Source organism: Vicugna pacos, unplaced genomic scaffold, assembly GCF_048564905.1.
Source record: "Vicugna pacos unplaced genomic scaffold, VicPac4 scaffold_20, whole genome shotgun sequence".
NCBI classification, from domain to species: domain Eukaryota; kingdom Metazoa; phylum Chordata; class Mammalia; order Artiodactyla; family Camelidae; genus Vicugna; species Vicugna pacos.
Genome location: NW_027328741.1, coordinates 4,689,527 through 4,761,615, shown reverse-complemented (window position 1 = coordinate 4,761,615; position 72,089 = coordinate 4,689,527).

Below are 72,089 nucleotides of genomic sequence, written 5' to 3'. Positions count from 1 at the left end.
TGATTTCTGCTGAAAAACCCACACTCTCAGGACATGGATCTATTGGTTTCATGGGGGCTGAATTTCCAAGAAATGAAACCAACCCCAATGTGCACTTTACTGTCTGTCTCTTTTGCTCTTAGTACACTTTGGCAGAGCTACTTGCCTTTGTTATAGGCTTCTTACAATTCTTCTCTACGTAGCGTAGAATATGGCATTCCTTCATCCTGTTGGAAGACATACAAGACTACATCACGGACTAGGAATCCAGTGGATTCCAAATCGGCATTTGGGTGAGGTCACGATATGCTCTTATGAATCTATATTTACGAATATGAATGCACGCCTCTGATTTCCGAATACAAGTTTGCTGAGTACATGCAAGCCGCAATACTGGGTCGATGCGTGCTGAATGATCCTTGACATCACCTTGAGTATTTTCTTTTGAATAATCAGGTTTCCCATGGTATATGTCAGCCAACCGTACCATTTTGGTGCATGTTTGTTGGTTTGATTCTTTGTTGGTCTGCTTCTCGCTTGTTTTGCAAACACGTCAGGACATGCATCTCTCCTTTCGCTTCAAACAGAGAGTCAAATAAGCTGATTCACTTAAGAGAGTGCTTCCAATCACCTATGATTTCCTGCTTCCCTCTGCAATTTTTAAGGTTTTGATGTCCTCCTTGCCTTCTTCTTGTTTCTTCTTTGCCACTCATGCTCTTCTTGCATTTCCAATAATGGTTTTCTTCTTTCCATTTCATCTTGCTGCTTTTCTATTCCGGGGAGTGTTCTCAACCTTCTTTTAGAAGAAGTTTTGAACTGCTGAATTCTTTTATGATTTGCCGGTCTGTGGATTGCTCTAGCTCTGCCGTTATTAGAAATGGTGGTCATGTGGCATAGGCTACCCTAGGTGGCAGCCTTTGGCCATTCAGGATATGGTCTGTGTCCTGGCACTCCTCCCTGTCCTGCAATATTGCTGCCGAGTTATAAGCTGAAACCCCTCTGGAGGTTCCCTTGTGACTATGTTGTTTCCTCCAGGTGCATTTTAAATCACTGTGATATTCGTGAACTTTGTTGATTGGAATCATACAGCTGCTTGTAGGTCTATTGGGATTCCACCTCCTTTGGATGCTGTGTAATTCCTGAATTCGCATAGATGATCTTTCTTTGCTTTCAACAAGTTTCAGTCTGATATATCTACAGATAAATTTTCAGACATATTTTATTTCTTTATCTCTTGCTTTTCCATCTGGGACTCTTATGAATTCTAGTCTTTCATGCCCTGTCTTAACGCAGGATACAACAGCAATATTTTCATTGTTTTGCATTTGCTTTCCTATGTCCGAATCTGACCGAGGGATTTCTGTTCCCCTGTCTTCACAGTCATTCACGCGTCCCTCTGCATTATCTAGTCTGCTAAGGACTGAATTTTAGCCCTGATATTATCACATCCACTGAGTTTTCTGATATCTTTTGGCTCGTCTTTAGACTTTCCCTTCCCCTTTTCTGGTATTCTGCCTTTTGTGATTCTGAGACCCTTTTGTTCTTCAGTGTTTTCCTGACCTCCATTTTCAACACTTGGACTGCAAAGCGATTTGCAGTCTAGTTGTTTGGAAGCTTATCTTTTGGGCCTTCAATATCTTTGGAACTGAAAATGGTACTTCCTATTTCTTTTACTGTACTTCTTCATCTCTACTGGTCAGGTAATATCAGGTATCTAATGTAGATTTTTAGGGCTATGTTAAGTGAAAATTTTAGACTCTTGTCTCTACGCAATTCCAAGCGATTTCTGTGAGGACAATTTCTCCTAGACATTGATGCCCTATTCTGTTCCTGTGTGTGTTGTCTGGTATATCTCCAATTGCTGGTGTTGCATTTGTTGTGATGAACAACCCATACTATTTCGATTAGCATAACTTCATTTTGATTACGCTTATCTCACAATTCTGAAAGTGCGCAGGACACGGCCTCTTGTGGAAATGAGGATTCTAAAGGTTCTCAGTTCTGCATCCTGCTCTATGTCATTTTGGAATGTTTCCAAAACAGCAAACTGAGAGTGCGCTTGTGCTTTGTAGTGCCACGGGAATGTCCCAATGAAAGCAGTTCTTCCCAGAGCTTCTCTGTCTACTGAAACACCAGTGGAAGCACATCCATGGATGTCACAAATCAGGGCCTGCTGGAATGATCCCGCAGACCGACCTTGGTGTCCTCGCTGCCGTACCGTGCCGGTGCCATCCAAAATGTAGCATCCGATTTTGGGAGATAGTGCTGAAGGAAATGCTTCCTCTTCTCACGCTGTGGACTTGGACCACTCTACCTTGTCCTATCATCCTTGTGGCACGGGTTCACGAAGGCCACCACAGAGCTGTTGCGCATCCTGTGCCTCAAACCAAACCATAATCCCAGCCCAGGTTATGAATGTAGCAGATCCTAAGGCTTTTCAATCTGATTTCAAACCCAAGGCCCCCTGGATCCCTCAGACCAGATGCACGATAGCTCTGATTCAGCCCCACACGTGCTCTATTGGAAAAATGCCCAATTGGTCCCTGGTCCTGCAGATGAACTGGGTGTGGCCATGGGACATATCGGTAATCTCAACCGCGCGACCAGTGTTGTTGATTTATCATTGGTACACTGTTCGGTTTGCTCTCTTGATTAGACCCACCACATCCCACAACGCACTCCAGATCCCTGAGACTCAGCGTATGCCATCAACCGTAGCCCTATACCTCACTTACCGATGCTCCTGCTAACTGTAATTTGGCATCACGGATCTTGGTCTCAGAATCAACTGTGGGGATATTTTGCGCTGGTTTCTTTGAGTTCTGTCAGCCAAGCATCTGCTGTGCACTCTTGTAAATCTCAGCACATCACCTTCAATCTCATGCCTCCTGTCCGCTTGAGAGGGTGCGTCCAAGTTAAACAGGGTTTCACCCTTGTTGGTCAGACCCTGCCCTGGTTTCCATTCCCTGCTTTGCCTTCTCCTGCTTCCAGGTGTCCTGAGGCCTCATCCTGTCTTTGGAAGTAACAGACCTCTCTTCGGCAACTGTCCTGTGCCAAAGGCTGGGTGAGTGGAGTTTTACATTTCTCTGTACAAGGGAGCGCGTGAGTGCAGGTTGCACTTCTTCTCTGCCAACTGGGCATCGATGAATCAACACTATCCAGATACATTTCACAGAACTGTGATATTTGCTTAGCTCTTGGTATCTATACAGCCGTGGTGGGAGGGGTTGTCCAAAGAAACCTGTTTTGACATTGTGTTGATATCTCATTTGCAGTCTTTTATAATTTTATCAGAATTAATTTCCATGTTTTGGGAGTTATACGAAAATGAAGTTATTTTTTGAAACACACTAAATCGACCTAGAAGCCAGACTTGTCAATTTTGGTAACATTTTGTCAGCTCTACGGAAAACCTAGACAGATAGAATGCAAACTAGCAGTCCAAACTGTTAAAGGGGTCATGTCAGCTCTTTACGGTTGAAGCCTCCGAGACCAAAAGGAACCATGGAATAACTATTGGAAACATGAAATAACCCCCAACCTTGGATACACTTGGGCATGTGGTGCCCTTTAGTCCTATTTGTCACCTACTGGCCAATGTTGGCATTTCAAGGGGTAACATCCCTCTCTAGGAAAATACAAGAGGAAACAAACCAAATATATACATTTAGGTTTGAATCCAAAAGCACCTAGAGGCATTATAGCTAGGAGAACCCTGCTGCACTTATGCTTGTCTATGGAGAACCAGGTGTTCTTCTATCAGTGATGAGAACAGTTAATCTTCCGATCATGTTGGGTAAAGCCATTTAACGCAACCAAGTCTGCACCCACATGATATAGTGCCCCCGGGGGCTTGACTCAAGTGAAAGACGATCCACATAAGCTGTGTCTTTAATGTCATTGGCGACTTTTACAGTACACTTCACTTTCTGACTTGTACTATTTACCTATACTGTCTTGAAAAACTGAGGCCTAATACAGATTCAAGTTCAGTCAAAGATTCCCCTCACTTACCACACTCCCTTCACCCCAGGGAAGACATAAAAACAACATTTGCTGAATCTAGCGGAAGGCCATCGTTTCTAGGTGTGAGCTAAGTATTCAATTCCTATCTATTTCAGCCGAGACTATTTGACCTTTAAGGAGTTCACTGTTGTTCACAGAGTGTGAAGCTGGAGGAACTCTGATTCTAGGAGGGACTTGCCCTTCTCCTAATGGCTTCATTGCCACTCAGGTACTGAACCTTCAAAATGGATGCGTGAGTGGAGGGGAGGGAAGGGCAAGTGCTTGCTAGCTAGGCCCAAACCTGGGAAAAGGCTTACCTGGGCTTGGTGAATTTTGGTCTGAATGGCTTGGGAAGGCCCCTTGGGACGTGTGGATTCTCACGACCTCTTCCAAGAACAGGAGCGTTTTGATCATCTCTGCCATCTCTTCTCTTGCACACGTCAGGGACCTTGGACCCGTTCTTGGAGAAGAGAATTGAGGAACTTCCTCAAGTCCACGTTGGCACTCCGTATGTTTCTGCCAGTATCAGCGAGGTTCAATATGTCTCCTGAATGTCTTTTGAGCCTGGTATCCTCTACAGCTGTCTCCACCCCAGTATTCTCCATTGTAGCAGAACATCTCTCATCCATGTGTTCGCATCTCTCCTCAATCCGTGCAGCCAGCTTTTCGGCCAGCTTCTCTTCGTGACTCCCCTAAAGTCGACTTCACCAGGACTGGGCAAGTCTGAAAGTACCTCGGAGCCTCACCAGTAAGCTGATGACAGGCAGATCTTCCACTGTCTGCCCTTTCAGGTTCTGGAAACTGACCTGTGAACTCAGGTCTTTGGGCAGCAGAAGTATCTCGAACTTACACAGCTTCCCGGACCAAACACCTAAGCCAAGCTCCATAGAGGCCTGCAGCCCCTCCATCACACTGATCCACCCACAGAACTCGGCCCGGTTACCTAGGATCCAACAGCCACAACAAGCCTCGTGGAACACACCAACATTCCACCTGGAATCCAACCGGTAACTGCCATCCCCAATGGCTGCTGCATCTTGTCAGTGTTGGGGGAGGGGCTGCATCCGACGAGAGGTTCCTAAAGTCAATGTGGTTCTGCCCACTAGCGTCCCATGGGCCTTTCTTCTTCCCTCTTTCCTTTTGTTCAGATCTGTATGCACAGTACCAATGGAGAGAAGTGTGTCCCTTTTCAGTTGAAGGTTTCACACGTCTTTAAACTTTCTAAGAGTTCACAGTACACAGAGACCCAGTAAAGGAGACTTATGTTCCTATAATATCCGTACAACCGGAATACATATGCGTCGCATGATTTCTGCTGAAAAACCCACACTCTCAGGACATGGATCTATTGGTTTCATGGGGGCTGAAATTCCAAGAAATGAAACCAACCCCAATGTGCACTTTACTGTCTGTCTCTTTTGCTCTTAGTACACTTTGGCAGAGCTAATTGCCTTTGTTATAGGCTTCTTACAATTCTTCTCTACGTAGCGTTGAATATGACATTCCTTCATCCTGTTGGAAGACATACAAGACTACATCACGGACTAGGAATCCATTGGATTCCAAATCGGCATTTGGATGAGGTCACGATATGCTCTTATGAATCTATATTTACGAATATGAATGCACGCCTCTGATTTCCGAATACAAGTGTGCTGAGTACATGCAAGCCGCAATACTGTGTCGATGCGTGCTGAATGATCCTTGACATCACCTTGAGTATTTTCTTTTGAATAATCAGGTTTCCCATGGTATATGTCAGCCAACCGTACCATTTTGGTGCATGTTTGTTGGTTTGATTCTTTGTTGGTCTGCTTCTCGCTTGTTATGCAAACACGTCAGGACATGCATCTCTCCTTTCGCTTCAAACAGAGAGTCAAATAAGCTGATTCACTTAAGGGAGTGCTTCCAATCACCTATGATTACCTGCTTCCCTCTCCAATCTTTAAGGTTTTGATGTCCTCCTTGCTTTCTTCTTGTTTCTTCTTTGCCACTCATGCTCTTCTTGCATTTCCAATAATGGTTTTCTTCTTTCCATTTCATCTTTCTGCTTTTCTATTCCGGGGAGTATTCTCAAGCTTCCTTTTAGAAGAAGTTTTGAACTGCTGAATTCTTTTATGATTTGCAGGTCTGTGGATTGCTCTAGCTCTGCCGTTATTAGAAATGGTGGTCATGTGGCATTTGCTACCCTAGGTGGCAGCATTTGGCCATTCAGGGTATGGTCTGTGTCCTGGCACTCCTCCCTGTCATGCAATATTGCTGCCGAGTTATAAGCTGAAACCCCTCTGGAGGTTCCCTTGTGACTATGTTGTTTCCACCAGGTGCATTTTAAATCACTGTGATATTCGTGAACTTTGTTGATTGGTATCATACAGCTGCTTGTAGGTCTATTGGGATTCCACCTCCTTTAGATGCTGTGTAATTCCTGAATTCGCATAGATGATTTTTTCTTGGTTTTCAACAAGTTTCAGTCTGATATTTCTACAGATAAATTTTCAGACATATTTTATTTCTTTATCTCTTGCTTTTCCATCTGGGACTCTTATGAATTCTAGTCTTTCATGCCCTGTCTTAACCCAGGATACAACAGCAATATTTTCATTGTTTTGCACTTGCTTTCCTATGTTCGAATCTGACCGAGGGATTTCTATTCCCCTGTCTTCACAGTCATTCACGCGTCCCTCTGCAATATCTTGTCTGCTAAGGACTGAATTTTAGCCCTGATATTATCACATACACTGAGATTTCTCATATTTTTTGGCTCGTCTTTAGACTTTCTCTTCCCCTTTTCTGGTATTCTGCCTTTTGTGATTCTGAGACCCTTTGGTTCTTCAGTGTTTTCCTGACCTCCATTTTCAACACTTGGACTGCATAGCGTTTTGCAGTCTAGTTGTTTGAAAGCTTATCGTTGGGCCTTCAATATCTTTGGAACTGAAAATGGTACTTCCTATTTCTTTTACTGTACTACTTCATCCCTACTGGTCAGGTAATATCAGGTATCTAATGTAGATTTTTAGGGCTATGTTAAGTGAAAATTTTAGACTCTTGTCTCTACGCAATTCCAAGGGATTTCTGTGAGGACAATTTCTCCTAGACATTGATGCCATATTCTGTTCCTGTGTGTGTTGTCTGGTATATCTCCATTTGCTGGTGTTGCATTTGTTGTGATGAACAACCCATACTATTTCGATTAGCATAACGTCATTTTGATTACGCTTATCTCACAATTCTGAAAGTGCGCAGGACACGGCCTCTTGTGGAAATGAGGATTCTAAAGGTTCTCAGCTCTGCATTCTGCTCTATGTCATTTTGGAGTGTTTCCAAAACAGCAAACTGAGAGTGCGCTTGTGCTTTGTAGTGCCACGGGAATGTCCCAATGAAAGCAGTTCTTCCCAGAGCTTCTTTGTCTACTGAAACAACAGTGGAAGCACATCCATGGATGTCACACATCAGGGCCTGCTGGAATGATCCCGCAGACCGTCCTTGGTGTCCGCGCTGCCGTAGCGTGCCTGTGCCATCCAAAATGTAGCATCCGATTTTGGGAGATAGTGCTGAAGGAAATGCTTCCTCTTCTCACGCTGAGGACTTGGACCACTCTACCTTGTCCTATCATCCTTGTGGCACGGGTGCACGAAGGCCACCACAGAGCTGTTGCGCATCCTGTGCCTCAAACCAAACCATAATCCCAGCCCAGGTTATGAATGTAGCAGATCCTAAGGCTTTTCATTCTGATTTCAAACCCAAGGCCCCCTGGATCCCTCAGACCAGATGCACGATAGCTCTGATTCAGCCCCACACGTGCTCTATTGGCAAAATGCCCAATTGGTCCCTGGTCCTGCAGATGCACTGGGTGTGGCCATGGGACATATCGGTAATCTCAACCGCGCGACCAGTGTGGTTGATTTATCATTGGTACACTGTTCGGTTTGCTCTCTTGATTAGACCCACCACATCCCACAACGCACTCCAGATCCCTGAGACTCAGCGTATGCCATCAACCGTAGCCCTTTTCCTCAGTTACCGATGCCCCTGCTGACTCTAATTTGGCATCATGGATCTTGGTCTCAGAATCAACTGTGGGGATATTTTGCGCTGGTTTCTTTGAGTTCTGTCAGCCAAGCATCTGCTGTGCACTCTTGTAAATCTCAGCACATCACCTTCAATCTTATGCCTCCTGTCCGCTTGAGAGGGTGCGTCCAAGTTAAACAGGGTTTCACGCTTGTTGGTCAGACCCTGCACTGGTTTCCATTCCCTGCTTTGCCTTCTCCTGCTTCCAGGTGTCCTGAGGCCTCATCCTGTCTTTGGAAGTAACAGACCTCTCTTCGACAATTGTCCTTTGCCAAAGGCTGGGTGAGTGGACTTTTACATTTCTCTGTACAAGGGAGCGCGTGAGTGCAGGTTGCACTTCTTCTCTGCCAACTGGGCATCGATGAATCAACACTATCCAGATACATTTCACAGAAATGTGATATATGCTTAGCTCTTTGTTTCTATACAGCCGTGGTGGGAGGGGTTGTCCAAAGAAATCTGTTTTGACATTGTGTTGATATCTCATTTGCAGTCTTTAAGAATTTTAACAGAATTCATTTCCATGTTTTGGGAGTTATACGAAAATGAAGTTATTTTTTGAAACACACTAAATCGACCTAGAAGCCAGACTTGTCAATTTTGGTAACATTTTGTCAGCTCTACGGAAAACCTAGACAGATAGAATGCAAACTAGCAGTCCAAACTGTTAAAGGGGTCATGTCAGCTCTTTAGGGTTGAAGCCTCCGAGACCAACAGGAACCATGAAATAACTATTGGAAACATGAAATAACCCCCAACCTTGGATACACTTGGGCATGTGGTGCCCTTTAGCCCTATTTGTAACCTACTGGCCAATGTTGGCATTTCAAGGGGTAACATCCCTCTCTAGGAAAATACAAGATGAAACAAACCAAATATATACATTTAGGTTTGAATCCAAAAGCACCTAGAGGCATTATAGCTAGGAGAACCCTGCTGCAGTTATGCTTGTCTATGGAGAACCAGGTGTTCTTCTATCAGTGATGAGAACAGTTAATCTTCCGATCATGTTGGGTAAAGCCATTTAACGCAACCAAGTCTGCACCCACATGATATAATGCCCCCGGGGGCTTGACTCAAGTGAAAGACGATCCACATAAGCTGTGTCTTTAATGTCATTGGCGACTTTTACAGTACACTTCACTTTCTGACTTGTACTATTTACCTATACTGTCTTGAAAAACTGAGGCCTAATACAGATTCAAGTTCAGTCAAAGATTCCCCTCACTTACCACACTCCCTTCACCCCAGGGAAGACATAAACACAACATTTGCTGAATCTAGCAGAAGGCCATCGTTTCTAGGTGTGAGCTATGTATTCAATTCCTATCTATTTCAGCCGAGACTATTTGACCTTTAAGGAGTTCACTGTTGTTCACAGAGTGTGAAGCTGGAGGAACTCTGATTCTAGGAGGGACTTGCCCTTCTCCTAATGGCTTCATTGCCGCTCAGGTACTGAACCTTCAAAATGGATGCGTGAGTGGAGGGGAGGGAAGGGCAAGTGCTTGCTAGCTAGGCCCAAACCTGGGAAAAGGCTTACCTGGGCTTGGTGAATTTTGGTCTGAATGGCTTGGGAAGGCCCCTTGGGACGTGTGGATTCTCACGACCTCTTCCAAGAACAGGAGCATTTTGATCATATCTGCCATCTCTTCTCTTGCACACGTCAGGGACCTTGGACCCGTTCTTGGAGAAGAGAATTGAGGAACTTCCTCAAGTCCACATTGGCACTCCGTATGTTTCTGCCAGTATCAGCGAGGTTCAATATGTCTCCTGAATGTCTTTTGAGCCTGGTATCCTCTACAGCTGTCTCCATGCCTGTATTCTCCATTGTAGCAGAACATCTCTCATCCATGTGTTCGCATCTCTCCTCAATGCGTGCAGCCAGCTTTTCGGCCAGCTTCTCTTCGTGACTCCCCTAAAGTCGACTTCACCAGGACTGGGCAAGTCTGAAAGTACCTCGGAGCCTCACCAGTAAGCTGATGACAGGCAGATCTTCCACTGTCTGCCCTTTCAGTTTCTGGAAACTGACCTGTGAACTCAGGTCTTTGGGCAGCAGAAGTATCTCGAACTTACACAGCTTCCCGGACCAAACACCTAAGCCAAGCTCCACAGAGGCCTGCAGCCCCTCCATCACACTGATCCACCCACAGAACTCGGCCCGGTTACCTAGGATCCAACAGCCACAACAAGCCTCGTGGAACACACCAACATTCCACCTGGAATCCAACCGGTAACTGCCATCCCCAATGGCTGCTGCATCTTGTCAGTGTTGGGGGAGGGGCTGCATCCGACGAGAGGTTCCTAAAGTCAATGTGGTTCTGCCCACTAGCGTCCCATGGGCCTTTCTTCTTCCCTCTTTCCTTTTGTTCAGATCTCTATGCACAGTACCAATGGAGAGAAGTGTGTCCCTTTTCAGTTGAAGGTTTCACACGTCTTTAAACTTTCTAAGAGTTCACAGTACACAGAGACCCAGTAAAGGAGACTTATGTTCCTATAATATCCGTACAACCGGAATACATATGCGTCGCATGATTTCTGCTGAAAAACCCACACTCTCAGGACATGGATCTATTGGTTTCATGGGGGCTGAATTTCCAAGAAATGAAACCAACCCCAATGTGCACTTTACTGTCTGTCTCTTTTGTTCTTAGTACACTTTGGCAGAGCTACTTGCCTTTGTTATAAGCTTCTTACAATTCTTCTCTACGTAGCGTAGAATATGGCATTCTTTCATCCTGTTGGAAGACATACAAGGCTACATCACGGACTAGGAATCCAGTGGATTCCAAATCGGCATTTGGGTGAGGTCACGATATGCTCTTATGAATCTATATTTACGAATATGAATGCACGCCTCTGATTTCCGAATACAAGTGTGCTGAGTACATGCAAGGCGCAATACTGGGTCGATGCGTGCTGAATGATCCTTGACATCACCTTGAGTATTTTCTTTTGAATAATCATGTTTCCCATGGTATATGTCAGACAACCGTACCATTTTGGTGCATGTTTGTTGGTTTGATTCTTTGTTGGTCTGCTTCTCGCTTGTTTTGCAAACACGTCAGGACATGCATCTCTCCTTTCGCTTCAAACAGAGAGTCAAATTAGCTGATTCACTTAAGAGAGTGCTTCCAATCACCTATGATTTCCTGCTTCCCTCTCCAATCTTTAAGGTTTTGATGTCCTCCTTGCCTTCTTCTTGTTTCTTCTTTGCCACTCATGCTCTTCTTGCATTTCCAATAATGGTTTTCTTCTTTCCATTTCATCTTGCTGCTTTTCTATTCCGGGGAGTATTCTCAACCTTCCTATTAGAAGAAGTTTTGAACTGCTGAATTCTTTTATGATTTGCCGGTCTGTGGATTGCTCTAGCTCTGCCGTTATTAGAAATGGTGGTCATGTGGCATAGGCTAACCTAGGTGGCAGCACTTGGCCATTCAGGATATGGTCTGTGTCCTGGCACTCCTCCCTGTCCTGCAATATTGCTGCCGAGTTATAAGCTGAAACCCCTCTGGAGGTTCCCTTGTGACTATGTTGTTTCCTCCAGGTGCATTTTAAATCATTGTGATATTCGTGAACTTTGTTGATTGGAATCATACAGCTGTTGGTAGGTCTATTGGGATTCCACCTCCTTTGGATGCTGTGTAATTCCTGAATTCGCATAGATGATTTTTTCTTGGCTTTCAACAAGTTTCAGTCTGATATTTCTACAGATAAATTTTCAGACATATTTTATTTCTTTATCTCTTGCTTTTCCATCTGGGACTCTTATGATTTCTAGTCTTTCATGCCCTGTCTTAACCCAGGATACAACAGCAATATTTTCATTGTTTTGCACTTGCTTTCCTATGTCCGAATCTGACCGAGGGATTTCTGTTCCCCTGTCTTCACAGTCATTCACGCGTCCCTCTGCATTATCTAGTCTGCTAAGGACTGAATTTTAGCCCTGATATTATCACATCCACTGAGTTTTCTGATATCTTTTGGCTCGTCTTTAGACTTTCTCTTCCCCTTTTCTGGTATTCTGCCTTTTGTGATTCTGAGACCCTTTTGTTCTTCAGTGTTTCCCTGACCTCCATTTTCAACACTTGGACTGCATAGCGTTTTGCAGTCTAGTTGTTTGAAAGCTTATCTTTTGGGCCTTCAATATCTTTGGAACTGAAAATGGTACTTCCTATTTCTTTTACTGTACTTCTTCATCTCTACTGGTCAGGTAATATCAGGTATCTAATGTAGATTTTTAGGGCTATGTTAAGTGAAAATTTTAGACTCTTGTCTCTACGCAATTCCAAGGGATTTCTGTGAGGACAATTTCTCCTAGACATTGATGCCATATTCTCTTCCTGTGTGTGTTGTCTGGTATATCTCCAATTGCTGGTGTTGCATTTGTTGTGATGAACAACCCATACTATTTCGATTAGCATAACTTCATTATGATTACGTTTATCTCACAATTCTGAAAGTGCGCAGGACACGGCCTCTTGTGGAAATGAGGATTCTAAAGGTTCTCAGCTATGCTTTCTGCTCTAGGTCATTTTGGAGTGTTTCCATAACAGCAAACTGAGAGTGCGCTTGTGCTTTGTAGTGCCACGGGAATGTCCCAATGAAAGCAGTTCTTCCCAGAGCTTCTCTGTCTACTGAAACACCAGTGGAAGCACATCCATGGATGTCACACATCAGGGCCTGCTGGAATGATCCCGCAGACCGTCCATGGTGTCCTCGCTGCCGTACCGTGCCTGTGCCATCCAAAATGTAGCATCCGATTTTGGGAGATAGTGCTGAAAGAAATGCTTCCTCTTCTCACGCTGTGGACTTGGACCACTCTACCTTGTCCTATCATCCTTGTGGCACGGGAGCACGAAGGCCACCACAGAGCTGTTGCGCATCCTGTGCCTCAAACCAAACCATAATCCCAGCCCAGGTTATGAATGTAGCAGATCCTAAGGCTTTTCATTCTGATTTCAAACCCAAGGCCCCCTGGATCCCTCAGACCAGATGCACGATAGCTCTGATTCAGCCCCACACGTGCTCTATTGGCAAAATGCCCAATTGGTCCCTGGTCCTGCAGATGCACTGGGTGTGGCCATGGGACATATCGGTAATCTCAACCGCGCGACCAGTGTGGTTGATTTATCATTGGTACACTGTTCGGTTTGCTCTCTTGATTAGACCCACCACATCCCACAACGCACTCCAGATCCCTGAGACTCAGCGTATGCCATCAACCGTAGCCCTATACCTCACTTACCGATGCTCCTGCTAACTGTAATTTGGCATCACGGATCTTGGTCTCAGAATCAACTGTGGGGATATTTTGCGCTGGTTTCTTTGAGTTCTGTCAGCCAAGCATCTGCTGTGCACTCTTGTAAATCTCAGCACATCACCTTCAATCTCATGTCTCCTGTCCGCTTGAGAGGGTGCGTCCAAGTCAAACAGGGTTTCACGCTTGTTGGTCAGACCCTGCACTGGTTTCCATTCCCTGCTTTGCCTTCTCCTGCTTCCAGGTGTCCTGAGGCCTCATCCTGTCTTTGGAAGTAACAGACCTCTCTTCGGCAAGTGTCCTGTGCCAAAGGCTGGGTGAGAGGAGTTTTACATTTCTCTGTACAAGGGAGCGCGGGAGTGCAGGTTGCACTTCTTCTCTGCCAACTGGGCATCGATGAATCAACACTATCCAGATACATTTCACAGAAATGTGATATTTGCTTAGCTCTTGGTTTCTATACAGCCGTGGTGGGAGGGGTTGTCCAAAGAAACCTGTTTTGACATTGTGTTGATATCTCATTTGCAGCCTTTAAGAATTTTAACAGAATTCATTTCCATGTTTTGGGAGTTATACGAAAATGAAGTTATTTTTTGAAACACACTAAATCGACCTAGAAGCCAGACTTGTCAATTTTGGTAACATTTTGTCAGCTCTACGGAAAACCTAGACAGATAGAATGCAAACTAGCAGTCCAAACTGTTAAAGGGGTCATGTCAGCTCTTTACGGTTGAAGCCTCCGAGACCAACAGGAACCATGAAATAACTATTGGAAACATGAAATAACCCCCAACCTTGGATACACTTGGGCATGTGGTGCCCTTTAGTCCAATTTGTCACCGACTGGCCAATGTTGGCATTTCAAGGGGTAACATCCCTCTCTAGGAAAATACAAGAGGAAACAAACCAAATATATACATTTAGGTTTGAATCCAAAAGCACCTAGAGGCATTATATCTAGGAGAAACCTGCTGCACTTATGCTTGTCTATGGAGAACCAGGTGTTCTTCTATCAGTGATGAGAACAGTTAGTCTTCCGATCATGTTGGGTAAAGCCATTTAACGCAACCAAGTCTGCACCCACATGATATAGTGCCCCCGGGGGCTTGACTCAAGTGAAAGACGATCCACATAAGCTGTGTCTTTAATGTCATTGGCGACTTTTACAGTACACTTCACTTTCTGACTTGTACTATTTACCTATACTGTCTTGAAAAACTGAGGCCTAATACAGATTCAAGTTCAGTCAAAGATTCCCCTCACTTACCACACTCCCTTCACCCCAGGGAAGACATAAACACAACATTTGCTGAATCTAGCGGAAGGCCATCGTTTCTAGGTGTGAGCTATGTATTCAATTCCTATCTATTTCAGCCGAGACTATTTGACCTTTAAGGAGTCCACTGTTGTTCACAGAGTGTGAAGCTTGAGGAACTCTGATTCTAGGAGGGACTTGCCCTTCTCCTAATGGCTTCATTGCCGCTCAGGTACGGAACCTTCAAAATGGATGCGTGAGTGGAGGGGAGGGAAGGGCAAGTGCTTGCTAGCTAGGCCCAAACCTGGGAAAAGGCTTACCTGGGCTTGGTGAATTTTGGTCTGAATGGATTGGGAAGGCCCCTTGGGACGTGTGGATTCTCACGACCTCTTCCAAGAACAGGAGCGTTTTGATCATCTCTGCCATCTCTTCTCTTGCACACGTCAGGGACCTTGGACCCGTTCTTGGAGAAGAGAATTGAGGAACTTCCTCAAGTCCACGTTGGCACTCCGTATGTTTCTGCCAGTATCAGCGAGCTGCAATATGTCTCCTGAATGTCTTTTGAGCCTGGTATCCTCTACAGCTGTCTCCACGCCTGTATTCTCCATTGTAGCAGAACATCTCTCATCCATGTGTTCGCATCTCTCCTCAATGCGTGCAGCCAGCTTTTCGGCCAGCTTCTCTTCGTGACTCCCCTAAAGTCGACTTCACCAGGACTGGGCAAGTCTGAAAGTACCTCGGAGCCTCACCAGTAAGCTGATGACAGGCAGATCTTCCACTGTCTGCCCTTTCAGGTTCTGGAAACTGACCTGTGAACTCAGGTCTTTGGGCAGCAGAAGTATCTCGAACTTACACAGCTTCACGGACCAAACACCTAAGCCAAGCTCCACAGAGGCCTGCAGCCCCTCCATCACACTGATCCACCCACAGAACTCGGCCCGGTTACCTAGGATCCAACAGCCACAACAAGCCTCGTGGAACACACCAACATTCCACCTGGAATCCAACCGGTAACTGCCATCCCCAATGGCTGCTGCATCTTGTCAGTGTTGGGGGAGGGGCTGCATCCGACGAGAGGTTCCTAAAGTAAATGTGGTTCTGCCCACTAGCGTCCCATGGGACTTTCTTCTTCCCTCTTTCCTTTTGTTCAGATCTCTATGCACAGTACCAATGGAGAGAAGTGTGTCCCTTTTCAGTTGAAGGTTTCACACGTCTTTAAACTTTCTAAGAGTTCACAGTACACAGAGACCCAGTAAAGGAGACTTATGTTCCTATAATATCCGTACAACCGGAATACATATGCGTCGCATGATTTCTGCTGAAAAACCCACACTCTCAGGACATGGATCTATTGGTTTCATGGGGGCTGAATTTCCAAGAAATGAAACCAACACCAATGTGCACGTTACTGTCTGTCTCTTTTGCTCTTAGTACACTTTGGCAGAGCTACTTGCCTTTGTTATAGGCTTCTTACAATTCTTCTCTACGTAGCGTAGATTATGGCATTCCTTCATCCTGTTGGAAGACATACAAGACTACATCACGGACTAGGAATCCAGTGGATTCCAAATCGGCATTTGGGTGAGGTCACGATATGCTCTTATGAATCTATATTTACGAATATGAATGCACGCCTCTGATTTCCGAATACAAGTGTGCTGAGTACATGCAAGCCGCAATACTGGGTCGATGCGTGCTGAATGATCCTTGACATCACCTTGAGTATTTTCTTTTGAATAATCATGTTTCCCATGGTATATGTCAGCCAACCGTACCATTTTGGTGCATGTTTGTTGGTTTGATTCTTTGTTGGTCTGCTTCTCGCTTGTTTTGCAAACACGTCAGGACATGCATCTCTCCTTTCGCTTCAAACAGAGAGTCAAATAAGCTGATTCACTTAAGAGAGTGCTTCCAATCACCTATGATTTCCTGCTTCCCTCTCCAATCTTTAAGGTTTTGATGTCCTCCTTGCCTTCTTCTTGTTTCTTCTTTGCCACTCATGCTCTTCTTGCATTTCCAATAATGGTTTTCTTCTTTCCATTTCATCTTGCTGCTTTTCTATTCCGGGGAGTATTCTCAACCTTCCTTTTAGAAGAAGTTTTGAACTGCTGAATTCTTTTATGATTTGCCGGTCTGTGGATTGCTCTAGCTCTGCCGTTATTAGAAATGGTGGTCATGTGGCATAGGCTACCCTAGGTGGCAGCATTTGGCCATTCAGTATATGGTCTGTGTCCTGGCACTCCTCCCTGTCCTGCAATATTGCTGCCGACTTATAAGCTGAAACCCCTCTGGAGGTTCGCTTGTGACTATGTTGTTTCCTCCAGGTGCATTTTAAATCACTGTGATATTCGTGAACTTTGTTGTTTGGAATCATACAGCTGCTTGTAGGTCTATTGGGATTCCACCTCCTTTGGATGCTGTGTAATTCCTGAATTCGCATAGATGATTTTTTCTTGGCTTTCAACAAGTTTCAGTCTGATATTTCTACAGATAAATTTTCAGACATATTTTATTTCTTTATCTCTTGCTTTTCCATCTGGGACTCTTATGAATTCTAGTCTTTCATGCCCTTTCTTAACCCAGGATACAACAGCAATATTTTCATTGTTTTGCACTTGCTTTCCTATGTCCGAATCTGACCAAGGGATTTCTGTTCCCCTGTCTTCACAGTCATTCACGCGTCCCTCTGCATTATCTAGTCTGCTAAGGACTGAATTTTAGCCCTGATATTATCACATCCACTGAGTTTTCTGATATATTTTGGCTCGTCTTTAGACTTTCTCTTCCCCTTTTCTGGTATTCTGCCTTTTGTGATTCTGAGACCCTTTTGTTCTTCAGTGTTTTCCTGACCTCCATTTTCAACACTTGGACTGCATAGCGTTTTGCAGTCTAGTTGCTTGAAAGCTTATCTTTTGGGCCTTCAATATCTTTGGAACTGAAAATGGTACTTCCTATTTCTTTTACTGTACTTCTTCATCTCTACTGGTCAGGTAATATCAGGTATCTAATGTAGATTTTTAGGGCTATGTTAAGTGAAAATTTTTGACTCTTGTCTCTACGCAATTCCAAGGGATTTCTGTGAGGACAATTTCTCCTAGACATTGATGCCATATTCTCTTCCTGTGTGTGTTGTCTGGTATATCTCTAATTGCTGGTGTTGCATTTGTTGTGATGAACAACCCATACTAATTCGATTAGCATAACTTCATTATGATTACGCTTATCTCACAATTCTGAAAGTGCGCAGGACACGGTCTCTTGTGGAAATGAGGATTCTAAAGGTTCTCAGCTCTGCATTCTGCTCTATGTCATTTTGGAGTGTTTCCAAAACAGCAAACTGAGAGTGCGCTTGTGCTTTGTAGTGCCACGGGAATGTCCCAATGAAAGCAGTTCTTCCCAGAGCTTCTCTGTCTACTGAAACACCAGTGGAAGCACATCCATGGATGTCACACATCAGGGCCTGCTGGAATGATCCCGCAGACCGTCCTTGGTTTCCTCGCTGCCGTACCGTGCCTGTGCCATCCAAAATGTAGCATCCGATTTTGGGAGATAGTGCTGAAGGAAATGCTTCCTCTTCTCACGCTGTGGACTTGGACCACTCTACCTTGTCCTATCATCCTTGTGGCACGGGTGCACGAAGGCCACCACAGAGCTGTTGCGCATCCTGTGCCTCAAACCAAACCATAATCCCAGCCCAGGTTATGAATGTAGCAGATCCTAAGGCTTTTCATTCTGATTTCAAACCCAAGGCCCCCTGGATCCCTCAGACCAGATGCACGATAGCTCTGATTCAACCCCACACGTGCTCTATTGGCAAAATGCCCAATTGGTCCCTGGTCCTGCAGATGCACTGGGTGTGGCCATGGGACATATCGGTAATCTCAACCGCGCGACCAGTGTGGTTGATTTATCATTGGTACACTGTTCGGTTTGCTCTCTTGATTAGACCCACCACATCCCACAACGCACTCCAGATCCCTGAGACTCAGCGTATGCCATCAACCGTAGCCCTATACCTCACTTACCGATGCTCCTGCTAACTGTAATTTGGCATCACGGATCTTGGTCTCAGAATCAACTGTGGGGATATTTTGCGCTGGTTTCTTTGAGTTCTGTCAGCCAAGCATCTGCTGTGCACTCTTGTAAATCTCAGCACATCACCTTCAATCTCATGTCTCCTGTCCGCTTGAGAGGGTGCGTCCAAGTCAAACAGGGTTTCACCCTTGTTGGTCAGACCCTGCACTGGTTTCCATTCCCTGCTTTGCCTTCTCCTGCTTCCAGGTGTCCTGAGGCCTCATCCTGTCTTTGGAAGTAACAGACCTCTCTTCGGCAAGTGTCCTGTGCCAAAGGCTGGGTGAGTGGAGTTTTACATTTCTCTGTACAAGGGAGCGCGGGAGTGCAGGTTGCACTTCTTCTCTGCCAACTGGGCATCGATGAATCAACACTATCCAGATACATTTCACAGAAATGTGATATTTGCTTAGCTCTTGGTTTCTATACAGCCGTGGTGGGAGGGGTTGTCCAAAGAAACCTGTTTTGACATTGTGTTGATATCTCATTTGCAGTCTTTAAGAATTTTAACAGAATTCATTTCCAAGTTTTGGGAGTTATACGAAAATGAAGTTAATTTTGAAACACACTAAATCGACCTAGAAGCCAGACTTGTCAATTTTGGTAACATTTTGTCAGCTCTACGGAAAACCTAGACAGATAGAATGCAAACTAGCAGTCCAAACTGTTAAAGGGGTCATGTCAGCTCTTTACGGTTGAAGCCTCCGAGACCAACAGGAACCATGAAATAACTATTGGAAACATGAAATAACCCCCAACCTTGGATACACTTGGGCATGTGGTGCCCTTTAGTCCTATTTGTCACCGACTGGCCAATGTTGGCATTTCAAGGGGTAACATCCCTCTCTAGGAAAATACAAGAGGAAACAAACCAAATATATACATTTAGGTTTGAAACCAAAAGCACCTAGAGGCATTATAGCTAGGAGAACCCTGCTGCACTTATGCTTTTCTATGGAGAACCAGGTGTTCTTCTATCAGTGATGAGAACAGTTAGTCTTCCGATCATGTTGGGTAAAGCCATTTAACGCAACCAAGTCTGCACCCACATGATATAGTGCCCCCGGGGGCTTGACTCAAGTGAAAGACGATCCACATAAGCTGTGTCTTTAATGTCATTGGCGACTTTTACAGTACACTTCACTTTCTGACTTGTACTATTTACCTATACTGTCTTGAAAAACTGAGGCCTAATACAGATTCAAGTTCAGTCAAAGATTCCCCTCACTTACCACACTCCCTTCACCCCAGGGAAGACAGAAACACAACATTTGCTGAATCTAGCGGAAGGCCATCGTTTCTAGGTGTGAGCTATGTATTCAAATCCTATCTATTTCAGCCGAGACTATTTGACCTTTAAGGAGTTCACTGTTGTTCACAGAGTGTGAAGCTGGAGGAACTCTGATTCTAGGAGGGACTTGCCCTTCTCCTAATGGCTTCATTGCCGCTCAGGTACTGAACCTTCAAAATGGATGCGTGAGTGGAGGGGAGGGAAGGGCAAGTGCTTGCTAGCTAGGCCCAAACCTGGGAAAAGGCTTACCTGGGCTTGGTGAATTTTGGTCTGAATGGCTTGGGAAGGCCCCTTGGGACGTGTGGATTCTCACGACCTCTTTCAAGAACAGGAGCGTTTTGATCATCTCTGCCATCTCTTCTCTTGCACACGTCAGGGACCTTGGACCCGTTCTTGGAGAAGAGAATTGAGGAACTTCCTCAAGTCCACGTTGGCACTCCGTATGTTTCTGCCAGTATCAGCGAGGTTCAATATGTCTCCTGAATGTCTTTTGAGCCTGGTATCCTCTACAGCTGTCTCCACGCCTGTATTCTCCATTGTAGCAGAACATCTCTCATCCATGTGTTCGCATCTCTCCTCAATGCGTGCAGCCAGCTTTTCGGCCAGCTTCTCTTCGTGACTCCCCTAAAGTCGACTTCCCCAGGACTGGGCAAGTCTGAAAGTACCTCGGAGCCTCACCAGTAAGCTGATGACAGGCAGATCTTCCACTGTCTGCCCTTTCAGGTTCTGGAAACTGACCTGTGAACTCAGGTCTTTGGGCAGCAGAAGTATCTCGAACTTACACAGCTTCCCGGACCAAACACCTAAGCCAAGCTCCACAGAGGCCTGCAGCCCCTCCATCACACTGATCCACCCACAGAACTCGGCCCGGTTACCTAGGATCCAACAGCCACAACAAGCCTCGTGGAACACACCAACATTCCACCTGGAATCCAACCGGTAACTGCCATCCCCAATGGCTGCTGCATCTTGTCAGTGTTGGGGGAGGGGCTGCATCCGACGAGAGGTTCCTAAAGTAAATGTGGTTCTGCCCACTAGCGTCCCATGGGCCTTTCTTCTTCCCTCTTTCCTTTTGTTCAGATCTGTATGCACAGTACCAATGGAGAGAAGTGTGTCCCTTTTCAGTTGAAGGTTTCACACGTCTTTAAACTTTCTAAGAGTTCACAGTACACAGAGACCCAGTAAAGGAGACTTATGTTCCTATAATATCCGTACAACCGGAATACATATGCGTCGCATGATTTCTGCTGAAAAACCCACACTCTCAGGACATGGATCTATTGGTTTCATGGGGGCTGAATTTCCAAGAAATGAAACCAACCCCAATGTGCACTTTACTGTCTGTCTCTTTTGCTCTTAGTACACTTTGGCAGAGCTACTTGCCTTTGTTATAGGCTTCTTACAATTCTTCTCTACGTAGCGTAGAATATGGCATTCCTTCATCCTGTTGGAAGACATACAAGACTACATCACGGACTAGGAATCCATTGGATTCCAAATCGGCATTTGGGTGAGGTCACGATATGCTCTTATGAATCTATATTTACGAATATGAATGCACGCCTCTGATTTCCGAATACAAGTTTGCTGAGTACATGCAAGCCGCAATACTGGGTCGATGCGTGCTGAATGATCCTTGACATCACCTTGAGTATTTTCTTTTGAATAATCAGGTTTCCCATGGTATATGTCAGCCAACCGTACCATTTTGGTGCATGTTTGTTGGTTTGATTCTTTGTTGGTCTGCTTCTCGCTTGTTTTGCAAACACGTCAGGACATGCATCTCTCCTTTCGCTTCAAACAGAGAGTCAAATAAGCTGATTCACTTAAGAGAGTGCTTCCAATCACCTATGATTTCCTGCTTCCCTCTCCAATCTTTAAGGTTTTGATGTCCTCCTTGCCTTCTTCTTGTTTCTTCTTTGCCACTCATGCTCTTCTTGCATTTCCAATAATGGTTTTCTTCTTTCCATTTCATCATGCTGCTTTTCTATTCCGGGGAGTATTCTCAACCTTCCTTTTAGAAGAAGTTTTGAACTGCTGAATTCTTTTATGATTTGCCGGTCTGTGGATTGCTCTAGCTCTGCCGTTATTAGAAATGGTGGTCATGTGGCATAGGCTACCCTAGGTGGCAGCCTTTGGCCATTCAGCATATGGTCTGTGTCCTGGCACTCCTCCCTGTCCTGCAATATTGCTGCCGACTTATAAGCTGAAACCCCTCTGGAGGTTCGCTTGTGACTATGTTGTTTCCTCCAGGTGCATTTTAAATCACTGTGATATTCGTGAACTTTGTTGTTTGGAATCATACAGCTGCTTGTAGGTCTATTGGTATTCCACCTCCTTTGGATGCTGTGTAATTCCTGAATTCGCATAGATGATTTTTTCTTGGCTTTCAACAAGTTTCAGTCTGATATTTCTACAGATAAATTTTCAGACATATTTTATTCCTTTATCTCTTGCTTTTCCATCTGGGACTCTTATGAATTCTAGTCTTTCATGCCCTGTCTTAACCCAGGATACAACAGCAATATTTTCATTGTTTTGCACTTGCTTTCCTATGTCCGAATCTGACCAAGGGATTTCTGTTCCCCTGTCTTCACAGTCATTCACGCGTCCCTCTGCATTATCTAGTCTGCTAAGGACTGAATTTTAGCCCTGATATTATCACATCCACTGAGTTTTCTGATATGTTTTGGCTCGTCTTTAGACTTTCTCTTCCCCTTTTCTGGTATTCTGCCTTTTGTGATTCTGAGACCCTTTTGTTCTTCAGTGTTTTCCTGACCTCCATTTTCAACACTTGGTCTGCATAGCGTTTTGCAGTCTAGTTGTTTGAAAGCTTATCTTTTGGGCCTTCAATATCTTTGGAACTGAAAATGGTACTTCCTATTTCTTTTACTGTACTTCTTCTTCTCTACTGGTCAGGTAATATCAGGTATCTAATGTAGAATTTTAGGGCTATGTTAAGTGAAAATTTTTGACTCTTGTCTCTACGCAATTCCAAGGGATTTCTGTGAGGACAATTTCTCCTTGACATTGATGCCATATTCTCTTCCTGTGTGTGTTGTCTTGTATATCTCTAATTGCTGGTGTTGCATTTGTTGTGATGAACAACCCATACTATTTCGATTAGCATAACTTCATTATGATTACGCTTATCTCACAATTCTGAAAGTGCGCAGGACACGGTCTCTTGTGGAAATGAGGATTCTAAAGGTTCTCAGCTCTGCATTCTGCTCTATGTCATTTTGGATTGTTTCCAAAACAGCAAACTGAGAGTGCGCTTGTGCTTTGTAGTGCCACGGGAATGTCCCAATGAAAGCAGTTCTTCCCAGAGCTTCTCTGTCTACTGAAACACCAGTGGAAGCACATCCATGGATGTCACACATCAGGGCCTGCTGGAATGATCCCGCAGACCGTCCTTGGTGTCCTCGCTGCCGTACCGTGCCTGTGCCATCCAAAATGTAGCATCCGATTTTGGGAGATAGTGCTGAAGGAAATGCTTCCTCTTCTCACGCTGTGGACTTGTACCACTCTACCTTGTCCTATCATCCTTGTGGCACGGGTGCACGAAGGCCTCCACAGAGAAGTTGCGCATCCTGTGCCTCAAACCAAACCATAATCCCAGCCCAGGTTATGAATGTAGCAGATCCTAAGGCTTTTCATTCTGATTTCAAACCCAAGGCCCCCTGGATCCCTCAGACCAGATGCACGATAGCTCTGATTCAGCCCCACACGTACTCTATTGGCAAAATGCCCAATTGGTCCCTGGTCCTGCAGATGCACTGGGTGTGGCCAAGGGACATATCGGTAATCTCAACCGCGCGACCAGTGTGGTTGATTTATCATTGGTACACTGTTCGGTTTGCTCTCTTGATTAGACCCACCACATCCCACAACGCACTCCAGATCCCTGAGACTCAGCGTATGCCATCAACCGTAGCCCTATACCTCACTTACCGATGCTCCTGCTAACTGTAATTTGGCATCACGGATCTTGGTCTCAGAATCAACTGTGGGGATATTTTGCGCTGGTTTCTTTGAGTTCTGTCAGCCAAGCATCTGCTGTGCACTCTTGTAAATCTCAGCACATCACCTTCAATCTCATGTCTCCTGTCCGCTTGAGAGGGTGCGTCCAAGTCAAACAGGGTTTCACCCTTGTTGGTCAGACCCTGCACTGGTTTCCATTCCCTGCTTTGCCTTCTCCTGCTTCCAGGTGTCCTGAGGCCTCATCCTGTCTTTGGAAGTAACAGACCTCTCTTCGGCAAGTGTCCTGTGCCAAAGGCTGGGTGAGTGGAGTTTTACATTTCTCTGTACAAGGGAGCGCGGGAGTGCAGGTTGCACTTCTTCTCTGCCAACTGGGCATCGATGAATCAACACTATCCAGATACATTTCACAGAAATGTGATATTTGCTTAGCTCTTGGTTTCTATACAGCCGTGGTGGGAGGGGTTGTCCAAAGAAACCTGTTTTGACATTGTGTTGATATCTCATTTGCAGTCTTTAAGAATTTTAACAGAATTCATTTCCATGTTTTGGGAGTTATACGAAAATGAAGTTATTTTTTGAAACACACTAAATCGACCTAGAAGCCAGACTTGTCAAATTTGGTAACATTTTGTCAGCTCTACGGAAAACCTAGACAGATACAATGCAAACTAGCAGTCCAAACTGTTAAAGGGGTCATGTCAGCTCTTTACGGTTGAAGCCTCCGAGACCAACAGGAACCATGAAATAACTATTGGAAACATGAAATAACCCCCAACCTTGGATACACTTGGGCATGTGGTGCCCTTTAGTCCTATTTGTCACCTACTGGCCAATGTTGGCATTTCAAGGGGTAACATCCCTCTCTTGGAAAATATAAGAAGAATCAAACCAAATATATACATTTAGGTTTGAATCCAAAAGCACCTAGAGGCATTATAGCTAGGAGAACCCTGCTGCAGTTATGCTTGTGTATGGAGAACCAGGTGTTCTTCTATCAGTGATGAGAACAGTTAATCTTCCGATCATGTTGGGTAAAGCCATTTAACGCAACCAAGTCTGCACCCACATGATATAGTGCCCCCGGGGGCTTGACTCAAGTGAAAGACGATCCACATAAGCTGTGTCTTTAATGTCATTGGCGACTTTTACAGTACACTTCACTTTCTGACTTGTACTATTTACCTATACTGTCTTGAAAAACTGAGGCCTAATACAGATTCAAGTTCAGTCAAAGATTCCCCTCACTTACCACACTCCCTTCAACCCACGGAAGACAGAAACACAACATTTGCTGAATCTAGCGGAAGGCCATCGTTTCTAGGTGTGAGCTAAGTATTCAATTCCTATCTATTTCAGCCGAGACTATTTGACCTTTAAGGAGTTCACTGTTGTTCACAGAGTGTGAAGCTGGAGGAACTCTGATTCTAGGAGGGACTTGCCCTTCTCCTAATGGCTTCATTGCCGCTCAGGTACTGAACCTTCAAAATGGATACGTGAGTGGAGGGGAGGGAAGGGCAAGTGCTTGCTAGCTAGGCCCAAACCTGAGAAAAGGCTTACCTGGGCTTGGTGAATTTTGGTCTGAATGGCTTGGGAAGGCCCCTTGGGACGTGTGGATTCTCACGACCTCTTCCAAGAACAGGAGCGTTTTGATCATCTCTGCCATCTCTTCTCTTGCACACGTCAGGGACCTTGGACCCGTTCTTGGAGAAGAGAATTGAGGAAGTTCCTCAAGTCCACGTTGGCACTCCGTATGTTTCTGCCAGTATCAGCGAGGTTCAATATGTCTCCTGAATGTCTTTTGAGCCTGGTATCCTCTACAGCTGTCTCCACGCCAGTATTCTCCATTGTAGCAGAACATCTCTCATCCATGTGTTCGCATCTCTCCTCAATGCGTGCAGCCAGCTTTTCGGCCAGCTTCTCTTCGTGACTCCCCTAAAGTCGACTTCACCAGGACTGGACAAGTCTGAAAGTACCTCGGAGCCTCACCAGTAAGCTGATGACAGGCAGATCTTCCACTGTCTGCCCTTTCAGGTTCTGGAAACTGACCTGTGAACTCAGGTCTTTGGGCAGCAGAAGTATCTCGAACTTACACAGCTTCCCGGACCAAACACCTAAGCCAAGCTCCACAGAGGCCTGCAGCCCCTCCATCACACTGATCCACCCACAGAACTCGGCCCGGTTACCTAGGATCCAACAGCCACAACAAGCCTCGTGGAACACACCAACATTCCACCTGGAATCCAACCGGTAACTGCCATCCCCAATGGCTGCTGCATCTTGTCAGTGTTGGGGGAGGGGCTGCATCTGACGAGAGGTTCCTAAAGTAAATGTGGCTCTGCCCACTAGCATCCCATGGGGCTTTCTTCTTCCCTCTTTCCTTTTGTTCAGATCTGTATGCACAGTACCAATGGAGAGAAGTGTGTCCCTTTTCAGTTGAAGGTTTCACACGTCTTTAAACTTTCTAAGAGTTCACAGTACACAGAGACCCAGTAAAGGAGACTTATGTTCCTATAATATCCGTACAACTGGAATACATATGCGTCGCATGATTTCTGCTGAAAAACCCACACTCTCAGGACATGGATCTATTGGTTTCATGGGGGCTGAATTTCCAAGAATTGAAACCAACCCCAATGTGCACTTTACTGTCTGTCTCTTTTGCTCTTAGTACACTTTGGCAGAGCTACTTGCCTTTGTTATAGGCTTCTTACAATTCTTCTCTACGTAGCGTAGAATATGGCATTCCTTCATCCTGTTGGAAGACATACAAGACTACATCACGGAATAGGAAACCATTGGATTCCAAATCGGTATTTGGGTGAGGTCAAGATATGCTCTTATGAATCTATATTTACGAATATGAATGCACGCCTCTGATTTCCGAATACAAGTGTGCTGAGTACATGCAAGCCGCAATACTGGGTCGATGCGTGCTGAATGATCCTTGACATCACCTTGAGTATTTTCTTTTGAATAATCATGTTTCCCATGGTATATGTCAGCCAACCGTACCATTTTGGTGCATGTTTGTTGGTTTGATTCTTTGTTGGTCTGCTTCTCGCTTGTTTGGCAAACACGTCAGGACATGCATCTCTCCTTTCGCTTCAAACAGAGAGTCAAATAAGCTGATTCACTTAAGAGAGTGCTTCCAATCACCTATGATTTCCTGCTTCCCTCTCCAATCTTTAAGGTTTTGATGTCCTCCTTGCCTTCTTCTTGTTTCTTCTTTGCCACTCATGCTCTTCTTGCATTTCCAATAATGGTTTTCTTCTTTCCATTTCATCTTGCTGCTTTTCTATTCCGGGGAGTATTCTCAACCTTCCTTTTAGAAGAAGTTTTGAACTGCTGAATTCTTTTATGATTTGCCGGTCTGTGGATTGCTCTAGCTCTGCCGTTATTAGAAATGGTGATCATGTGGCATAGGCTACCCTAGGTGGCAGCATTTGGCCATTCAGGATATGGTCTGTCTCCTGGCACTCCTCCCTGTCCTGCAATATTGCTGCCAAGTTATAAGCTGAAACCCCTCTGGAGGTTCCCTTGTGACTATGTTGTTTCCTCCAGGTGCATTTTAAATCACTGTGATATTCGTGAACTTTGTTGATTGGAATCATACAGCTGCTTGTAGGTCTATTGGGATTCCACCTCCTTTGGATGCTGTGTAATTCCTGAATTCGCATAGATGATATTTCTTGGCTTTCAACAAGTTTCAGTCTGATATATCTACAGATAAATTTTCAGACATATTTTATTTCTTTATCTCTTGCTTTTCCATCTGGGACTCTTATGAATTCTAGTCTTTCATGCCCTGTCTTAACCCAGGATACAACAGCAATATTTTCATTGTTTTGCACTTGCTTTCCTATGTCCGAATCTGACCGAGGGATTTCTGTTCCCCTGTCTTCACAGTCATTCACGCGTCCCTCTGCATTATCTAGTCTGCTAAGGACTGAATTTTAGCCCTGATATTATCACATCCACTGAGTTTTTGATATCTTTTGGCTCGTCTTTAGACTTTCTCTTCCCCTTTTCTGGTATTCTGCCTTTTGTGATTCTGAGACCCTTTGGTTCTTCAGTGTTTTCCTGACCTCCATTTTCAACACTTGGACTGCATAGCGTTTTGCAGTCTAGTTGCTTGAAAGCTTATCTTTTGGGCCTTCAATATCTTTGGAACTGAAAATGGTACTTCCTATTTCTTTTACTGTACGTCTTCATCTCTACTGGTCAGGTAATATCAGGTATCTAATGTAGATTTTTAGGGCTATGTTAAGTGAAAATTTTAGACTCTTGTCTCTACGCAATTCCAAGGGATTTCTGTGAGGACAATTTCTCCTAGACATTGATGCCATATTCTCTTCCTGTGTGTGTTGTCTGGTATATCTCCAATTGCTGGTGTTGCATTTGTTGTGATGAACAACCCATACTATTTCGATTAGCATAACTTCATTTTGATTACGCTTATCTCACAATTCTGAAAGTGCGCAGGACACGGCCTCTTGTGGAAATGAGGATTCTAAAGGTTCTCAGCTCTGCATTCTGCTCTATGTCATTTTGGATTGTTTCCAAAACAGCAAACTGAGAGTGCGCTTGTGCTTTGTAGTGCCATGGGAATGTCCCAATGAAAGCAGTTCTTCCCAGAGTTTCTCTGTCTACTGAAACACCAGTGGAAGCACATCCATGGATGTCACACATCAGGGCATGCTGGAATGATCCCGCAGACCGACCTTGGTGTCCTCGCTGCCGTACCGTGCCGGTGCCATCCAAAATGTAGCATCCGATTTTGGGAGATTGTGCTGAAGGAAATGCTTCCTCTTCTCACGCTGTGGACTTGGACCACTCTACCTTGTCCTATCATCCTTGTGGCATGGGTTCACGAAGGCCACCACAGAGCTGTTGCGCATCCTGTGCCCCAAACCAAACCATAATCCCAGCCCAGGTTATGTATGTAGCAGATCCTAAGGCTTTTCATTCTGATTTCAAACCCAAGGACCCCTGGATCCCTCAGACCAGATGCACGATAGCTCTGATTCAGCCCCACACGTGCTCTATTGGCAAAATGCCCAATTGGTCCCTGGTCCTGCAGATGCACTGGGTGTGGCCATGGGACATATCGGTAATCTCAACCGCGCGACAAGTGTGGTTGATTTATCATTGGTACACTGTTCGGTTTGCTCTCTTGATTAGACCCACCACATCCCACAACGCACTCCAGATCCCTGAGACTCAGCGTATGCCATCAACCGTAGCCCTATACCTCACTTACCGATGCTCCTGCTAACTGTAATTTGGCATCACGGATCTAGGTCTCAGAATCAACTGTGGGGATATTTTGCGCTGGTTTCTTTGAGTTCTGTCAGCCAAGCATCTGCTGTGCACTCTTGTAAATCTCAGCACATCACCTTCAATCTCATGCCTCCTGTCCGCTTGAGAGGGTGCGTCCAAGTTAAACAGGGTTTCACCCTTGTTGGTCAGACCCTGCACTGGTTTCCATTCCCTCCTTTGCCTTCTCCTGCTTCCAGGTGTCCTGAGGCCTCATCCTGTCTTTGGAAGTAACAGACCTCTCTTCGGCAAGTGTCCTGTGCCAAAAGCTGGGTGAGTGGAGTTTTACATTTCTCTGTACAAGGGAGCGCGTGAGTGCAGGTTGCACTTCTTCTCTGCCAACTGGGCATCGATGAATCAACACTATCCAGATACATTTCACAGAAATGTGATATTTGCTTAGCTCTTGGTTTCTATACAGCCGTGGTGGGAGGGGTTGTCCAAAGAAACCTGTTTTGACATTGTGTTGATATCTCATTTGCAGTCTTTAAGAATTTTAACAGAATTCATTTCCATGTTTTGGGAGTTATACGAAAATGAAGTTATTTTTTGAAACACACTAAATCGACCTAGAAGCCAGACTTGTCAATTTTGGTAACATTGTGTCAGCTCTACGGAAAACCTAGACAGATAGAATGCAAACTAGCAGTCCAAACTGTTAAAGGGTTCATGTCAGCTCTTTACGGTTGAAGCCTCCGAGACCAACAGGAACCATGAAATAACTATTGGAAACATGAAATAACCCCCAACCTTGGATACACTTGGGCATGTGGTGCCATTTAGACCTATTTGTCACCTACTGGCCAATGTTGGCATTTCAAGGGGTAACATCTCTCTCTAGTAAAATACAAGAGGAAACAAACCAAATATATACATTTAGGTTTGAATCCAAAAGCACCTAGAGGCATTATAGCTAGGAGAAACCTGCTGCAGTTATGCTTGTCTATGGAGAACCAGGTGTTCTTCTATCAGTGATGAGAACAGTTAATCTTCCGATCATGTTGGGTAAAGCCATTTAACGCAACCAAGTCTGCACCCACATGATATAGTGCCCCCGGGGGCTTGACTCAATTGAAAGACGATCCACATAAGCTGTGTCTTTAATGTCATTGGCGACTTTTACAGTACACTTCACTTTCTGACTTGTACTATTTACCTATACTGTCTTGAAAAACTGAGGCCTAATACAGATTCAAGTTCAGTCAAAGATTCCCCTCACTTACCACACTCCCTTCACCCCAGGGAAGACATAAACACAACATTTGCTGAATCTAGCGGAAGGCCATCGTTTCTAGGTGTGAGCTAAGTATTCAATACCTATCTTTTTCAGCCGAGATTATTTGATCTTTAAGGAGTTCACTGTTGTTCACAGAGTTTGAAGCTGGAGGAACTCTGATTCTAGGAGGGACTTGCCCTTCTCCTAATGGCTTCATTGCCGCTCAGGTACTGAACCTTCAAAATGGATGCGTGAGTGGAGGGGAGGGAAGGGCAAGTGCTTGCTAGCTAGGCCCAAACCCGGGAAAAGGCTTACCTGGGCTTGGTGAATTTTGGTCTGAATGGCTTGGGAAGGCCCCTTGGGACGTGTGGATTCTCACGACCTCTTCCAAGAACAGGAGCGTTTTGATCATATCTGCCATCTCTTCTCTTGCACACGTCAGGGACCTTGGACCCGTTCTTGGAGAAGAGAATTGAGGAACTTCCTCAAGTCCACGATGGCACTCCGTATGTTTCTGCCAGTATCAGCGAGGTTCAATATGTCTCCTGAATGTCTTTTGAGCCTGGTATCCTCTACAGCTGTCTCCACGTCAGTATTCTCAATTGTAGCAGAACATCTCTCATCCATGTGTTCGCATCTCTCCTCAATCCGTGCAGCCAGCTTTTCGGCCAGCTTCTCTTCGTGACTCCCCTAAAGTCGACTTCCCCAGGACTGGGCAAGTCTGAAAGTACCTCGGAGCCTCACCAGTAAGCTGATGACAGGCAGATCTTCCACTGTCTGCCCTTTCAGGTTCTGGAAACTGACCTGTGAACTCAGGTCTTTGGGCAGCAGAAGTATCTCGAACTTACACAGCTTCCCGGACCAAACACCTAAGCCAAGCTCCACAGAGGCCTGCAGCCCCTCCATCACACTGATCCACCCACAGAACTCGGCCCGGTTACCTAGGATCCAACAGCCACAACAAGCCTCGTGGAACACACCAACATTCCACCTGGAATCCAACCGGTAACTGCCATCCCCAATGGCTGCTGCATCTTGTCAGTGTTGGGGGAGGGGCTGCATCCGAAGAGAGGTTCCTAAAGTAAATGTGGTTCTGCCCACTAGCGTCCCATGGGCCTTTCTTCTTCCCTCTTTCCTTTTGTTCAGATCTGTATGCACAGTACCAATGGAGAGAAGTGTGTCCCTTTTCAGTTGAAGGTTTCACACGTCTTTAAACTTTCTAAGAGTTCACAGTACACAGAGACCCAGTAAAGGAGACTTATGTTCCTATAATATCCGTACAACCGGAATACATATGCGTCGCATGATTTCTGCTGAAAAACCCACAATCTCAGGACAAGGATCTATTGGTTTCATGGGGGCTGAATTTCCAAGAAATGAAACCAACCCCAATGTGCACTTTACTGTCTGTCTCTTTTGCTCTTAGTACACTTTGGCAGAGCTACTTGCCTTTGTTATAGGCTTCTTACAATTCTTCTCTACGTAGCGTAGAATATGGCATTCCTTCATCCTGTTGGAAGACATACAAGACTACATCACGGACTAGGAATCCAGTGGATTCCAAATCGGCATTTGGGTGAGGTCACGATATGCTCTTATGAATCTATATTTACGAATATGAATGCACGCCTCTGATTTCCGAATACAAGTGTGCTGAGTACATGCAAGCCGCAATACTGTGTCGATGCGTGCTGAATGATCCTTGACATCACCTTGAGTATTTTCTTTTGAATAATCATGTTTCCCATGGTATATGTCAGCCAACCGTACCATTTTGGTGCATGTTTGTTGGTTTGATTCTTTGTTGGTCTGCTTCTCGCTTGTTTTGCAAACACGTCAGGACATGCATCTCTCCTTTCGCTTCAAACAGAGAGTCAAATTAGCTGATTCACTTAAGAGAGTGCTTCCAATCACCTATGATTTCCTGCTTCCCTCTCCAATCTTTAAGGTTTTGATGTCCTCCTTGCCTTCTTCTTGTTTCTTCTTTGCCACTCATGCTCTTCTTGCATTTCCAATAATGGTTTTCTTCTTTCCATTTCATCTTGCTGCTTTTCTATTCCGGGGAGTATTCTCAACCTTCCTTTTAGAAGAAGTTTTGAACTGCTGAATTCTTTTATGATTTGCCGGTCTGTGGATTGCTCTAGCTCTGCCGTTATTAGAAATGGTGGTCATGTGGCATAGGCTACCCAAGGTGGCAGCATTTGGCCATTCAGGATATGGTCTGTGTCCTGGCACTCCTCCCTGTCCTGCAATATTGCTGCCGAGTTATAAGCTGAAACCCCTCTGGAGGTTCCCTTGTGACTATGTTGTTTCCTCCAGGTGCATTTTAAATCATTGTGATATTCGTGAACTTTGTTGATTGGAATCATACAGCTGTTGGTAGGTCTATTGGGATTCCACCTCCTTTGGATGCTGTGTAATTCCTGAATTCGCATAGATGATTTTTTCTTGGCTTTCAACAAGTTTCAGTCTGATATTTCTACAGATAAATTTTCAGACATATTTTATTTCTTTATCTCTTGCTTTTCCATCTGGGACTCTTATGAATTCTAGTCTTTCATGCCCTGTCTTAACCCAGGATACAACAGCAATATTTTCATTGTTTTGCACTTGCTTTCCTATGTCCGAATCTGACCGAGGGATTTCTGTTCCCCTGTCTTCACAGTCATTCACGCGTCCCTCTGCATTATCTAGTCTGCTAAGGACTGAATTTTAGCCCTGATATTATCACATCCACTGAGTTTTCTGATATGTTTTGGCTCGTCTTTAGACTTTCTCTTCCCCTTTTCTGGTATTCTGTCTTTTGTGATTCTGAGACCCTTTGTTTCTTCAGTGTTTTCCTGACCTCCATTTTCAACACTTGGACTGCATAGCGTTTTGCAGTCTAGTTGTTTGAAAGCTTATCTTTTGGGCCTTCAATATCTTTGGAACTGAAAATGGTACTTCCTATTTCTTTTACTGTACTTCTTCATCTCTACTGGTCAGGTAATATCAGGTATCTAATGTAGATTTTTAGGGCTATGTTAAGTGAAAATTTTAGACTCTTGTCTCTACGCAATTCCAAGGGATTTCTGTGAGGACAATTTCTCCTAGACATTGATGCCATATTCTCTTCCTGTGTGTGTTGTCTGGTATATCTCCAATTGCTGGTGTTGCATTTGTTGTGATGAACAACCCATACTATTTCGATTAGCATAACTTCATTTTGATTACGCTTATCTCACAATTCTGAAAGTGCGCAGGACACGGCCTCTTGTGGAAATGAGGATTCTAAAGGTTCTCAGCTCTGCATTCTGCTCTATGTCATTTTGGAGTGTTTCCAAAACAGCAAACTGAGAGTGCGCTTGTGCTTTGTAGTGCCACGGGAATGTCCCAATGAAAGCAGTTCTTCCCAGAGCTTCTCTGTCTACTGAAACAACAGTGGAAGCACATCCATGGATGTCACAAATCAGGGCCTGCTGGAATGATCCCGCAGACCGACCTTGGTGTCCTCGCTGCCGTACCGTGCCGGTGCCATCCAAAATGTAGCATCCGATTTTGGGAGATAGTGCTGAAGGAAATGCTTCCTCTTCTCACGCTGTGGACTTGGACCACTCTACCTTGTCCTATCATCCTTGTGGCACGGGTGCACGAAGGCCACCACAGAGCTGTTGCGCATCCTGTGCCTCAAACCAAACCATAATCCCAGCCCAGGTTATGAATGTAGCAGATCCTAAGGCTTTTCATTCTGATTTCAAACCCAAGGCCCCCTGGATCCTTCAGAACAGATGCACGATAGCTCTGATTCAGCCCCACAAGTGCTCTATTGGCAAAATGCCCAATTGGTCCCTGGTCCTGCAGATGCACTGGGTGTGGCCATGGGACATATCGGTAATCTCAACTGCGCGACCAGTGTGGTTGATTTATCATTGGTACACTGTTCAGTTTGCTCTCTTGATTAGACCCACCACATCCCACAACGCACTCCAGATCCCTGAGACTCAGCGTATGCCATCAACCGTAGCCCTATACCTCACTTACCGATGCCCCTGCTAACTGTAATTTGGCATCACGGATCTTGGTCTCAGAATCAACTGTGGGGATATTTTGCGCTGGTTTCTTTGAGTTCTGTCAGCCAAGCATCTGCTGTGCACTCTTGTAAATCTCAGCACATCACTTTCAATCTCATGCCTCCTGTCCGCTTGAGAGGGTGCGTCCAAGTTAAACAGGGTTTCACCCTTGTTGGTCAGACCCTGTACTGGTTTCCATTCCCTGCTTTGCCTTCTCCTGCTTCCAGGTGTCCTGAGGCCTCATCCTGTCTTTGGAAGTAACAGACCTCTCTTCGGCAAGTGTCCTGTGCCAAAGGCTGGGTGAGTGGAGTTTTACATTTCTCTGTACAAGGGAGCGCGTGAGTGCAGGTTGCACTTCTTCTCTGCCAACTGGGCATCGATGAATCAACACTATCCAGATACATTTCACAGAAATGTGATATTTGCTTAGCTCTTGGTTTCTATACAGCCGTGGTGGGAGGGGTTGTCCAAAGAAACCTGTTTTGACATTGTGTTGATATCTCATTTGCAGTCTTTAAGAATTTTAACAGAATTCATTTCCATGTTTTGGGAGTTATACGAAAATGAAGTTATTTTTTGAAACACACTAAATCGACCTAGAAGCCAGACTTGTCAATTTTGGTAACATTTTGTCAGCACTACGGAAAACCTAGACAGATAGAATGCAAACTAGCAGTCCAAACTGTTAAAGGGGTCATGTCAGCTCTTTACGGTTGAAGCCTCCGAGACCAACAGGAACCATGAAATAACTATTGGAAACATGAAATAACCCCCAACCTTGGATACACTTGGGCATGTGGTGCCCTTTAGTCCTATTTGTCACCTACTGGCCAATGTTGGCATTTCAAGGGGTAACATCCCTCTCTAGGAAAATACAAGAGGAAACAAACCAAATATATACATTTAGGTTTGAATCCAAAAGCACCTAGAGGCATTATAGCTAGGAGAACCCTGCTGCAGTTATGCTTGTCTATGGAGAACCAGGTGTTCTTCTATCAGTGATGAGAACAGTTAATCTTCCGATCATGTTGGGTAAAGCCATTTAACGCAACCAAGTCTGCACCCACATGATATAGTGCCCCCGGGGGCTTGACTCAAGTGAAAGACGATCCACATAAGCTGTGTCTTTAATGTCATTGGCGACTTTTACAGTACACTTCACTTTCTGACTTGTACTATTTACCTATACTGTCTTGAAAAACTGAGGCCTAATACAGATTCAAGTTCAGTCAAAGATTCCCCTCACTTACCACACTCCCTTCACCCCAGGGAAGACATAAACACAACATTTGCTGAATCTAGCGGAAGGCCATCGTTTCTAGGTGTGAGCTAAGTATTCAATTCCTATCTATTTCAGCCGAGACTATTTGACCTTTAAGGAGTTCACTGTTGTTCACAGAGTGTGAAGCTGGAGGAACTCTGATTCTAGGAGGGACTTGCCCTTCTCCTAATGGCTTCATTGCCGCTCAGGTACTGAACCTTCAAAATGGATGCGTGAGTGGAGGGGAGGGAAGGGCAAGTGCTTGTTAGCTAGGCCCAAACCTGGGAAAAGGCTTACCTGGGCTTGGTGAATTTTGGTCTGAATGGCTTGGGAAGGCCCCTTGGGACGTGTGGATTCTCATGACCTCTTCCAAGAACAGGAGCGTTTTGATCATATCTGCCATCTCTTCTCTTGCACACGTCAGGGACCTTGGACCCGTTCTTGGAGAAGAGAATTGAGGAACTTCCTCAAGTCCACGTTGGCACTCCGTATTTTCTGCCAGTATCAGCGAGGTTCAATATGTCTCCTGAATGTCTTTTGAGCCTGGTATCCTCTACAGCTGTCTCCACGCCAGTATTCTCCATTGTAGCAGAACATCTCTCATCCATGTGTTCGCATCTCTCCTCAATCCGCGCAGCCAGCTTTTCGGCCAGCTTCTCTTCGTGACTCCCCTAAAGTCGACTTCCCCAGGACTGGGCAAGTCTGAAAGTACCTCGGAGCCTCACCAGTAAGCTGATGACAGGCAGATCTTCCACTGTCTGCCCTTTCAGGTTCTGGAAACTGACCTGTGAACTCAGGTCTTTGGGCAGCAGAAGTATCTCGAACTTACACAGCTTCCCGGACCAAACACCTAAGCCAAGCTCCACAGAGGCCTGCAGCCCCTCCATCACACTGATCCACCCACAGAACTCGGCCCGGTTACCTAGGATCCAACAGCCACAACAAGCCTCGTGGAACACACCAACATTCCACCTGGAATCCAACCGGTAACTGCCATCCCCAAAGGCTGCTGCATCTTGTCAGTGTTGGGGGAGGGGCTGCATCCGACGAGAGGTTCCTAAAGTAAATGTGGTTCTGCCCACTAGCGTCCCATGGGCCTTTCTTCTTCCCTCTTTCCTTTGGTTCAGATCTGTATGCACAGTACCAATGGAGAGAAGTGTGTCCCTTTTCAGTTGAAGGTTTCACACGTCTTTAAACTTTCTAAGAGTTCACAGTACACAGAGACCCAGTAAAGGAGACTTATGTTCCAATAATATCCGTACAACCGGAATACATATGCGTCGCATGATTTCTGCTGAAAAACCCACACTCTCAGGACATGGATCTATTGGTTTCATGGGGGCTGAATTTCCAAGAAATGAAACCAACCCCAATGTGCATGTTACTGTCTGTCTCTTTTGCTCTTAGTACACTTTGGCAGAGCTACTTGCCTTTGTTATAGGCTTCTTACAATTCTTCTCTACGTAGCGTAGAATATGGCATTCTTTCATCCTGTTGGAAGACATACAAGACTACATCACGGACTAGGAATCCAGTGGATACCAAATGGGCATTTGGGTGAGGTCACGATATGCTCTTATGAATCTATATTTACGAATATGAATGCACGCCTCTGATTTCCGAATACAAGTGTGCTGAGTACATGCAAGCCGCAATACTGGGTCGATGCGTGCTGAATGATCCTTGACATCACCTTGAGTATTTTCTTTTGAATAATCATGTTTCCCATGGTATATGTCAGCCAACCGTACCATTTTGGTGCATGTTTGTTGGTTTGATTCTTTGTTGGTCTGCTTCTCGCTTGTTTGGCAAACACGTCAGGACATGCATCTCTCCTTTCGCTTCAAACAGAGAGTCAAATTAGCTGATTCACTTAAGAGAGTGCTTCCAATCACCTATGATTTCCTGCTTCCCTCTCCAATCTTTAAGGTTTTGATGTCCTCCTTGCCTTCTTCTTGTTTCTTCTTTGCCACTCATGCTCTTCTTGCATTTCCAATAATGGTTTTCTTCTTTCCATTTCATCTTGCTGCTTTTCTATTCCGGGGAGTATTCTCAACCTTCCTTTTAGAAGAAGTTTTGAACTGCTGAATTCTTTTATGATTTGCCGGTCTGTGGATTGCTCTAGCTCTGCCGTTATTAGAAATGGTGGTCATGTGGCATAGGCTACCCAAGGTGGCAGCATTTGGCCATTCAGGATATGGTCTGTGTCCTGGCACTCCTCCCTGTCCTGCAATATTGCTGCCGAGTTATAAGCTGAAACCCCTCTGGAGGTTCTCTTGTGACTATGTTGTTTCCTCCAGGTGCATTTTAAATCACTGTGATATTCGTGAACTTTGTTGATTGGAATCATACAGCTGCTTGTAGGTCTATTGGGATTCCACCTCCTTTGGATGCTGTGTAATTCCTGAATTCGCATAGATGATTTTTTCTTGGCTTTCAACAAGTTTCAGTCTGATATTTCTACAGATAAATTTTCAGACATATTTTATTTCTTTATCTCTTGCTTTTCCATCTGGGACTCTTATGAATTTTAGTCTTTCATGCCCTGTTTTAACCCAGGATACAACAGCAATATTTTCATTGTTTTGCACTTGCTTTCCTATGTCCGAATCTGACCGAGGGATTTCTGTTCCCCTGTCTTCACAGTCATTCACGCGTCCCTCTGCATTATCTAGTCTGCTAAGGACTGAATTTTAGCCCTGATATTATCACATCCACTGAGTTTTCTGATATCTTTTGGCTCGTCTTTAGACTTTCTCTTCCCCTTTTCTGGTATTCTGCCTTTTGTGATTCTGAGACCCTTTGGTTCTTCAGTGTTTTCCTGACCTCCATTTTCAACACTTGGACTGCATAGTGTTTTGCAGTCTAGTTGCTTGAAAGCTTATCTTTTGGGCCTTCAATATCTTTGGAACTGAAAATGGTACTTCCTATTTCTTTTACTGTACGTCTTCATCTCTACTGGTCAGGTAATATCAGGTATCTAATGTAGATTTTTAGGGCTATGTTAAGTGAAAATTTTAGACTCTTGTCTCTACGCAATTCCAAGGGATTTCTGTGAGGACAATTTCTCCTAGACATTGATGCCATATTCTCTTCCTGTGTGTGTTGTCTGGTATATCTCCAATTGCTGGTGTTGCATTTGTTGTGATGAACAACCCATACTATTTCGATTAGCATAACTTCATTTTGATTACGCTTATCTCACAATTCTGAAAGTGCGCAGGACACGGCCTCTTGTGGAAATGAGGATTCTAAAGGTTCTCAGCTCTGCATTCTGCTCTATGTCATTTTGGATTGTTTCCAAAACAGCAAACTGAGAGTGCGCTTGTGCTTTGTAGTGCCACGGGAATGTCCCAATGAAAGCAGTTCTTCCCAGAGCTTCTCTGTCTACTGAAACACCAGTGGAAGCACATCCATGGATGTCACACATCAGGGCATGCTGGAATGATCCCGCAGACCGACCTTGGTGTCCTCGCTGCCGTACAGTGCCGGTGCCATCCAAAATGTAGCATCCGATTTTGGGAGATTGTGCTGAAGGAAATGCTTCCTCTTCTCACGCTGTGGACTTGGACCACTCTACCTTGTCCTATCATCCTTGTGGCATGGGTTCACGAAGGCCACCACAGAGCTGTTGCGCATCCTGTGCCCCAAACCAAACCATAATCCCAGCCCAGGTTTTGTATGTAGCAGATCCTAAGGCTTTTCATTCTGATTTCAAACCCAAGGACCCCTGGATCCCTCAGACCAGATGCACGATAGCTCTGATTCAGCCCCACACGTGCTCTATTGGCAAAATGCCCAATTGGTCCCTGGTCCTGCAGATGCACTGGGTGTGGCCATGGGACATATCGGTAATCTCAACCGCGCGACAAGTGTGGTTGATTTATCATTGGTACACTGTTCGGTTTGCTCTCTTGATTAGATCCACCACATCCCACAACGCACTCCAGATCCCTGAGACTCAGCGTATGCCATCAACCGTAGCCCTATACCTCACTTACCGATGCTCCTGCTAACTGTAATTTGGCATCACGGATCTTGGTCTCAGAATCAACTGTGGGGATATTTTGCGCTGGTTTCTTTGAGTTCTGTCAGCCAAGCATCTGCTGTGCACTCTTGTAAATCTCAGCACATCACCTTCAATCTCATGCCTCCTGTCCGCTTGAGAGGGTGCGTCCAAGTTAAACAGGGTTTCACACTTGTTGGTCAGACCCTGCACTGGTTTCCATTCCCTCCTTTGCCTTCTCCTGCTTCCAGGTGTCCTGAGGCCTCATCCTGTCTTTGGAAGTAACAGACCTCTCTTCGGCAAGTGTCCTGTGCCAAAGGCTGGGTGAGTGGAGTTTTACATTTCTCTGTACAAGGGAGCGCGTGAGTGCAGGTTGCACTTCTTCTCTGCCAACTGGGCATCGATGAATCAACTCTATCCAGATACATTTCACAGAAATGTGATATTTGCTTAGCTCTTGGTTTCTATACAGCCGTGGTGGGAGGGGTTGTCCAAAGAAACCTGTTTTGACATTGTGTTGATATCTCATTTGCAGTCTTTAAGAATTTTAACAGAATTCATTTCCATGTTTTGGGAGTTATACGAAAATGAAGTTATTTTTTGAAACACACTAAATCGACCTAGAAGCCAGACTTGTCAATTTTGGTAACATTTTGTCAGCACTACGGAAAACCTAGACAGATAGAATGCAAACTAGCAGTCCAAACTGTTAAAGGGGTCATGTCAGCTCTTTACGGTTGAAGCCTCCGAGACCAACAGGAACCATGAAATAACTATTGGAAACATGAAATAACCCCCAACCTTGGATACACTTGGGCATGTGGTGCCCTTTACTCCTATTTGTCACCTACTGGCCAATGTTGGCATTTCAAGGGGTAACATCCCTCTCTAGGAAAATACAAGAGGAAACAAACCAAATATATACATTTAGGTTTGAATCCAAAAGCACCTAGAGGCATTATAGCTAGGAGAACCCTGCTGCAGTTATGCTTGTCTATGAAGAACCAGGTGTTCTTCTATCAGTGATGAGAACAGTTAATCTTCCGATCATGTTGGGTAAAGCCATTTAACGCAACCAAGTCTGCACCCACATGATATAGTGCCCCCGGGGGCTTGACTCAAGTGAAAGACGATTAACATAAGCTGTGTCTTTAATGTCATTGGCGACTTTTACAGTACACTTCACTTTCTGACTTGTACTATTTACCTGTACTGTCTTGAAAAACTGAGGCCTAATACAGATTCAAGTTCAGTCAAAGATTCCCCTCACTTACCACACTCCCTTCACCCCAGGGAAGACAGAAACACAACATTTGCTGAATCTAGCGGAAGGCCATCGTTTCTAGGTGTGAGCTAACTATTCAATTCCTATCTATTTCAGCCGAGACTATTTGACCTTTAAGGAGTTCACTGTTGTTCACAGAGTGTGAAGCTGGAGGAACTCTGATTCTAGGAGGGACTTGCCATTCTCCTAATGGCTTCATTGCCGCTCAGGTACTGAACCTTCAAAATGGATGCGTGAGTGGAGGGGAGGGAAGGGCAAGTGCTTGCTAGCTAGGCCCAAACCTGGGAAAAGGCTTACCTGGGCTTGGTGAATTTTGGTCTGAATGGCTTGGGAAGGCCCCTTGGGACGTGTGGATTCTCACGACCTCTTCCAAGAACAGGAGCGTTTTGATCATCTCTGCCATCTCTTCTCTTGCACACGTCAGGTACCTTGGACCCGTTCTTGGAGAAGAGAATTGAGGAACTTCCTCAAGTCCACGTTGGCACTCCGTATGTTTCTGCCAGTATCAGCGAGGTTCAATATGTCTCCTGAATGTCTTTTGAGCCTGGTATCCTCTACAGCTGTCTCCACGCCAGTATTCTCCATTGGAGCAGAACATCTCTCATCCATGTGTTCGCATCTCTCCTCAATCCGTGCAGCCAGCTTTTCGGCCAGCTTCTCTTCGTGACTCCCCTAAAGTCGACTTCACCAGGACTGGGCAAGTCTGAAAGTACCTCGGAGCCTCACCAGTAAGCTGATGACAGGCAGATCTTCCACTGTCTGCCCTTTCAGGTTCTGGAAACTGACCTGTGAACTCAGGTCTTTGGGCAGCAGAAGTATCTCGAACTTACACAGCTTCCCGGACCAAACACCTAAGCCAAGCTCCACAGAGGCCTGCAGCCCCTCCATCACACTGATCCACCCACAGAACTCGGCCCGGTTACCTAGGATCCAACAGCCACAACAAGCCTCGTGGAACACACCAACATTCCACCTGGAATCCAACCGGTAACTGCCAACCCCAATGGCTGCTGCATCTTGTCAGTGATGGGGGAGGGGCTGCATCCGACGAGAGGTTCCTAAAGTAAATGTGGTTCTGCCCACTAGCATCCCATGGGCCTTTCTTCTTCCCTCTTTCCTTTTGTTCAGATCTGTATGCACAGTACCAATGGAGAGAAGTGTGTCCCTTTTCAGTTGAAGGTTTCACACGTCTTTAAACTTTCTAAGAGTTCACAGTACACAGAGACCCAGTAAAGGAGACTTATGTTCCTATAATATCCGTACAACCGGAATACATATGCTTCGCATGATTTCTGCTGAAAAACCCACACTCTCAGGACATGGATCTATTTGTTTCATGGGGGCTGAATTTCCAAGAAATGAAACCAACCCCAATGTGCACGTTACTGTCTGTCTCTTTTGTTCTTAGTACACTTTGGCAGAGCTACTTGCCTTTGTTATAGGCTTCTTATAATTCTTCTCTACGTAGCATAGAATATGGCATTCCTTCATCCTGTTGGAAGACATACAAGACTACATCATGGACTAGGAATCCAGTGGATTCCAAATCGGCATTTGGGTGAGGTCACGATATGCTCTTATGAATCTATATTTACGAATATGAATGCACGCCTCTGATTTCCGAATACAAGTGTGCTGAGTACATGCAAGCCGCAATACTGGGTCGATGCGTGCTGAATGATCCTTGACATCACCTTGAGTATTTTCTTTTGAATAATCATGTTTCCCATGGTATATGTCAGCCAACCGTACCATTTTGGTGCATGTTTGTTGGTTTGATTCTTTGTTGGTCTGCTTCTCGCTTGTTTTGCAAACACGTCAGGACATGCATCTCTCCTTTCGCTTCAAACAGAGAGTCAAATAAGCTGATTCACTTAAGAGAGTGCTTCCAATCACCTATGATTTCCTGCTTCCCTCTCCAATCTTTAAGGTTTTGATGTCCTCCTTGCCTTCTTCTTGTTTCTTCTTTGCCACTCATGCTCTTCTTGCATTTCCAATAATGGTTTTCTTCTTTCCATTTCATCTTGCTGCTTTTCTATTCCGGGGAGTATTCTCAACCTTCCTTTTAGAAGAAGTTTTGAACTGCTGAATTCTTTTATGATTTGCCGGTCTGTGGATTGCTCTAGATCTACCGTTATTAGAAATGGTGGTCATGTGACATAGGCTACCCTAGGTGGCAGCCTTTGGCCATTCAATATATGGTCTGTGTCCTGGCACTCCTCACTGTCCTGCAATATTGCTGCCGAGTTATAAGCTGATACCCCTCTGGAGGTTCCCTTGTGACTATGTTGTTTCCTCCAGGTGCATTTTAAATCACTGTGATATTCGTGAACTTTGTTGATTGGAATCATACAGCTGCTTGTAGGTCTATTGGGATTCCACCTCCTTTGGATACTGTGTAATTCCTGAATTCGCATAGATGATTTTTTCTTGGCTTTCAACAAGTTTCAGTCTGATATTTCTACAGATAAATTTTCAGACATATTTTTTCTTTATCTCTTGCTTTTCCATCTGGGACTCTTATGAATTCTAGTCTTTCATGCCCTGTCTTAACCCAGGATACAACAGCAATATTTTCATTGTTTTGCACTTGCTTTCCTATGTCCGAATCTGACCGAGGGATTTCTGTTCCCCTGTCTTCACAGTCATTCACGCGTCCCTCTGCATTATCTAGTCTGCTAAGGACTGAATTTTAGCCCTGATATTATCACATCCACTGAGTTTTCTGATATCTTATGGCTCGTCTTTAGACTTTCTCTTCCCCTTTTCTGGTATTCTGCCTTTTGTGATTCTGAGACCCTTTGGTTCTTCAGTGTTTTCCTGACCTCCATTTTCAACACTTGGACTGCATAGCGTTTTGCAGTCTAGTTGTTTGAAAGCTTATCTTTTGGGCCTTCAATATCTTTGGAACTGAAAATGGCACTTCCTATTTCTTTTACTGTACTTCTTCATCTCTACTGGTCAGGTAATATCAGGTATCTAATGTAGATTTTTAGGGCTATGTTAAGTGAAAATTTTAGACTCTTGTCTCTACGCAATTCCAAGGGATTTCTGTGAGGACAATTTCTCCTAGACATTGATGCCATATTCTCTTCCTGTGTGTGTTGTCTGGTATATCTCCAATTGCTGGTGTTGCATTTGTTGTGATGAACAACCCATACTATTTCGATTAGCATAACTTCATTTTGATTACGCTTATCTCACAACTCTGAAAGTGGGCAGGACACGGCCTCTTGTGGAAATGAGGATTCTAAAGGTTCTCAGCTCTGCATTCTGCTCTATGTCATTTTGGAGTGTTTCCAAAACAGCAAACTGAGAGTGCGCTTGTGCTTTTTAGTGCCACGGGAATGACCCAATGAAAGCAGTTCTTCCCAGAGCTTCTCTGTCTACTGAAACAACAGTGGAAGCACATCCATGGATGTCACACATCAGGGCCTGCTGGAATGATCCCGCAGACCGACCTTGGTGTCCTCGCTGCCGTACCGTGCCGGTGCCATCCAAAATGTAGCATCCGATTTTGGGAGATAGTGCTGAAGGAAATGCTTCCTCTTCTCACGCTGTGGACTTGGACCACTCTACCTTGTCCTATCATCCTTGTGGCACGGGTGCACGAAGGCCACCACAGAGCTGTTGCGCATCCTGTGCCTCAAACCAAACCATAATCCCAGCCCAGGTTATGAATTTAGCAGATCCTAAGGCTTTTCATTCTGATTTCAAACCCAAGGCCCCCTGGATCCCTCAGACCAGATGCACGATAGCTCTGATTCAGCCCCACACGTGCTCTATTGGCAAAATGCCCAATTGGTCCCTGGTCCTGCAGATGCACTGGGTGTGGCCATGGGACATATCGGTAATCTCAACCGCGCGACAAGTGTGGTTGATTTATCATTGGTACACTGTTCGGTTTGCTCTCTTGATTAGACCCACCACATCCCACAACGCACTCCAGATCCCTGAGACTCAGCGTATGCCATCAACCGTAGCCCTATACCACACTTACCGATGCTCCTGCTAACTGTAATTTGGCATCACGGATCTTGGTCTCAGAATCAACTGTGGGGATATTTTGCGCTGGTTTTTTGAGGTCTGTCAGCCAAGCATCTGCTGTGCACTCTTGTAAATCTCAGCACATCACCTTCAATCTCATGTCTCCTGTCCGCTTGAGAGGGTGCGTCCAAGTAAAACAGGGTTTCACCCTTGTTGGTCAGACCCTGCCCTGGTTTCCATTCCCTGCTTTGCCTTCTCCTGCTTCCAGGTGTCCTGAGGCCTCATCCTGTCTTTGGAAGTAACAGACCTCTCTTCGGCAAGTGTCATGTGCCAAAGGCTGGGTGAGTGGAGTTTTACATTTCTCTGTACAAGGGAGCACGTGAGTGCAGGTTGCACTTCTCCTCTGACAACTGGGCATCGATGAATCAACACTATCCAGATACATTTCACAGAAATATGATATTTGCTTAGCTCTTGGTTTCTATACAGCCGTGGTGGGAGGGGTTTTCCAAAGAAACCTGTTTTGACATTGTGTTGATATCTCATTTGCAGTCTTTAAGAATTTTAACAGAATTCATTTCCATGTTTTGGGAGTTATACGAAAATGAAGTTATTTTTTGAAACACACTAAATCGACCAAGAAGCCAGACTTGTCAATTTTGGTAACATTTTGTCAGCTCTACGGAAAACCTAGACAGATAGAATGCAAACTAGCAGTCCAAACCTTTAAAGGGGTCATGTCAGCTCTTTACGGTTGAAGCCTCCGAGACCAACAGGAACCATGAAATAACTATTGGAAACATGAAATAACCCCCAACCTTGGATACACTTGGGCATGTGGTGCCCTTTAGTCCTATTTGTCACCTACTGGCCAATGTTGGCATTTCAAGGGGTAACATCCCTCTCTAGGAAAATACAAGAGGAAACAAACCAAATATATACATTTAGGTTTGAATCCAAAAGCACCTAGAGGCATTATAGCTAGGAGAACCCTGCTGCAGTTATGCTTGTCTATGGAGAACCAGGTGTTCTTCTATCAGTGATGAGAACAGTTAATCTTCCGATCATGTTGGGTAAAGCCATTTAACGCAACCAAGTCTGCACCCACATGATATAGTGCCCCCGGGGGCTTGACTCAAGTGAAAGACGATTAACATAAGCTGTGTCTTTAATGTCATTGGCGACTTTTACAGTACACTTCACTTTCTGACTTGTACTATTTACCTATACTGTCTTGAAAAACTGAGGCCTAATACAGATTCAAGTTCAGTCAAAGATTCCCCTCACTTACCACACTCCCTTCACCCCAGGGAAGACATAAACACATCATTTGCTGCATCTAGCGGAAGGCCATCGTTTCTAGGTTTGAGCTAAGTATTCAAATCCTATCTATTTCAGCCGAGACTATTTGACCTTTAAGGAGTTCACTGTTGTTCACAGAGTGTGAAGCTGGAGGAACTCTGATTCTAGGAGGGACTTGCCCTTCTCCTAATGGCTTCATTGCCGCTCAGGTACTGAACCTTCAAAATGGATGCGTGAGTGGAAGGGAGGGAAGGGCAAGTGCTTGCTAGCTAGGGCCAAACCTGGGAAAAGGCTTACCTGGGCTTGGTGAATTTTGGTCTGAATGGCTTGGGAAGGCCCCTTGGGACGTGTGGATTCTCACGACCTCTTCCAAGAACAGGAGCGTTTTGATCATCTCTGCCATCTCTTCTCTTGCACACGTCAGGGACCTTGGACCCGTTCTTGGAGAAGAGAATTGAGGAACTTCCTCAAGTCCACGTTGTCACTCCGTATGTTTCTGCCAGTATCAGCGAGGTTCAATATGTCTCCTGAATGTCTTTTGAGCCTGGTATCCTCCACAGCTGTCTCCACGCCAGTATTCTCCATTGTAGCAGAACATCTCTCATCCATGTGTTCGCATCTCTCCTCAATCCGTGCCGCCAGCTTTTCGGCCAGCTTCTCTTCGTGACTCCCCTAAAGTCGAATTCACCAGGAATGGGCAAGTCTGAAAGTACCTCGGAGCCTCACCAGTAAGCTGATGACAGGCAGATCTTCCACTGTCTGCCCTTTCAGGTTCTGGAAACTGACCTGTGAACTCAGGTCTTTGGGCAGCAGAAGAATCTCGAACATACACAGCTTCCCAGAACAAACACCTAAGCCAAGCTCCACAGAGGCCTGCAGCCCCTCCATCACACTGATCCACCCACAGAACTCGGCCCGGTTACCTAGGATCCAACAGCCACAACAAGCCTCGTGGAACACACCAACATTCCACCTGGAATCCAACCGGTAACTGCCATCCCCAATGGCTGCTGCATCTTGTCAGTGTTGGGGGATGGGCTGCATCCGACGAGAGGTTCCTAAAGTAAATGTGGTTCTGCCCTCTAGCGTCCCATGGGCCTTTCTTCTTCCCTCTTTCCCTTTGTTCAGATCTGTATGCACAGTACCAATGGAGAGAAGTGTGTCCCTTTTCAGTTGAAGGTTTCACACGTCTTTAAACTTTCTAAGAGTTCACAGTACACAGAGACCCAGTAAAGGAGACTTATGTTCCTATAATATCCGTACAACCGGAATACTTATGCGTCGCATGATTTCTGCTGAAAAACCCACACTCTCAGGACATGGATCTATTGGTTTCCTGGAGGCTGAATTTCCAAGAAATGAAACCAACCCCAATGTGCACTTTACTGTCTATCTCTTTTGCTCTTAGTACACTTTGGCAGAGCTACTTGCCTTTGTTATAGGCTTCTTACAATTCTTCTCTACGTAGCGTAGAATATGGCATTCCTTCATCCTGTTGGAAGACATACAAGACTACATCACGGACTAGGAATCCATTGGATACCAAATCGGCATTTGGGTGAGGTCACGATATGCTCTTATGAATCTATATTTACGAATATGAATGCACGCCTCTGATTTCCGAATACAAGTGTGCTGAGTACATGCAAGCCGCAATACTGGGTCGATGCGTGCTGAATGATCCTTGACATCACCTTGAGTATTTTCTTTTGAATAATCATGTTTCCCATGGTATATGTCAGCCAACCGTACCATTTTGGTGCATGTTTGTTGGTTTGATTCTTTGTTGGTCTGCTTCTCGCTTGTTTTGCAAACACGTCAGGACATGCATCTCTCCTTTCGCTTCAAACAGAGAGTCAAATAAGCTGATTCACTTAAGAGAGTGCTTCCAATCACCTATGATTTCCTGCTTCCCTCTCCAATCTTTAAGGTTTTGATGTCCTCCTTGCCTTCTTCTTGTTTCTTCTTTGCCACTCATGCTCTTCTTGCATTTCCAATAATGGTTTTCTTCTTTCCATTTCATCTTGCTGCTTTTCTATTCCGGGGAGTATTCTCAACCTTCCTTTTAGAAGAAGTTTTGAACTGCTGAATTCTTTTATGATTTGCCAGTCTGTGGATTGCTCTAGCTCTGCCGTTATTAGAAATGGTGGTCATGTGGCATAGGCTACCCTAGGTGGCAGCATTTGGCCATTCAGGATATGGTCTGTGTCCTGGCACTCCTCCCTGTCCTGCAATATTGCTGCCGAGTTATAAGCTGAAACCCCTCTGGAGGTTCCCTTGTGACTATGTTGTTTCCTCCAGGTGCATTTTAAATCACTGTGATATTCGTGAACTTTGTTGATAGGAATCATACAGTTGCTTGTAGGTCTATTGGGATTCCACGTCCTTTGGATGCTGTGTAATTCCTGAATTCGCATAGATGATTTTTTCTTGGCTTTCAACAAGTTTCAGTCTGATATTTCTACAGATAAATTTTCAGACATATTTTATATCTTTATCTCTTGCTTTTCCATCTGGGACTCTTATGAATTCTAGTCTTTCATGCCCTGTCTTAACCCAGGATACAACAGCAATATTTTCATTGTTTTGCACTTGCTTTCTTATGTCCGAATCTGACCGAGGGATTTCTGTTCCCCTGTCTTCACAGTCATTCACGCGTCCCTCTGCATTATCTAGTCTGCTAAGGACTGAATTTTAGCCCTGATATTATCACATCCACTGAGTGTTCTGATATCTTTTGGCTCGACTTTAGACTTTCTCTTCCCCTTTTCTGGTATTCTGCCTTTTGTGATTCTGAGACCCTATTGTTCTTCAGTGTTTTCCTGACCTCCATTTTCAACACTTGGACTGCATAGCGTTTTGCAGTCTAGTTGTTTGAAAGCTTATCTTTTGGGCCTTCAATATCTTTGGAACTGAAAATGGTACTTCCTATTTCTTTTACTGTACTTCTTCATCTCTACTGGTCAGGTAATATCAGGTATCTAATGTAGATTTTTAGGGCTATGTTAAGTGAAAATTTTAGACCCTTTTCTCTACACAATTCCAAGGGATTTCTGTGAGGACAATTTCTCCTACACATTGATGCCATATTCTGTTCCTGTGTGTGTTGTCTGGTATATCACCAATTGCTGGTGTTGCATTTGTTGTGATGAACCACCCATACTACTTCGATTAGCATAACTTCATATTGATTACGCTTATCTCACAATTCTGAAAGTGCGCAGTACACGGCCTCTTGTGGAAATGAGGATTCTAAATGTTCTCAGCTCTGCATTCTGCTCTATGTCATTTTGAAGTGTTTCCAAAACAGCAAACTGAGAGTGCGCTTGTGCTTTGTAGTGCCACGGGAATGTCCCAATGAAAGCAGTTCTTCCCAGAGCTTCTCTGTCTACTGAAACACCAGTGGAAGCACATCCATGTATGTCACACATCAGGGCCTGCTGGAATGATCCTGCAGACCGACCTTGGTGTCCTCGCTGCCGTACCGTGCCGGTGCCATCCAAAATGTAGCATCCGATTTTGGGAGATAGTGCTGAAGGAAATGCTTCCTCTTCTCACGCTGTGGACTTGGACCACTCTAACTTGTCCTATCATCCTTGTGGCACGGGTGCACGAAGGCCACCACAGAGCTGTTGCGCATCCTGTGCCTCAAACCAAACCATAATCCCAGCCCAGGTTATGAATGTAGCAGATCCTAAGGCTTTTCATTCTGATTTCAAACCCAAGGCCCCCTGGATCCTTCAGACCAGATGCACGATAGCTCTGATTCAGCCCCACACGTGCTCTATTGGCAAAATGCCCAATTGGTCCCTGGTCCTGCAGATGCACTGGGTGTGGCCATGGGACATATCGGTAATCTCAACCGCGCGACCAGTGTGGTTGATTTATCATTAGTACAATGTTCAGTTTGCTCTCTTGATTAGACCCACCACATCCCACAACGCACTCCAGATCCCTGAGACTCAGCGTATGCCATCAACCGTAGCCCTATACCTCACTTACCGATGCCCCTGCTAACTGTAATTTGGCATCACGGATCTTGGTCTCAGAATCAACTGTGGGGATATTTTGCGCTGGTTTCTTTGAGTTCTGTCAGCCAAGCATCTGCTGTGCACTCTTGTAAATCTCAGCACATCACCTTCAATCTCATGCCTCCTGTCCGCTTGAGAGGGTGCGTCCAAGTTAAACAGGGTTTCACCCTTGTTGGTCAGACCCTGCCCTGGTTTCCATTCCCTGCTTTGCCTTCTCCTGCTTCCAGGTGTCCGGAGGCCTCATCCTGTCTTTGGAAGTAACAGACCTCTCTTCGGCAATTGTCCTGTGCCAAAGGCTGGGTGAGTGGAGTTTTACATTTCTCTGTACAAGGGAGCGCGTGAGTGCAGGTTGCACTTCTTCTCTGCCAACTGGGCATCGATGAATCAACACTATCCAGATACATTTCACAGAAATGTGATATTTGCTTAGCTCTTGGTTTCTATACAGCCGTGGTGGGAGGGGTTGTCCAAAGAAACCTGTTTTGACATTGTGTTGATATCTCATTTGCAGTCTTTAAGAATTTTAACAGAATTCATTTCCATGTTTTGGGAGTTATACGAAAATGAAGTTATTTTTTGAAACACACTAAATCGACCTAGAAGCCAGACTTGTCAATTTTGGTAACATTTTGTCAGCACTACGGAAAACCTAGACAGATAGAATGCAAACTAGCAGTCCAAACCGTTAAAGGGGTCATGTCAGCTCTTTACGGTTGAAGCCTCCGAGACCAACAGGAACCATGAAATAACTATTGGAAACATGAAATAACCCCCAACCTTGGATACATTTGGGCATGTGGTGCCCTTTAGTCCTATTTGTCACCTACTGGCCAATGTTGTCATTTCAAGGGGTAACATCCCTCTCTAGGAAAATACAAGAGGAAACAAACCAAATATATACATTTAGGTTTGAATCCAAAAGCACCTAGAGGCATTATAGCTAGGAGAACCCTGCTGCAGTTATGCTTGTCTATGGAGAACCAGGTGTTCTTCTATCAGTGATGAGAACAGTTAATCTTCCGATCATGTTGGGTAAAGCCATTTAACGCAACCAAGTCTGCACCCACATGATATAGTGCCCCCGGGGGCTTGACTCAAGTGAAAGACGATCCACATAAGCTGTGTCTTTAATGTCATTGGCGACTTTTACAGTACACTTCACTTTCTGACTTGTACTATTTACCTATACTGTCTTGAAAAACTGAGGCCTAATACAGATTCAAGTTCAGTCAAAGATTCCCCTCACTTACCACACTCCCTTCACCCCAGGGAAGACATAAACACATCATTTGCTGCATCTAGCGGAAGGCCATCGTTTCTAGGTTTGAGCTAAGTATTCAAATCCTATCTATTTCAGCCGAGACTATTTGACCTTTAAGGAGTTCACTGTTGTTCACAGAGTGTGAAGCTGGAGGAACTCTGATTCTAGGAGGGACTTGCCCTTCTCCTAATGGCTTCATTGCCGCTCAGGTACTGAACCTTCAAAATGGATGCGTGAGTGGAAGGGAGGGAAGGGCAAGTGCTTGCTAGCTAGGGCCAAACCTGGGAAAAGGCTTACCTGGGCTTGGTGAATTTTGGTCTGAATGGCTTGGGAAGGCCCCTTGGGACGTGTGGATTCTCACGACCTCTTCCAAGAACAGGAGCGTTTTGATCATCTCTGCCATCTCTTCTCTTGCACACGTCAGGGACCTTGGACCCGTTCTTGGAGAAGAGAATTGAGGAACTTCCTCAAGTCCACGTTGTCACTCCGTATGTTTCTGCCAGTATCAGCGAGGTTCAATATGTCTCCTGAATGTCTTTTGAGCCTGGTATCCTCCACAGCTGTCTCCACGCCAGTATTCTCCATTGTAGCAGAACATCTCTCATCCATGTGTTCGCATCTCTCCTCAATCCGTGCCGCCAGCTTTTCGGCCAGCTTCTCTTCGTGACTCCCCTAAAGTCGAATTCACCAGGAATGGGCAAGTCTGAAAGTACCTCGGAGCCTCACCAGTAAGCTGATGACAGGCAGATCTTCCACTGTCTGCCCTTTCAGGTTCTGGAAACTGACCTGTGAACTCAGGTCTTTGGGCAGCAGAAGAATCTCGAACATACACAGCTTCCCAGAACAAACACCTAAGCCAAGCTCCACAGAGGCCTGCAGCCCCTCCATCACACTGATCCACCCACAGAACTCGGCCCGGTTACCTAGGATCCAACAGCCACAACAAGCCTCGTGGAACACACCAACATTCCACCTGGAATCCAACCGGTAACTGCCATCCCCAATGGCTGCTGCATCTTGTCAGTGTTGGGGGATGGGCTGCATCCGACGAGAGGTTCCTAAAGTAAATGTGGTTCTGCCCTCTAGCGTCCCATGGGCCTTTCTTCTTCCCTCTTTCCCTTTGTTCAGATCTGTATGCACAGTACCAATGGAGAGAAGTGTGTCCCTTTTCAGTTGAAGGTTTCACACGTCTTTAAACTTTCTAAGAGTTCACAGTACACAGAGACCCAGTAAAGGAGACTTATGTTCCTATAATATCCGTACAACCGGAATACTTATGCGTCGCATGATTTCTGCTGAAAAACCCACACTCTCAGGACATGGATCTATTGGTTTCCTGGAGGCTGAATTTCCAAGAAATGAAACCAACCCCAATGTGCACTTTACTGTCTATCTCTTTTGCTCTTAGTACACTTTGGCAGAGCTACTTGCCTTTGTTATAGGCTTCTTACAATTCTTCTCTACGTAGCGTAGAATATGGCATTCCTTCATCCTGTTGGAAGACATACAAGACTACATCACGGACTAGGAATCCATTGGATACCAAATCGGCATTTGGGTGAGGTCACGATATGCTCTTATGAATCTATATTTACGAATATGAATGCACGCCTCTGATTTCCGAATACAAGTGTGCTGAGTACATGCAAGCCGCAATACTGGGTCGATGCGTGCTGAATGATCCTTGACATCACCTTGAGTATTTTCTTTTGAATAATCATGTTTCCCATGGTATATGTCAGCCAACCGTACCATTTTGGTGCATGTTTGTTGGTTTGATTCTTTGTTGGTCTGCTTCTCGCTTGTTTTGCAAACACGTCAGGACATGCATCTCTCCTTTCGCTTCAAACAGAGAGTCAAATAAGCTGATTCACTTAAGAGAGTGCTTCCAATCACCTATGATTTCCTGCTTCCCTCTCCAATCTTTAAGGTTTTGATGTCCTCCTTGCCTTCTTCTTGTTTCTTCTTTGCCACTCATGCTCTTCTTGCATTTCCAATAATGGTTTTCTTCTTTCCATTTCATCTTGCTGCTTTTCTATTCCGGGGAGTATTCTCAACCTTCCTTTTAGAAGAAGTTTTGAACTGCTGAATTCTTTTATGATTTGCCAGTCTGTGGATTGCTCTAGCTCTGCCGTTATTAGAAATGGTGGTCATGTGGCATAGGCTACCCTAGGTGGCAGCATTTGGCCATTCAGGATATGGTCTGTGTCCTGGCACTCCTCCCTGTCCTGCAATATTGCTGCCGAGTTATAAGCTGAAACCCCTCTGGAGGTTCCCTTGTGACTATGTTGTTTCCTCCAGGTGCATTTTAAATCACTGTGATATTCGTGAACTTTGTTGATAGGAATCATACAGTTGCTTGTAGGTCTATTGGGATTCCACGTCCTTTGGATGCTGTGTAATTCCTGAATTCGCATAGATGATTTTTTCTTGGCTTTCAACAAGTTTCAGTCTGATATTTCTACAGATAAATTTTCAGACATATTTTATATCTTTATCTCTTGCTTTTCCATCTGGGACTCTTATGAATTCTAGTCTTTCATGCCCTGTCTTAACCCAGGATACAACAGCAATATTTTCATTGTTTTGCACTTGCTTTCTTATGTCCGAATCTGACCGAGGGATTTCTGTTCCCCTGTCTTCACAGTCATTCACGCGTCCCTCTGCATTATCTAGTCTGCTAAGGACTGAATTTTAGCCCTGATATTATCACATCCACTGAGTGTTCTGATATCTTTTGGCTCGACTTTAGACTTTCTCTTCCCCTTTTCTGGTATTCTGCCTTTTGTGATTCTGAGACCCTATTGTTCTTCAGTGTTTTCCTGACCTCCATTTTCAACACTTGGACTGCATAGCGTTTTGCAGTCTAGTTGTTTGAAAGCTTATCTTTTGGGCCTTCAATATCTTTGGAACTGAAAATGGTACTTCCTATTTCTTTTACTGTACTTCTTCATCTCTACTGGTCAGGTAATATCAGGTATCTAATGTAGATTTTTAGGGCTATGTTAAGTGAAAATTTTAGACCCTTTTCTCTACACAATTCCAAGGGATTTCTGTGAGGACAATTTCTCCTACACATTGATGCCATATTCTGTTCCTGTGTGTGTTGTCTGGTATATCACCAATTGCTGGTGTTGCATTTGTTGTGATGAACCACCCATACTACTTCGATTAGCATAACTTCATATTGATTACGCTTATCTCACAATTCTGAAAGTGCGCAGTACACGGCCTCTTGTGGAAATGAGGATTCTAAATGTTCTCAGCTCTGCATTCTGCTCTATGTCATTTTGAAGTGTTTCCAAAACAGCAAACTGAGAGTGCGCTTGTGCTTTGTAGTGCCACGGGAATGTCCCAATGAAAGCAGTTCTTCCCAGAGCTTCTCTGTCTACTGAAACACCAGTGGAAGCACATCCATGTATGTCACACATCAGGGCCTGCTGGAATGATCCTGCAGACCGACCTTGGTGTCCTCGCTGCCGTACCGTGCCGGTGCCATCCAAAATGTAGCATCCGATTTTGGGAGATAGTGCTGAAGGAAATGCTTCCTCTTCTCACGCTGTGGACTTGGACCACTCTAACTTGTCCTATCATCCTTGTGGCACGGGTGCACGAAGGCCACCACAGAGCTGTTGCGCATCCTGTGCCTCAAACCAAACCATAATCCCAGCCCAGGTTATGAATGTAGCAGATCCTAAGGCTTTTCATTCTGATTTCAAACCCAAGGCCCCCTGGATCCTTCAGACCAGATGCACGATAGCTCTGATTCAGCCCCACACGTGCTCTATTGGCAAAATGCCCAATTGGTCCCTGGTCCTGCAGATGCACTGGGTGTGGCCATGGGACATATCGGTAATCTCAACCGCGCGACCAGTGTGGTTGATTTATCATTGGTACAATGTTCAGTTTGCTCTCTTGATTAGACCCACCACATCCCACAACGCACTCCAGATCCCTGAGACTCAGCGTATGCCATCAACCGTAGCCCTATACCTCACTTACCGATGCCCCTGCTAACTGTAATTTGGCATCACGGATCTTGGTCTCAGAATCAACTGTGGGGATATTTTGCGCTGGTTTCTTTGAGTTCTGTCAGCCAAGCATCTGCTGTGCACTCTTGTAAATCTCAGCACATCACCTTCAATCTCATGCCTCCTGTCCGCTTGAGAGGGTGCGTCCAAGTTAAACAGGGTTTCACCCTTGTTGGTCAGACCCTGCACTGGTTTCCATTCCCTGCTTTGCCTTCTCCTGCTTCCAGGTGTCCGGAGGCCTCATCCTGTCTTTGGAAGTAACAGACCTCTCTTCGGCAATTGTCCTGTGCCAAAGGCTGGGTGAGTGGAGTTTTACATTTCTCTGTACAAGGGAGCGCGTGAGTGCAGGTTGCACTTCTTCTCTGCCAACTGGGCATCGATGAATCAACACTATCCAGATACATTTCACAGAAATGTGATATTTGCTTAGCTCTTGGTTTCTATACAGCCGTGGTGGGAGGGGTTGTCCAAAGAAACCTGTTTTGACATTGTGTTGATATCTCATTTGCAGTCTTTAAGAATTTTAACAGAATTCATTTCCATGTTTTGGGAGTTATACGAAAATGAAGTTATTTTTTGAAACACACTAAATCGACCTAGAAGCCAGACTTGTCAATTTTGGTAACATTTTGTCAGCACTACGGAAAACCTAGACAGATAGAATGCAAACTAGCAGTCCAAACTGTTAAAGGGGTCATGTCAGCTCTTTACGGTTGAAGCCTCCGAGACCAACAGGAACCATGAAATAACTATTGGAAACATGAAATAACCCCCAACCTTGGATACATTTGGGCATGTGGTGCCCTTTAGTCCTATTTGTCACCTACTGGCCAATGTTGTCATTTCAAGGGGTAACATCCCTCTCTAGGAAAATACAAGAGGAAACAAACCAAATATATACATTTAGGTTTGAATCCAAAAGCACCTAGAGGCATTATAGCTAGGAGAACCCTGCTGCAGTTATGCTTGTCTATGGAGAACCAGGTGTTCTTCTATCAGTGATGAGAACAGTTAATCTTCCGATCATGTTGGGTAAAGCCATTTAACGCAACCAAGTCTGCACCCACATGATATAGTGCCCCCGGGGGCTTGACTCAAGTGAAAGACGATCCACATAAGCTGTGTCTTTAATGTCATTGGCGACTTTTACAGTACACTTCACTTTCTGACTTGTACTATTTACCTATACTGTCTTGAAAAACTGAGGCCTAATACAGATTCAAGTTCAGTCAAAGATTCCCCTCACTTACCACACTCCCTTCACCCCAGGGAAGACAGAAACACAACATTTGCTGAATCTAGCGGAAGGCCATCGTTTCTAGGTGTGAGCTAAGTATTCAATTCCTATCTATTTCAGCCGTGACTATTTGACCTTTAAGGAGTTCACTGTTGTTCACAGAGTGTGAAGCTGGAGGAACTCTGATTCTAGGAGGGACTTGCCCTTCTCCTAATGGCTTCATTGCCGCTCAGGTACTGAACCTTCAAAATGGATGCGTGAGTGGAGGGGAGGGAAGGGCAAGTGCTTGCTAGCTAGGCCCAAACCTGGGAAAAGGCTTACCTGGGCTTGGTGAATTTTGGTCTGAATGGCTTGGGAAGGCCCCTTGGGACGTGTGGATTCTCACGACCTCTTCCAAGAACAGGAGCGTTTTGATCATCTCTGCCATCTCTTCTCTTGCACACGTCAGGGACCTTGGACCCGTTCTTGGAGAAGAGAATTGAGGAACTTCCTCAAGTCCACGTTGGCACTCCGTATGTTCTGCCAGTATCAGCGAGGTTCAATATGTCTCCTGAATGTCTTTTGAGCCTGGTATCCTCTACAGCTGTCTCCACGACAGTATTCTCCACTGTAGCAGAACATCTCTCATCCATGTGTTCTCATCTCTCCTCAATCCGCGCAGCCAGCTTTTCGGCCAGCTTCTCTTCGTGACTCCCCTAAAGTCGACTTCACCAGGACTGGGCAAGTCTGAAAGTACCTCGGAGCCTCACCAGTAAGCTGATGACAGGCAGATCTTCCACTGTCTGCCCTTTCAGGTTCTGGAAACTGACCTGTGAACTCAGGTCTTTGGGCAGCAGAAGTATCTCGAACTTACACAGCTTCCCGGACCAAACACCTAAGCCAAGCTCCACAGAGGCCTGCAGCCCCTCCATCACACTGATCCACCCACAGAACTCGGCCCGGTTACCTAGGATCCAACAGCCACAACAAGCCTCGTGGAACACACCAACATTCCACCTGGAATCCAACCGGTAACTGCCATCCCCAATGGCTGCTGCATCTTGTCAGTGTTGGGGGAGGGGCTGCATCCGACGAGAGGTTCCTAAAGTAAATGTGGTTCTGCCCACTAGCGTCCCATGGGCCTTTCTTCTTCCCTCTTTCCTTTTGTTCAGATCTGTATGCACAGTACCAATGGAGAGAAGTGTGTCCCTTTTCAGTTGAAGGTTTCACACGTCTTTAAACTTTCTAAGAGTTCACAGTACACAGAGACCCAGTAAAGGAGACTTATGTTCCTATAATATCCGTACAACCGGAAAACATATGCGTCGCATGATTTCTGCTGAAAAACCCACACTCTCAGGACATGGATCTATTGGTTTCATGGGGGCTGAATTTCCAAAAAATGAAACCAACCCCAATGTGCACGTTACTGTCTGTCTCTTTTGTTCTTAGTACACTTTGGCAGAGCTACTTGCCTTTGTTATAGGCTTCTTACAATTCTTCTCTACGTAGCGTAGAATATGGCATTCCTTCATCCTGTTGGAAGACATACAAGACTACATCACGGACTAGGAATCCATTGGATTCCAAATCGGCATTTGGGTGAGGTCACGATATGCTCTTATGAATCTATATTTACGAATATGAATGCACGCTTCTGATTTCCGAATACAAGTGTGCTGAGTACATGCAAGCCGCAATACTGTGTCGATGCGTGCTGAATGATCCTTGACATCACCTTGAGTATTTTCTTTTGAATAATCATGTTTCCCATGGTATATGTCAGCCAACCGTACCATTTTGGTGCATGTTTGTTGGTTTGATTCTTTGTTGGTCTGCTTCTCGCTTGTTTTGCAAACACGTCAGGACATGCATCTCTCCTTTCGCTTCAAACAGAGATTCAAATAAGCTGATTCACTTAAGAGAGTGCTTCCAATCACCTATGATTTCCTGCTTCCCTCTCCAATCTTTAAGATTTTGATGTCCTCCTTGCCTTCTTCTTGTTTCTTCTTTGCCAATCATGCTCTTCTTGCATTTCCAATAATGGTTTTCTTCTTTCCATTTCATCTTGCTGCTTTTCTATTCCGGGGAGTATTCTCAACCTTCCTTTTAGAAGAAGTTTTGAACTGCTGAATTCTTTTATGATTTGCCGGTCTGTGGATTGCTCTAGCTCTACCGTTATTAGAAATGGTGGTCATGTGGCATAGGCTACCCTAGGTGGCAGCATTTGGCCATTCAGGATATGGTCTGTGTCCTGGCACTCCTCCCTGTCCTGCAATATTGCTGCCGAGTTATAAGCTGAAACCCCTCTGGAGGTTCCCTTGTGACTATGTTGTTTCCTCCAGGTGCATTTTAAATCACTGTGATATTCGTGAACTTTGTTGATTGGAATCATACAGCTGCTTGTAGGTCTATTGGGATTCCACCTCCTTTGGATGCTGTGTAATTCCTGAATTCGCATAGATGATTTTTTCTTGGCTTTCAACAAGTTTCAGTCTGATATTTCTACAGATAAATTTTCAGACATATTTTATTTCTTTATCTCTTGCTTTTCCATCTGGGACTCTTATGAATTTTAGTCTTTCATGCCCTGTCTTAACCCAGGATACAACAGCAATATTTTCATTGTTTTGCACTTGCTTTCCTATGTCCGAATCTGACCGAGGGATTTCTGTTCCCCTGTCTTCACAGTCATTCACGCCTCCCTCTGCATTATCTAGTCTGCTAAGGACTGAATTTAAGCCCTGATATTATCACATCCACTGAGTTTTCTGATATCTTTTGGCTCGTCTTTAGACTTTCTCTTCCCCTTTTCTGGTATTCTGCCTTTTGTGATTCTGAGACCCTTTTGTTCTTCAGTGTTTTCCTGACCTCCATTTTCAACACTTGGACTGCATAGCGTTTTGCAGTCTAATTGTTTGAAAGCTTATCTTTTGGGCCTTCAATATCTTTGGAACTGAAAATGGTACTTCCTATTTCTTTTACTGTACTTCTTCATATCTACTGGTCAGGTAATATCAGGTATCTAATTTAGATTTTTAGGGCTATGTTAAGTGAAAATTTTAGACTCTTGTCTCTACGCAATTCCAAGGGATTTCTGTGAGGACAATTTCTCCTACACATTGATGCCATATTCTCTTCCTGTGTGTGTTGTCTGGTATATCTCCAATTGCTGGTGTTGCATTTGTTGTGATGAACAACCCATACTATTTCGATTAGCATAACTTCATTTTGATTACGCTTATCTCACAATTCTGAAAGTGCGCAGGACACGGCCTCTTGTGGAAATGAGGATTCTAAAGGTTCTCAGCTCTGCATTCTGCTCTATGTCATTTTGGAGTGTTTCCAAAACAGCAAACTGAGAGTGCGCTTGTGCTTTGTAGTGCCACGGGAATGTCCCAATGAAAGCAGTTCTTCCCAGAGTTTCTCTGTCTACTGAAACACCAGTGGAAGCACATCCATGGATGTCACACATCAGGGCCTGCTGGAATGATCCCGCAGACCGACCTTGGTGTCCTCGCTGCCGTACCGTGCCGGTGCCATCCAAAATGTAGCATCCGATTTTGGGAGATTGTGCTGAAGGTAATGCTTCCTCTTCTCACGCTGTGGACTTGGACCACTCTACCTTGTCCTATCATCCTTGTGGCATGGGTTCACGAAGGCCACCACAGAGCTGTTGCGCATCCTGTGCCCCAAACCAAACCATAATCCCAGCCCAGGTTATGAATGTAGCAGATCCTAAGGCTTTTCATTCTGATTTCAAACCCAAGGCCCCCTGGATCCCTCAGACCAGATGCACGATCGCTCTGATTCAGCCCCACACGTGCTCTATTGGCAAAATGCCCAATTGGTCCCTGGTCCTGCAGATGCACTGGGTGTGGCCATGGGACATATCGGTAATCTCAACCGCGCGACAAGTGTGGTTGATTTATCATTGGTACACTGTTCGGTTTGCTCTCTTGATTAGACCCACCACATCCCACAACGCACTCCAGATCCCTGAGACTCAGCGTATGCCATCAACCGTAGCCCTATACCTCACTTACCGATGCTCCTGCTAACTGTAATTTGGCATCACGGATCTTGGTCTCAGAATCAACTGTGGGGATATTTTGCGCTGGTTTTTTGAGGTCTGTCAGCCAAGCATCTGCTGTGCACTCTTGTAAATCTCAGCACATCACCTTCAATCTCATGTCTCCTGTCCGCTTGAGAGGGTGCGTCCAAGTAAAACAGGGTTTCACCCTTGTTGGTCAGACCCTGCCCTGGTTTCCATTCCCTGCTTTGCCTTCTCCTGCTTCCAGGTGTCCTGAGGCCTCATCCTGTCTTTGGAAGTAACAGACCTCTCTTCGGCAAGTGTCCTGTGCCAAAGGCTGGGTGAGTGGAGTTTTACATTTTTCTGTACAAGGGAGCACGTGAGTGCAGGTTGCACTTCTCCTCTGCCAACTGGGCATCGATGAATCAACACTATCCAGATACATTTCACAGAAATGTGATATTTGCTTAGCTCTTGGTTTCTATACAGCCGTGGTGGGAGGGGTTGTCCAAAGAAACCTGTTTTGACATTGTGTTGATATCTCATTTGCAGTCTTTAAGAATTTTAACAGAATTCATTTCCATGTTTTGGGAGTTATACGAAAATAAGTTATTTTTTGAAACACACTTAATCGACCAAGAAGCCAGACTTGTCAATTTTGGTAACATTTTGTCAGCTCTACGGAAAACCTAGACAGATAGAATGCAAACTAGCAGTCCAAACTGTTAAAGGGGTCATGTCAGCTCTTTACGGTTGAAGCCTCCGAGACCAACAGGAACCATGAAATAACTATTGGAAACATGAAATAACCCCCAACCTTGGATACACTTGGGCATGTGGTGCCCTTTAGTCCTATTTGTCACCTACTGGCCAATGTTGGCATTTCAAGGGGTAACATTCCTCTCTAGGAAAATACAAGAGGAAACAAACCAAATACATACATTTAGGTTTGAATCCAAAAGCACCTAGAGGCATTATAGCTAGGAGAACCCTGCTGCAGTTATGCTTGTCTATGGAGAACCAGGTGTTCTTCTATCAGTGATGAGAAGAGTTAATCTTCCGATCATGTTGGGTAAAGCCATTTAACGCAACCAAGTCTGCACCCACATGATATAGTGCCCCCGGGGGCTTGACTCAAGTGAAAGACGATCCACATAAGCTGTGTCTTTAATGTCATTGGCGACTTTTACAGTACACTTCACTTTCTGACTTGTACTATTTACCTATACTGTCTTGACAAACTGAGGCCTAATACAGATTCAAGTTCAGTCAAAGATTCCCCTCACTTACCACACTCCCTTCACCCCAGGGAAGACATAAACACATCATTTGCTGCATCTAGCGGAAGGCCATCGTTTCTAGGTTTGAGCTAATATTCAAATCCTATCTATTTCAGCCGAGACTATTTGACCTTTAAGGAGTTCACTGTTGTTCACAGAGTGTGAAGCTGGAGGAACTCTGATTCTAGGAGGGACTTGCCCTTCTCCTAATGGCTTCATTGCCGCTCAGGTACTGAACCTTCAAAATGGATGCGTGAGTGGAAGGGAGGGAAGGGCAAGTGCTTGCTAGCTAGGCCCAAACCTGGGAAAAGGCTTACCTGGGCTTGGTGAATTTTGGTCTGAATGGCTTGGGAAGGCCCCTTGGGACGTGTGGATTCTCACGACCTCTTCCAAGAACAGGAGCGTTTTGATCATCTCTGCCATCTCTTCTCTTGCACAAGTCAGGGACCTTGGACCCGTTCTTGGAGAAGAGAATTGAGGAACTTCCTCAAGTCCACGTTGGCACTCCGTATGTTTCTGCCAGTATCAGCGAGGTTCAATATGTCTCCTGAATGTCTTTTGAGCCTGGTATCCTCCACAGCTGTCTCCACGCCAGTATTCTCCATTGTAGCAGAACATCTCTCATCCATGTGTTCGCATCTCTCCTCAATCCGTGCCGCCAGCTTTTCGGCCAGCTTCTCTTCGTGACTCCCCTAAAGTCGAATTCACCAGGACTGGGCAAGTCTGAAAGTACCTCGGAGCCTCACCAGTAAGCTGATGACAGGCAGATCTTCCACTGTCTGCCCTTTCAGGTTCTGGAAACTGACCTGTGAACTCAGGTCTTTGGGCAGCAGAAGTATCTCGAACATACACAGCTTCCCAGACCAAACACCTAAGCCAAGCTCCACAGAGGCCTGCAGCCCCTCCATCACACTGATCCACCCACAGAACTCGGCCCGGTTACCTAGGATCCAACAGCCACAACAAGCCTCGTGGAACACACCAACATTCCACCTGGAATCCAACCGGTAACTGCCATCCCCAATGGCTGCTGCATCTTGTCAGTGTTGGGGGATGGGCTGCATCCGACGAGAGGTTCCTAAAGTAAATGTGGTTCTGCCCACTAGCGTCCCATGGGCCTTTCTTCTTCCCTCTTTCCCTTTGTTCAGATCTGTATGCACAGTACCAATGGAGAGAAGTGTGTCCCTTTTCAGTTGAAGGTTTCACACGTCTTTAAACTTTCTAAGAGTTCACAGTACACAGAGACCCAGTAAAGGAGACTTATGTTCCTATAATATCCGTACAACCGGAATACTTATGCGTCGCATGATTTCTGCTGAAAAACCCACACTCTCAGGACATGGATCTATTGGTTTCCTGGGGGCTGAATTTCCAAGAAATGAAACCAACCCCAATGTGCACGTTACTGTCTATCTCTTTTGCTCTTAGTACACTTTGGCAGAGCTACTTGCCTTTGTTATAGGCTTCTTACAATTCTTCTCTACGTAGCGTAGAATATGGCATTCCTTCATCCTGTTGGAAGACATACAAGACTACATCACGGACTAGGAATCCATTGGATACCAAATCGGCATTTGGGTGAGGTCACGATATGCTCTTATGAATCTATATTTACGAATATGAATGCACGCCTCTGATTTCCGAATACAAGTGTGCTGAGTACATGCAAGCCGCAATACTGGGTCGATGCGTGCTGAATGATCCTTGACATCACCTTGAGTATTTTCTTTTGAATAATCATGTTTCCCATGGTATATGTCAGCCAACCGTACCATTTTGGTGCATGTTTGTTGCTTTGATTCTTTGTTGGTCTGCTTCTCGCTTGTTTTGCAAACTCGTCAGGACATGCATCTCTCCTTTCGCTTCAAACAGAGAGTCAAATAAGCTGATTCACTTAAGAGAGTGCTTCCAATCACCTATGATTTCCTGCTTCCCTCTCCAATCTTTAAGGTTTTGATGTCCTCCTTGCCTTCTTCTTGTTTCTTCTTTGCCACTCATGCTCTTCTTGCATTTCCAATAATGGTTTTCTTCTTTCCATTTCATCTTGCTGCTTTTCTATTCCGGGGAGTATTCTCAACCTTCCTTTTAGAAGAAGTTTTGAACTGCTGAATTCTTTTATGATTTGCCGGTCTGTGGATTGCTCTAGCTCTGCCGTTATTAGAAATGGTGGTCATGTGGCATAGGCTACCCTAGGTGGCAGCATTTGGCCATTCAGGATATGGTCTGTGTCCTGGCACTCCTCCCTGTCCTGCAATATTGCTGCCGAGTTATAAGCTGAAACCCCTCTGGAGGTTCCCTTGTGACTATGTTGTTTCCTCCAGGTGCATTTTAAATCACTGTGATATTCGTGAACTTTGTTGAATGGAATCATACAGCTGCTGGTAGTTCTATTGGGATTCCACCTCCTTTGGATGCTGTGTAATTCCTGAATTCGCATAGATGATTTTTTCTTGGCTTTCAACAAGTTTCAGTCTGATATTTCTACAGATAAATTTTCAGACATATTTTATTTCTTTATCTCTTGCTTTTCCATCTGGGACTCTTATGAATTCTAGTCTTTCATGCCCTGTCTTAACCCAGGATACAACAGCAATATTTTCATTGTTTTGCACTTGCTTTCCTATGTCCGAATCTGACCGAGGGATTTCTGTTCCCCTGTCTTCACAGTCATTCACGCGTCCCTCTGCATTATCTAGTCTGCTAAGGACTGAATTTTAGCCCTGATATTATCACATCCACTGAGTGTTCTGATATCTTTTGGCTCGACTTTAGACTTTCTCTTCCCCTTTTCTGGTATTCTGCCTTTTGTGATTCTGAGACCCTATTGTTCTTCAGTGTTTTCCTGACCTCCATTTTCAACACTTGGACTGCATAGCGTTTTGCAGTCTAGTTGCTTGAAAGCTTATCTTTTGGGCCTTCAATATCTTTGGAACTGAAAATGGTACTTCCTATTTCTTTTACTGTACTTCTTCATCTCTACTGGTCAGGTAATATCAGGTATCTAATGTAGATTTTTAGGGCTATGTTAAGTGAAAATTTTAGACCCTTTTCTCTACACAATTCCAAGGGATTTCTGTGAGGACAATTTCTCCTACACATTGATGCCATATTCTGTTCCTGTGTGTGTTGTCTGGTATATCACCAATTGCTGGTGTTGCATTTGTTGTGATGAACAACCCATACTACTTCGATTAGCATAACTTCATTTTGATTACGCTTATCTCACAATTCTGAAAGTGCGCAGGACACGGCCTCTTGTGGAAATGAGGATTCTAAATGTTCTCAGGTCTGCATTCTGCTCTATGTCATTTTGGAGTGTTTCCAAAACAGCAAACTGAGAGTGCGCTTGTGCTTTTTAGTGCCACGGGAATGTCCCAATGTAAGCAGTTCTTCCCAGAGCTTCTCTGTCTACTGAAACACCAGTGGAAGCACATCCATGGATGTCACACATCAGGGCCTGCTGGAATGATCCCGCAGACCGACCTTGGTGTCCTCGCTGCCGTACCGTGCCGGTGCCATCCAAAATGTAGCATCCGATTTTGGGAGATAGTGCTGAAGGAAATGCTTCCTCTTCTCACGCTGTGGACATGGACCACTCTACCTTGTCCTATCATCCTTGTGGCACGGGTGCACGAAGGCCTCCACAGAGCTGTTGCGCATCCTGTGCCTCAAACCAAACCATAATCCCAGCCCAGGTTATGAATGTAGCCGATCCTAAGGCTTTTCATTCTGATTTCAAACCCAAGGCCCCCTGGATCCCTCAGACCAGATGCACGATAGCTCTGATTCAGCCCCACACGTGCTCTATTGGCAAAATGCCCAATTGGTCCCTGGTCCTGCAGATGCACTGGGTGTCGCCATGGGACAGATCGGTAATCTCAACTGCGCGACCAGTGTGGTTGATTTATCATTGGTACACTGTTCGGTTTGCTCTCTTGATTAGACCCACCACATCCCACAACGCACTCCAGATCCCTGAGACTCAGCGTATGCCATCAACCGTAGCCCTATACCTCACTTACCGATGCCCCTGCTAACTGTAATTTGGCATCACGGATCTTGGTCTCCGAATCAACTGTGGGGATATTTTGCGCTGGTTTCTTTGAGTTCTGTCAGCCAAGCATCTGCTGTGCACTCTTGTAAATCTCAGCACATCACCTTCAATCTCATGTCTCCTGTCCCCTTGAGAGTGTGCGTCCAATTTAAACAGGGTTTCAACCTTGTTGGTCAGAACCTGCACTGCTTTCCATTCCCTGCTTTGCCTTCTCCTGCTTCCAGGTGTCCGGAGGCCTCATCCTGTCTTTGGAAGTAACAGACCTCTCTTCGGCAAGTGTCCTGTGCCAAAGGCTGGGTGAGTGGAGTTTTACATTTCTCTGTACAAGGGAGCGCGTGAGTGCAGGTTGCACTTCTTCTCTGCCAACTGGGCATCGATGAATCAACACTATCCAGATACATTTCACAGAAATGTGATATTTGCTTAGCTCTTTGTTTCTATACAGCCGTGGTGGGAGGGGTTGTCCAAAGAAACCTGTTTTGACATTGTGTTGATATCTCATTTGCAGTCTTTAAGAATTTTAACAGAATTCATTTCCATGTTTTGGGAGTTATACGAAAATGAAGTTATTTTTTGAAACACACTAAATCGACCTAGAAGCCAGACTTGTCAATTTTGGTAACATTTTGTCAGCTCTACGGAAAACCTAGACTGATAGAATGCAAACAAGCAGTCCAAACTGTTAAAGGGGTCATGTCAGCTCTTTACGGTTGAAGCCTCCGAGACCAACAGGAACGATGAAATTACTATTGGAAACATGAAATAACCCCCAACCTTGGATACACTTGGGCATGTGGTGCCCTTTAGTCCTATTTGTCACCTACTGGCCAATGTTGGCATTTCAAGGGGTAACATCCCTCTCTAGGAAAATACAAGAGGAAACAAACCAAATATATACATTTAGGTTTGAATCCAAAAGCACCTAGAGGCATTATAGCTAGGAGAACCCTGCTGCAGTTATGCTTGTCTATGGAGAACCAGGTGTTCTTCTATCAGTGATGAGAACAGTTAATCTTCCGATCATGTTGGGTAAAGCCATTTAACGCAACCAAGTCTGCACCCACATGATATAGTGCCCCCGGGGGCTTGACTCAAGTGAAAGACGATCCACATAAGCTGTGTCTTTAATGTCATTGGCGACTTTTACAGTACACTTCACTTTCTGACTTGTACTATTTACCTATACTGTCTTGAAAAACTGAGGCCTAATACAGATTCAAGTTCAGTCAAAGATTCCCCTCACTTACCACACTCCCTTCACCCCAGGGAAAACATAAACACAACATTTGCTGAATCTAGCGGAAGGCCATCGTTTCTAGGTGTGAGCTAAGTATTCAATTCCTATCTATTTCAGCCGAGACTATTTGACCTTTAAGGAGTTCACTGTTGTTCACAGAGTGTGAAGCTGGAGGAACTCTGATTCTAGGAGGGACTTGCCCTTCTCCTAATGGCTTCATTGCCGCTCAGGTACTGAACCTTCAAAATGGATGCGTGAGTGGAGGGGAGGGAAGGGCAAGTGCTTGCTAGCTAGGCCCAAACCTGGGAAAAGGCTTACCTGGGCTTGGTGAATTTTGGTCTGAATGGCTTGGGAAGGCCCCTTGGGACGTGTGGATTCTCACGACCTCTTCCAAGAACAGGAGCGTTTTGATCATCTCTGCCATCTCTTCTCTTGCACACGTCAGGGACCTTGGACCCGTTCTTGGAGAAGAGAATTGAGGAACTTCCTCAAGTCCACGTTGGCACTCCGTATGTTTCTGCCAGTATCAGCGAGGTTCAATATGTCTCCTGAATGTCTTTTGAGCCTGGTATCCTCTACAGCTGTCTCCACGCCAGTATTCTCCTTTGGAGCAGAACATCTCTCATCCATGTGTTCGCATCTCTCCTCAATCCGTGCAGCCAGCTTTTCGGCCAGCTTCTCTTCGTGACTCCCCTAAAGTCGACTTCACCAGGACTGGGCAAGTCTGAAAGTACCTCGGAGCCTCACCAGTAAGCTGATGACAGGCAGATCTTCCACTGTCTGCCCTTTCAAGTTCTGGAAACTGACCTGTGAACTCAGGTCTTTGGGCAGCAGAAGTATCTCGAACTTACACAGCTTCCCGGACCAAACACCTAAGCCAAGCTCCACAGAGGCCTGAAGCCCCTCCATCACACTGATCCACCCACAGAACTCGGCCCGGTTACCTAGGATCCAACAGCCACAACAAGCCTCGTGGAACACACCAACATTCCACCTGGAATCCAACCGGTAACTGCCATCCCCAATGGCTGCTGCATCTTGTCAGTGTTGGGGGAGGGGCTGCATCCGACTAGAGGTTCCTAAAGTAAATGTGGTTCTGCCCACTAGCGTCCCATGGGCCTTTCTTCTTCCCTCTTTCCTTTTGTTCAGATCTGTATGCACAGTACCAATGGAGAGAAGTGTGTCCCTTTTCAGTTGAAGGTTTCACACGTCTTTAAACTTTCTAAGAGTTCACAGTACACAGAGACCCAGTAAAGGAGACTTATGTTCCTATAATATCCGTACAACCGGAATACATATGCGTCGCATGATTTCTGCTGAAAAACCCACACTCTCAGGACATGGATCTATTGGTTTCATGGGGGCTGAATTTCCAAGAAATGAAACCAACCCCAATGTGCACGTTACTGTCTGTCTCTTTTGCTCTTAGTACACTTTGGCAGAGCTACTTGCCTTTGTTATAGGCTTCTTACAATTCTTCTCTACGTAGCGTAGAATATGGCATTCCTTCATCCTGTTGGAAGACATACAAGACTACATCACGGACTAGGAATCCAGTGGATTCCAAATCGGCATTTGGGTGAGGTCACGATATGCTCTTATGAATCTATATTTACGAATATGAATGCACGCCTCTGATTTCCGAATACAAGTGTGCTGAGTACATGCAAGCCGCAATACTGGGTCGATGCGTGCTGAATGATCCTTGACATCACCTTGAGTATTTTCTTTTGAATAATCATGTTTCCCATGGTATATGTCAGCCAACCGTACCATTTTGGTGCATGTTTGTTGGTTTGATTCTTTGTTGGTCTGCTTCTCGCTTGTTTTGCAAACACGTCAGGACATGCATCTCTCCTTTCGCTTCAAACAGAGAGTCAAATAAGCTGATTCACTTAAGAGAGTGCTTCCAATCACCTATGATTTCCTGCTTCCCTCTCCAATCTTTAAGGTTTTGATGTCCTCCTTGCCTTCTTCTTGTTTCTTCTTTGCCACTCATGCTCTTCTTGCATTTCCAATAATGGTTTTCTTCTTTCCATTTCATCTTGCTGCTTTTCTATTCCGGGGAGTATTCTCAACCTTCCTTTTAGAAGAAGTTTTGAACTGCTGAATTCTTTTATGATTTGCCGGTCTGTGGATTGCTCTAGCTCTGCCGTTATTAGAAATGGTGGTCATGTGGCATAGGCTACCCTAGGTGGCAGCCTTTGGCCATTCAGGATATGGTCTGTGTCCTGGCACTCCTCCCTGTCCTGCAATATTGCTGCCGAGTTATAAGCTGAAACCCCTCTGGAGGTTCCCTTGTGACTATGTTGTTTCCTCCAGGTGCATTTTGAATCACTGTGATATTCGTGAACTTTGTTGAATGGAATCATACAGCTGCTGGTAGGTCTATTGGGATTCCACCTCCTTTGGATGCTGTGTAATTCCTGAATTCGCATAGATGATTTTTTCTTGGCTTTCAACAAGTTTCAGTCTGATAATTCTACAGATAAATTTTCAGACATATTTTATTTCTTTATCTCTTGCTTTTCCATCTGGGACTCTTATGAATTCTAGTCTTTAATGCCCTGTCTTAACCCAGGATACAACAGCAATATTTTCATTGTTTTGCACTTGCTTTCCTATGTCCGAATCTGACCAAGGGATTTCTGTTCCCCTGTCTTCACAGTCATTCACGCGTCCCTCTGCATTATCTAGTCTGCTCAGGACTGAATTTTAGCCCTGATATTATCACATCCACTGAGTTTTCTGATATCTATTGGCTCGTCTTTAGACTTTCTCTTCCCCTTTTCTGGTATTCTGCCTTTTGTGATTCTGAGACCCTTTTGTTCTTCAGTGTTTTCCTGACCTCCATTTTCAACACTTGGACTGCATAGCGTTTTGCAGTCTAGTTGCTTGAAAGCTTATCTTTTGGGCCTTCAATATCTTTGGAACTGAAAATGGTACTTCCTATTTCTTTTACTCTACGACTTCATTTCTACTGGTCAGGTAATATCAGGTATCTAATGTAGATTTTTAGGGCTATGTTAAGTGAAAATTTTAGACTCTTGTCTCTACGCAATTCCAAGGGATTTCTGTGAGGACAATTTCTCCTAGACATTGATGCCATATTCTCTTCCTGTGTGTGTTGTCTGGTATATCTCCAATTGCTGGTGTTGCATTTGTTGTGATGAACAACCCATACTATTTCGATTAGCATAACTTCATTTTGATTACGCTTATCTCACAATTCTGAAAGTGCGCAGGACACGGCCTCTTGTGGAAATGAGGATTCTAAAGGTTCTCAGCTCTGCATTCTGCTCTATGTCATTTTGGAGTGTTTCCAAAACAGCAAACTGAGAGTGCGCTTGTGCTTTGTAGTGCCACGGGTATGTCCCAATGAAAGTAGTTCTTCCCAGAGCTTCTCTGTCTACTGAAACACCAGTGGAAGCACATCCATGGATGTCACACATCAGGGCCTGCTGGAATGATCCCGCAGACCGACCTTGGTGTCCTCGCTGCCGTACCGTGCCGGTGCCATCCAAAATGTAGCATCCGATTTTGGGAGATAGTGCTGAAGGAAATGCTTCCTCTTCTCACGCTGTGGACTTGGACCACTCTACCTTGTCCTATCATCCTTGTGGCACGGGTGCACGAAGTCCACCACAGAGCTGTTGCGCATCCTGTGCCTCAAACCAAACCATAATCCCAGCCCAGGTTATGAATGTAGCAGATCCTAAGGCTTTTCATTCTGATTTCAAACCCAAGGCCCCCTGGATCCCTCAGACCAGATGCACGATAGCTCTGATTCAGCCCCACACGTGCTCTATTGGAAAATGCCCAATTGGTCCCTGGTCCTGCAGATGCACTGGGTGTGGCCATGGGACATATCGGTAATCTCAACCGCGCGACCAGTGTGGTTGATTTATCATTGGTACACTGTTCGGTTTGCTCTCTTGATTAGACCCACCACATCCCACAACGCACTCCAGATCCCTGAGACTCAGCATATGCCATCAAACGTAGCCCTATACCTCACTTACCGATGCCCCTGCTAACTGTAATTTGGCATCACGGATCTTGGTCTCAGAATCAACTGTGGGGATATTTTGCGCTGGTTTCTTTGAGTTCTGTCAGCCAAGCATCTGCTGTGCACTCTTGTAAATCTCAGCACATCACCTTCTATCTCATGTCTCCTGCCCGCTTGAGAGGGTGCGTCCAAGTTAAACAGGATTTCACCCTTTTTGGTCAGACCCTGCCCTGGTTTCCATTCCCTGCTTTGCCTTCTCCTGCTTCCAGGTGTCGAGGCCTCATCCTGTCTTTGGAAGTAACAGACCTCTCTTCGGCAAGTGTCCTGTGCCAAAGGCTGGGTGAGTGAAGTTTTACATTTCTCTGTACAAGGGAGCGCGGGAGTGCAGGTTGCACTTCTTCTCTGCCAACTGGGCATCGATGAATCAACACTATCCAGATACATTTCACAGAAATGTGATATTTGCTTAGCTCTTGGTTTCTATACAGCCGTGGTGGGAGGGGTTGTCCAAAGAAACCTGTTTTGACATTGTGTTGATATCTCATTTGCAGTCTTTAAGAATTTTAACAGAATTCATTTCCATGTTTTGGGAGTTATACGAAAAT